Genomic DNA, 72,089 nt, shown 5'->3' with positions numbered 1-72,089 from the left:
AGTCAGTTAGTAGTAAAATGTTTATGACACAGAATAATGCAGATTTCTAGTTCCTTAAAATCTGAAGACTCTTTAAACTTATTTTGTTCTTCTATTTTTTCCTGATCATCTGGAAATTAAGAACAGTTGCATTCTCAAACACAGTTATAGTGCCCTTCTTATATAGAGATAGAGAGCCAGAAAGCTATCAAATATTACTTTATCTAAAGGAACAAGTAAATAGATTTAATATAGAAAACAAGAAGCTGAAGAGGCTTTGTCACTCTCTGGCCCACACTTTCACATGTTCAAGCTGTTTTTTAGAGTATCAATCTGACACAATTCTTCATGTGTGAACAAAGCACGATCTTCTGCCACATGTCAGAACCTGTTTCCAACAGGTTTAGAAATATACACATTTGGAGCTGTTTTCAGGGATATGACTTAATACAGTCAGTGAAATACAACAATTTCTGTTCTACATTTAAGACAAAGAAGAGGCAAATAGTGAAATGGTCAGCATATAAAGAAACACAAAGTGCTGGATCTTAATCTCATTTTACACCCAGTGTGGATACCTCTGGAAGCTCCTTGATCCACTCTCATTCTGTATCTGTCAGGTAATTAGGAACAATAATCTGAACCACAGCTTTTCCACAAATAGCATGAGTGTTATGCTATTCAGTGAATTTTATATACAATTCCCTGATTTGTAGCCAATTCCAGAATTTGGTTCAGCAGCTCTAATACCTTGTTCACCATACTCGGAGATCGCAACTAGAAATATGAAAAACTGATAGCACCTTGTTTATTGATTCTGTGTCAGTCAGGGAAATATACAGAGTAAATAGTTACATCAGGGGTCTACCTCTCTTAGCTGTCTATAGAGCTATGCCGATATAGTGGGGCACAGAATAAAAATACAGAAGAATAATATCTGAAATTAGCATTTTAACTTTTGAATGCCTAAATAATCAGCCAAAAAGTGCACCTTTTCTACAAACGCTTATCATAGCAGGAAACACCAAAAATTCAGTCTGTCACTTCTGTGAATCTGATATTCTTAAGTCTCTACAGTCTATTCAAAGACCAGAAGCATCACAGTTAATGATTAAAGACCTATTAATCAACAACCTCCAATAAAACAGTATTTTCAGTATTATGTTCATGCTAAGTTCAATTTAAGAATTAAGAGTTGGTTAAATGTAAAAGCAGTTCAGGCAAACTACCTCTCTGCTGCCTTAGATTGACATTCTATTTTGTGTATTATGTATTTTAAATTTTCTTTATTTTATTTTTATTTCATGAACCTATTCTTTTTACACAGAATTGTTTTCATTTACTTTGGGTGCTAACTACTTTGCTCTTATCTAACAAGTTCCCTATATAAATACAAAGGCAGTGAATTTATAAGGCATGACATTTGGAAACTGCATCATTTGTTACTTCAAAATTTTAAAGGGAATATCAGATAATAGTAGAAAAAGGTGAGTTAGAGAACTTTTCAAATAATTCTAAATAAAAATATTATTTGCAGTCTTAATCTTCTTTAGGGTGCTTATTCTCTTTATTCTTTTACCTTTACTTGCTTATTGATTTGTCTCTTCTTCACCCTCCTTTTTACCCTTGGTCTATTTTCTTTTTTGCTATCTGTTTGTTGTTATTACTTCTTTAAAAAATATTTTATCACCCAGGAAACACAAACATTATAATGCCTTGTCCAGCTATAATACAAATTTAAATACTTTATGCCAACTGCTTTCTACCTACAAAACACTGATTAAGAATGAAGACCATGCTACTTGTCTCATTCTTTTAAGGGTATCCATACTATGACCCTCAGCAAAAGAATGATTACTACGAGCATATGGTGAAATGCTTTAATATCTGACTTATTTCAAAGTCTTCCCTAATACTGCTATTATTAAATCCTGCTGGATGATCAGGCAATAAATCATTTGACCATGTAAGATTCATAGTCCTATAATTGATCTTTTCATCTGTTTTCAGATCAAACTGCATAATACTTTTTCACCAAAGGTGGAAGAGACTAACTAAATTAATAATGTCCTTGACGGAGCATAGATAGAGCAAGCTGTATTCATACAATTCACCTTACAGTCTTTTCACACCTTTCCCCTTTTTCTTTTCATTACCTACACGGGTAAAAGAAAAAAAACATATGCTTTTTGGAATGAAACTTTTTAAGAATTACCGTGGGTTACACTATCTTCTACTTCAATTCACTTGAAATCAGAAAAATAAAATTCCAATATTTTATGCTTGCATTCAGAAAGAATGTATTGAACGCTGCCTTGGGGTGGATGAAGAGCAAGTGGAGAGCCTATGGGTAAGGATTAAAGGGCAGGCTAACATGGGTGACAATGTTGTGGGGGTTTGCTGCAGGCCACCTGATCAGGAGGAAGTCATTGATGAGGCCTTCTACAGACAGCTGGAAGTAGCCTCACAATCACAGGCCCTGGTTCTCATGGGAGACTTCAACCACCCTGACATCTGCTGGGAAGACAGCACAGCTAGGCACAAGCAGCCAAAGAGATTCCTGCAGAGGATTGATGATCATTTCTTGACCCAGGTGGTGGAGACGCCAACAAGGAGAGGTGCAATGCTCAACCTTGTACTAACAAACAAAGAAGGTCTAGTTGGAGAGGTGAAGGTTGGGGGCAGCCTTGGCTGCAGTGACCATGAGAGGGTGGAGTTCAGGATCCTACGAGGAGGGAGCAGGGCAATGAGTAGGATTGCAACGCTGGACTTCAGGAGAGCTAACTTGGGCCTCTTCAGGGACCTGCTTAGGGGAATCTCATGGGGAAGGAAGAGGGGTCCAAGAAAGCTGGTTAATCTTCAAGCATCACCTCCTCCAGGCTCAAGACCAGTGCATCCCTCTGAGTAAGAAGTCGAGCAAAGTGGGCAGGAGACCTGCCTGGATGAGCAAGGGACTCCTGGCAAAACTCCAGCAGAAGAAGGAAGTGTACAGAATGTGGAGAAGGGGACAGGCCACTGGGGAGGAATACAGGGACGTTGTCAGAGTGTGTAGGGATGTGACAAGGAAGGCTAAGGCCCAGTTGGAATTAAATTTGGCAAGGGATGTCAAGGACAACAAGAAGGGGTTCTTCAAATACATCCGAGGCAAAAGGAAGACTAGAGAAAACGTGGGCCCGCTGCTGAATGGAGCGGGTGCCCTGGTGACAGAGGATACAGAGAAGGCAGAGTTATTGAATGCTGCCTTTGTTTCAGTCTTCACTGCTAAGGCCAGTCCTCAGGAATTCCAGACAAGAGAGGAAGTCTGGAGAAAGGAAGACTCTCCCTTGGTGGAGGAGGATCAGGTTAGAGATCTTTTGTCCAAACTTGACATCCATAAATCCATGGGCCCCGATGGGATGCACCCACGAGTGCTGAGGGAGCTGGCAGATGTTATTGCTAGGCCCCTCTCCATCATCTTGGAAAGGTCCTGGAGATCAGGAGAGGTGCCTGAGGACTGGAAGAAAGCCAGTGTCACACTAGTCTTCAGAAAGGGCAAGAAGGAGGAGCCAGGCAACTACAGGCCTGTCAGCCTCACCTCCATCCCTGGAAAGGTGATGGAACAGCTCCTCCTGGAGGTCATCACTAAGCATGTGGAGGACCAGAAGGTGATCCGGAGTAGTCAGCATGGATTCACCAAAGGGAAATCACGCTTGACCAATCTGATAGCCTTCTCTGACGGAATGACTGGCTGGGTAGATGAGGGCAGAGCAGTGGATGTTGTCTGCCTGGACTTCAGCAAGGCTTTGGACACTGTCTCCCATCACATCCTCGTAGGTAAACTCAGGAAGTGTGGGTTGGATGAGTGGAGGGTGAGGTGGATTGAGAACTGGCTGGATGGCCGAGCTCAGAGGGTTGTGGTGAATGGTGCAGAGTCAAGTTGGAGGCCTGTAGCTAGTGGTGTCCCCCAGGGGTCAGTCCTGGGTCCAGTCTTGTTCAATGTATTCATCCATGGCCTGGAGGAAGGGACAGAGTGCACCCTCAGCAAGTTTGCTGATGATACAAAATGGGTAGGAGTGGCTGACACACCAGAAGACTGTGCTGCCATTGAGAGGGACCTGGACAGGCTGGAGAGGTGGGCAGAGAGGAACCTCCTGAAGTTCAACAAAGGCAAGGGCAGGGTCCTGCACCTAGGGAGAAATAATCCCATGCACCAGTCCAGGGTGGGGGTTGACCTGCTGGCAAGCAGCTCTGCAGAAAAGGAGCTGGGAGTGCTGGTGGACAACAAGTTGACCATGAGCCAGCAACACGCCCTTGTGGCCAAGAAGGCCAATGGTATGCTGGGGCTGCACTAGGCAGAGTGTTGCCAGTAGGTGGAGGGAGGTGATCCTGTGCCTCTCCTCAGCCCTGGTGAGGCCTCACCTGGAGTACTGTGTGCAGTGCTGGGCTCCCCAGGACAAGAGAGACATGGCACTCCTGGAGAGAGTCCAGCGGAGGGCTACCAAGATGATTAGAGGGCTGGAGCACCTCTCCTCTGAAGAAAGACTGCGAGAGCTGGGCCTGTTGAGCCTGGAGAAGAGAAGATTGAGAGGCGATCTCATCAATGTGTAGAAGTATGTGAAGGGAGGGTGTCAAGAGCATGAGGCCAGTCACTTCCCTGTGGTGCCCAGTGACAGGACAAGAGGCAACGGGCACAAAATGCAACACAGGAAGTTCCGTCTGAACCTGAGGAAAAACTTCTTCACTGTGAGGGTGACAGAGCACTGGAACAGGTTGCCCAGAGAGGTAGTGGAGTCTCCTTCGCTGGAGATGTTCAAAACCTGCCTGGATGCAATCCTGGGCAATGTGTTCTAGATGACCATGGTTGAGCAGGGATCTTGGACTAGATGATCTCTGGAGGTCCCTTCCAACTTAAAGCATTCTGTGATTCTGTGATTCTGTGATAATAAGGCAGTCCATGGAACAGGCACACCTCAGAGCGCAAAGAGACCTGAATCCTTTTTTTTTGACTGTTCCACTGTTTTGCCTATGTGAGTATTTCTTGCAGACCATTGCCTTCTGGATTCCAGTGTACAGAACAGTTAGGGCTTGTAATGCTTTCTGTCCTCTGCATGCATTTAGGTATGTGTATAGAAGTGTTATATGAATGGTAAGTGTTGCAGCAAATCTTTGATTTGGTGCAGTGTTGTGGAAGACAAATTTTTTATTCCATCTGAAGCAATTGAAGTATTTGTAGCATAAGGATTAGGAGAATAATTAACAGTGCTATCAGTGGAGCTCACCTATTGTGTAAGATACTTCTTTTCTTTCCCCGCCCATGTAGTGAGTGTACAGCAGAAACTATAAAAGCATAAAAGAGGTTGGAAGGTGACCCACCGCAAGTGTGTGTACATAAATGCATAAAGCCTAGGAAATAAACAGGAGGAACTAGAGCTCCATGGGTGGCTGCAGGACTGAGACACTGTTGAAGTAACTGAATTGTGGCAGACAGCTCACATGGCCAGGTTTAAGCCTTTCAGAAAAGATGGGCAGGGAAGAGGAGGGGGATCTGTCCTATGTATGAAGGAGCAGCTCAAGTGAGAGCAGGCAGACATCTTGAGTGGGATGAATGATGGGCTAGGTGAGAACTTCTGGGTAAGAGTCAGACAAGACCTCAGTATGGGAAAAGTTGCTCAGGAAAACTGGCAAATCTTTAAGATAGCATCCTCCAAGTACAAGAGTGGTTCCGCCCCACAGTTTGGAAAATGAGTAGATATATCAGGAGACTGGTTTAGCTAAGTTGGAAACTTGTGATGGAGGGCATTTATATATATCTATATACTTGAGGTGGGCTTCCTGTCAATCTTTCTTATCAGTTTGTTGTAGGTGATGTTTTATTACTATCTTTTTTTTATTATTTATTACAGATTTGCCATGGATAACCTGGATTTGTTAGGCTGTATTTTACTGTGTTTTTAGCATTGGCATCAGCAGTGCTGAAACCAATATAGGTTCTCATCTCACTTCTCGATGAGAATAAAAGACACACTCAGAGCTTAGTCTCCTCAAGCAGGAAACAGACCATTTTTTACAGGTTTCATAACTTTAGAAAACAGTAATGAAAGGAAGAGAAATAAATCAAGAATTCTGATTTAAATGGTTAAACATAGTATCTTGATTAATCAGATTTGTCCAATCATAAACCCTGTTTTATCCTGTGAGACAAATCTGTTGTAAGGAAAGCATTTATTTTCTCGACAACCTGATTAAGTTTTATAGTTATATCATTTTGTGTTGCAATGCACATGCACTCATATGTCTTGCTGTTAGTTGCCTAACTTTCTACACCAGGAACCCAAATGATTTACAGTATCAAAAAGCAATTAGAGCGCTAAACTACTTTTTCAGAGATCAGACACTGACCATCAAAAGAAAGAAAGTGAGAGTAAGTTCACGCTTAAAACAAAGTAGTTTAGGCATCTAATGCAGAAGAAAGTTATCTGTCATGCTGAAAATACTTCAAAGCTTCCTGTGTGTATACAGTATCTGTGTTATGTAGCTGCACCAGAGCTTTCAATTAGTGCTACAGCAATTAACTCCATCTGACCTTACTATAATTTGAAGAATTTTTATTTAAAATGCATATTAGTTATATATAAGTGAAACAGACCGTGGAAAACACAGGTTGTATGGATATTCTGTTATTTATGCCACTTGGATGATATGCATGGCAGCATGAGTTTGCTTTCATTCCTGGAGGCATTGGTCAGAAACATTAGACCTTCTGGCTAATTCACTACATGCCATCATTATTTAGTAGTTTGGAATATCTTATAATAATTCAAATGTGAACTTGACAGTAAATCTTGATATTTAGCAGCATGAAAAGAAACTAACAAGGACAAATAAATAGTACAGAGTGACAGGGTCAACAATCCACCAATTATTACAAACTCCAAGTTACAGATTTATTCTAAAAGTGTATTTTAGCTGTTAACTGATAAATAGAAAAGTCTAAACTGTGGCTGAGGGCTGCAACGGCTGCTTACTGGTAACCTATATCAAATAGGATATCCATGAATCAGAGTTTAGGAGCAGGAATGTAAGTTCTACTCTTTGTCCTCCACGTATCAAACAGAGAAGACCTGAACAACAGCAACCCAAACCAGCACTGAAATGGAAGAAGTGTTTCTGGTTTCTCACTACCTCTTTAGTATTTCCCAAATCAGGCCCTAGTTTCCTGAGGACAGGCACCAGCCCGTCTTATTAACCCTGACTTCCACAGCAGCAGTTGCCTTGTCCTAATGAGACAAGCGAGAACGTACCTAAATTTCTCCCTTCTTTCTGCTTAGTTCCGTATGTAGGAATACTATCCTGAAGTGCAGTTCTCACTGACGTTAAGTGAAATACCCTTGAAATACCCTTGTGTGATGCTCTGGATACATACTTTCATTTTTCCAGCTTTCCTTCTTGTTCTGAGGCAACATTTTGTATTCACTGTGCATATCCTTTTGCAAACAATTCAGGGTTAACACTAGCACATTGTCATTCTGATAAAAAAGGCTGTACGTGAGAAATAGCAGAGAAACAGTAATATTTCCAGAGCTCATATTGGTTTATCCCATTGGTTCTTAGTTATTCAACAATGTAATCTGTGGGTTTTTTTTTTTTTTTTTCAAAGATGAAGAATTTCATAGAAGTTGTAGTAAGACTAACATAATATGTACAATATAGTATCATAGAAATGAAATATGATGTAATGAAGTATATATACTGCTACTCACTAAGCTTTCGTTGTGGCAGCCATCAATTCTTACTAAAATCTTCTGATAGAAAATTCATCTGTTTAAAGTATAACTTTCTAAAGCATTTTCAGAAGCAGACCCTCAGCTGGTGTAAATCAAGGTAGCTCTATTGACTGCAGTTGAAGATCTAGATACACATTTGCGAAGGTGACTTTTCTAGCTGTGTCTATGAATATTTTAAAATATAAAGTATACAGTAATTTTAAATAAGTAAAAATTATATGCAAGACAAATGTATTTTCAGTAGCAAACTGGGATTCTCCAGAATACAAAGAAACAGCAGCACAGAGGAAATTGGAAAGTCAAATTAAATTTTTACAGATATGTATTTTAATAATACTATGCTTATTCTCAGTTGATGCTATTAGTTATCAAATGGTCTCATAGTATATCTGCTTTTGTTTGGAAGTCTGGGTTTAAGCAGGGTTTTTTCTGCAAACTTGTTTTTGCTAATACAGTATTATACATCAATTCATATGAGACTATTTCATTTTCAAAACAGTTAAAACAGTCTCTGATTGAGATTTTTATGTTTTTATTTCCTTGAATTCTAAATCTATGGATATGTACTGTCTCATAATTCAAGTGGTTTGCTATGTTCAAAATACTTTGAGTCTTTCAGAGCTTAGACTTTAGAATGACATTCTACACTCAGCATTTTCTTTTATTTGAAATTCAATTGTTTTAACACCGTTAGGTTGCTCAAGAAAGCCGAAGGTTGTTCCTTTTAATTTCCTTACATTTAATCTTCAGATGTTGTAATCTTTCACCTCTCCAAGATCATAAATTTACCTGATGTGCTCATTTATTAGATACCTGCCATTACTTTAATCAATAAACAAATGAGTACTTAAAGAATATTTTCCTCTTATCAGAATATGCTGAATCATACAGGATAATGATAAATACACCGAAAATATGCTAAAATCTGCCAGAAAATGTATTTGAACACTTTAAGTGAAAATATATCTCAGTGTATGACCCTGGTTCTTTTCACAAAAAAAATATTAAATATATATTTGTGATAAATTTTGTAAATTCAAAGTTAAGCAGATGTTTGCATGCACAGATGAATCATGGTCAGATGAACCTCTGGTACTAAATGCCTGTTTTCAGTATGCTATATCCTTTTGTATAATTCAGAGACAGGTGACATTTATCAATTCATTAGGGTAAATATAATTTTTACAAAATGTTACAAAACACAAAATATGTAATGTAATTCCAATAGCACTTGCTATCATTATATATTCTTATTTCATTTAATAAGCCATAATGCTTATCATTAGGTAGGTTCAGACATAAATCTATACCAAATGTTTCAAGTCCAGCATTAAATAAAAGCATGTAATAACTATTGCACAGTATTTTGATATTTTTGAAAGTATTTGGTAAATTTTATAAATTCTGTGGACCACAATTATGCCTTTCTCAGAAGAAATAAAAATTATACCCTTTTTCTAATATATTTATCAGAACATTTTGAAGAATCTGGAGGACCTAAGAGTAAGATATGGAGAGTTGTTTGCAGAAATAGGTACGGGGAGGATGGTCCTACTGCATTTTGCAACAATCATTATTTTAAAATTCATCACTTTTTTTTTTTTTTGTAATTTAAGGATTCGGCATTCATTATAAAAAAGAAGAAATGAAAAAGTATAGCATTTCCATCCTAGCAGAAATTTTATTGTTGTAATTATGAATAGTAACTATTATTGAATTTTGGAGTGGGTACACACTTGAGAAAATATTTCCTTTAGACCTTTCTTAGAGTTTAGCTGTAATTTAGGATTAGCTACTGTCTACAACATCTCACATCTGATTCCAAAACTATGTATTGTTTCCTCCTTAATTTCATGATCAGTATGTTTCCAGTTATTCAGTCTTATTTTGTTTTATGCTAAACACTTACCTTCACTGAAGATCCGAGTTATATTTTTCAATGGATTTCTCAAGCAGGACCCAAAGGCCTTCTGAATGTGAAAATATGTTTATTATAGATGTGTCAATCACAGCAAATGACCCTAAACCAACCCATAGGATTAACTTCTACTGAATATGAGTCATGTGCTTTCATTCTTATATGAACAGATGTCATTGTCATATAGCAAAAACTGAAACAAATCAATCCTGCCTATGCTATCCCATAGTGACCTAAAAATGTTGTTTCTTATCTATTCATCTAAACTTTTCTGAAGAGTAAGAAACCACATACCTGCTTACAGTTCTCAGCATATACATGCAGAATCAATTTCAGCTGGGATCAATAATTTTTGGAATAGATCTGTGGATACATTCTATCTATATTCCTATTGCAACATATTATTAAACTATGTCTAACTTGCAGTTTTTCAGGGAGAATACATGTATTTCTCTTTAGATGAGAAAAGTGCTATCTTGAATTAAGAATGTCATGTTATGTCCACTAACTATTTCAAAGCCGTATATAAATGTATTGACTCATATTAGTTCTTAATGAAATAACTAGTCATAGATGAAGCTCTTGTCTTGGTTACCACCCATGACTCTGGATTACTGCAACACACATTGGATCTGAAAACCACTCTAAAATTCATTGAGTGAGTGTATGGTTGCTTGCTTTTTAAGGAAGCAACGGCAGATAATACATTTACCATCATTTGCAGTCATTTACCTTATCATTACAACACTAAGTCAAAGTGGTAACCTTAATATTGAAACTCACTAAAAGTTTTGGATATCTCCTGTTATTTCAGAGCAGCTGCAATTAGTTGAAAGTCACAAAAATTATCAACATCTTTCACCTATTTCCCATTTTTCTGCTCCTCATTCCAAGTCATGATCCATTTGCAATTGAAATCACTACTTGTGCATGACTAGAATTTTTACAAAGAAATATCCCTTTAGGGCTTTCAGGATTCTGTGTGCCTTGTCACAAGAAAAATATAGTATTCAGATATCATTATATTTAACAGAGATATGGTGTTGGCACAGGAATCATGAATGAGTTAGAGTATTTACAGTGAACGAATTTGCTTGTCAAATAATCAGTCATTCTTCACATGTTTTTAGCAGCATACACATAAGATCAACAGAAAACAGAAGTAATTCAAGCATTCTACCAACATATGTGAAGCAATGAAAAACAGATGAGAGAAAGACACAGGACTGGAACAAGAAGGCAAATACAGATAAAGAAAATAAGAGAAGCTAGGATGGCTAGATAAAATCATGCTATGGGAGTCAGACCTTTCAGCAGTCACTGCAATAGCACAGTCACTGTCCTTGTAAAAGATGACATCCACAGTTTTATCAGAAACATAAAGAAATTATGAATCTGAAAGTGCCATTTAGATCACTGTTATATTTATTCAGCTAAGTGGAAGGTCCTGGAAAAAGGAACGTTCTCTGCTATTTTTTCATTTTCTTGCAAACCAAAATTCTTCATAGATGATGTTGACATTTCATGGAAAAATCTGAAAATATTTTATTTTTGACTTTGTATTTTAATACTAAAATAGCAGCAAGTGCTTGCAGAGTGTCATATTCAGCAAAATATATGCATATATATTTAATTTCAACATTTTTGGAAAAAAACAGTGTATTAAACAAAATGTACATTAAAAAAAAACCTGTTGCATGTGATACTGACAAATTCATCCCAACATAAATACCAACATTTCATCTAATTTACTCTAGTTTATCTTACTTGTCAAAATATTTTTCATTTTCTGGAACTAGCGATTCAGGATGCCAACAGAGATCATTAATTTATACCACATTTATCTATGCAATATGTATTAAATAATTAAGATATCCACCATTAACAGTTCATACTATAAAATGGGTTAGAAAGAAATACAGCTATAACACAAGATGTGTGCTAAAATTGTGGTTTATACTGAAGTGCCAAAAGGGGCAGAAGAGTGTAGAAATAAAAGAAACAAACACAATTGCTGTATCTTTGCTTTTGTCTGCCAGCTTTTGAAAATCTAGAGTCTAGATCCTGAGGTGATTTTTTATTTTTTATTTTTTGAAGAAAAATAGTTATGATTTAATTACAGACTACCTGTGCCTCTAATAGTTTTAATGCTGTTCTCCCTTTCTACAATCAAAATATAGTAACATGTTTCTCCCTTTCCTTCCAAAATGGTGGATTTTATTATCTTTGAAGCTTCAGAGGGGGTTAAAACTTCTAGCAACAGGCCTTTGATTCAATCTTACAAAGGCCTTTGTACCATAGAAAGCCACTAGTAGTAGGACAATCAGAATATTTTTATACTCCGTACTCTTTGCCCTGCTGCCAACGTAAAGTTCAAGGAACAAATTCCAAGGCAAATGAAACAGACTTTAAGAAGTAGATTATGTGTCACTCACTGAAGTGTCATTATATTAGGTAAAATAAAAAATTTTTCTCCAGGCTCATTTGGACAGTAGCCAGGGAAAATCTGTAAGAGGTTACCTGGTCAGTTCCTACGTATCTACCTCAGGGATGCTTCTGTTATGATTTCATCTTGTTAGAACACTTTATGTATAACTTTCCATTCAAAAAACTCCAACTTTTTTCCTTTCAGATGTCCTTTTATGTCAATTCTTCATTTCATTTCTTCCAGGTAAGCAGAATCTGTCATACGGTTCCATCGTCTAACATTACTGGGAGGTTCTGGGAGCATACCTCAGAGTCTTCAAGTAGCTATGGTCTGTCGCTTTATCAGAAGTCACCTTTGAAAACTTAGGCAGATTCAGAGCTACTGCTCACTAAGAAGTGAAGCATAACCACAGACAACACACTTGCTCAACAGGTTAATTATCTGGTCATACGTGCAAAGAAAAGTGGCAGGATGAGGTCTTGGATTTTTTTATCGAGGACATATACAGATAGAACTTCTTAGGGATGTCTCGCGCTTTCCGACTTTAAACATTTTTTTTTTAATTCCAATGACAAAAGATAGTAAAATTGGTAAGTCAGAATAAATGAGGAGTCATGTGGACTATACGCTTCTCGTACATCCTCAGATACATACAAGTTTCCCTATCTGTGAACTAAAGTCAGTTAGTGAAGCAAAAAATAAGAGCATAACATTTAGAAATATTACAGGGAACCACAGAACAGCTAATTACAATGTCCACTCACACCGAACACAAGTACATTAAAGGAAGTGTTAAGCTGGTAAAAGAAAGCACATGGGGCATCTACTTTTATCACAAGGCATCAAGTTAATTCACTTAAAGGGTGAAGTCCCTCCAGCATAAAAACTGCAGAACTGTAGAAGCCTCCAAACCTTTCACAGAACTATCAGATAGCTGATGTGGGGAGGGACCTCTGGAGATCATCCAGTCCAGCTGCTCTGTTCAAGCAGGGTTAGCCAGAGCAGGTTGCTCAGGGCTGTGTCCAGTCAAGGTTTGAATATCTCCAAGGACGGAGACTCTACAACCTCTCTGGGCAACTTGTTTTACCACCCTCACAGGAAAAAAGTTTTTTCTTATGTTTACATGGAATTTCTTGCATTTCGTTTTACGCCCATGGCCTCTATCACTGAGCACCACTGAGAGAAGTCTAGCCACATCCTCTTGATGCTTCCCATCAGTTATGTATACATAGTGATGAGATTTCCCCAGAGCCTTCTCTTCTCCAGGCTGAATAGTCCTAGCTTTCTCAAACTCTCCTTGTATAAGAGATTCTCCAGTCCCTTCAACATCTTCATGGTCCATTGCTGGGTTTACTCAGTATGTCTCTGTCTTTCTTGTATTGGGGAGCCCAGAATTAGACCCAGCACTCCAGATATGGCCTCATCAGTGCTGAGGAGAAGGGAAGTATCACCTCCACTGACCTGCTTCCTAATACAGCCCAGGAGTATATTGGCCTTCTTTGCCGCTAGGGTGTCTTGCTGGCTCAGTAGCCAGGAACTACTTGTGGTTCACAAGCACCCCAAGGTCCTTTTTTGCAAAGCTGCTCTCCAGCCCAAAGATGATCGTTTTCTTCATGCAGAATCTAATGTGACACATCTTTGTCTACTCCACTGTTATACCAACTACCTGAGATGATAACTTACCATTAACGACTGGAATATGAAAAAATACTTTCAAAAGTAAAGAAATGTAATGAGTGTATTCTTTTCCACTGAGCCATCTGCCAACTAAGCAGATGATGCAGGACCTTATCTCCTACCAGATACAGTCTTGGGTTCAAATACATGAACTCTGACAATGACACAATAAAGATAATTAACAAAACTATAACCAAATTGATAAACAACTACTGACTGTTTGATGAAACAAAAAGGAAAAAAAGGGTCGGCTCATGTGAAGATGTTAGATGACAAAGTACATGGAATGGTATTTCTCAGACATCTTTCAAAAGCTTCTGTTAGTCAACAGCATATTTAATTCAGTTACAGGAATATGATTATAGTGTCATACATATTCTTGATAAATAAATGTTGGCATATTGTCCAGACCTGCAGGAGCAAGCTATGGTACACAAAATCAATCAGTGATGACAAAGTAGCAATGCATTTGATCTTTACACACAGTAATAATTTGTTAAACGTACAGAAAACAAATGAAGAGAAAGATTCTGTGTGTCAGGTCTGACACAGAATTGTTTGAGAGGATGAACTGAGAGTACGTTGGGGAAGGGGGAAGCAAATCCCAGATTGCAAACATCTTAGGTTGTGAAAAACCTAATTCATAAGAACAGCCTTTACTGCTGGACAATGATAAGATAGTAATTCTTAGCAATACAAAACAGTAAATGCCCAAATGTCAATATGGGTCACATTCATTCAGTCAGAGAACTAAAGCTAGGAAGGAGATGTACTTGCCAGATGTGATTCAGCGCAGGAAAACAATTTTAAAAGGGGGCTATAAGGGTTATGGGGGCTGTTGTCATTCCACAAGATTTCTGAACTACCATATCACAAGCGAGCTACACACACATCGCAGGGACTGTTTTGTTTTCACCCCAACAGATTCTAGTATTCTCTATTTTAGAATTAATTTTCCATATTTTCAAAAATTATTCATCTGCCAGGCAATCCAGCACATTCTTTCTTACCTAAACAGAAAGAAATGTCAGTCCTACTTATAGAATAACTATATCCATTTTGAGAAGGAAAATGGAATAGTTTCATGAGGTCTTGGAGACTGAAACTCTTTCTCTGAACAATTTAATGGAATCATAGGGTAACTGAAAGAGCCATTCTGAAAATAAAATCAATTTTCTACAAAATGGCTATATGCAGTAAAAGTAACAGGATAATTCCTTAGGATCTGAGTAATATACCTCTGGCAGGCACAGAGGGCTGCCTTGGATTGTCTGTAGGAAGCATATGGAGAAATGACCCTTCTGTCTTCACACAAATGCTGCTACAACCCATGTGCTTCAAATTAAAATAATCACTAGAATGGAAGAAGAAATACTATTACTCACTGGACTAGATGCTATCTGGTTTTCTTCCTTAAGATCCAGAAGATAGAGAAGCAATGCAAGATCACAATTCTTGAGAGGCAAGGCCAGAACTATTGCACTAAATTGAGAGACAGAAAGTGCACGCAACATCATGAACCTAGATATAGAGGTGCTAAAACGTGCAGATAGCATGATAACATGCTCTGGAGGGAATACTGGAAGAATATTTTAATGATGTTGTATGAAACTAATATTAGAAGTATAATTTGCTTACTTGCTTGTTTACTTACTTTCTTGTTATGTATCCTTTGTATGGGAGTGATTCTTGTAGGATCAATCATGTAGTGAACTCAATCTGTAGAAGCCATTGCTGTATGGTACCTAACATGTCTTCAGTGAAAATCTCCATGATACAATTCAGTGTCATGAAGAGGTACATAAAATAACCTTGAATAAAGTTGTGCAGTAGGTAGCTCTATCAATTCATTGAGAAGGCTATTCTGAGAATATATGCAATATTTTATTTTGCAGATAGACAGAACGTTCAGATAAGCATTCAGCTATCCTAACTCAATTTGACAGCTCTTTAACAAATAGTATCTTTTAAATAGTCTTGTAGTTCAGATAGTTAACTGTAAATTTCATGAGAAGCAAATAAAAGCTGGGGAATATATATATATATATTTATACATACATACACATATATATTTACAATATTTTTGTAGAATTGCAATAGATGTGCTATGATGATCCAAGGAAAATTTTTGCATTGAAGAGGTGACTACCACTATGCAGCAATGCATGAGATGATTGTAATTTTACTTAGATTATCGTCTCATCAGTAACTTTTAAAATGTGAAGGATATCTTTTTTTTTTTATGCCAATCAATATTCATTGCAAATAGAAGAGCAAGCATGTGTCATTAGAATTCTGACAAAATCTGTCATTCGTCACATTTAAAACTGTATTTTCTCATATTAAAATAAGGATGATAATGAACAAAGTGTTTAATAAACTTTTATTTTAACAAGTTACGTGTATAACTAGATCTTTCTTTTAGTTTTTCTCATGTCATCAGCATTTTCAATGGCAAATCATTTTTTTTCACTATTGATGAATTCTGTCACATAAAAAGAGCATGTAATAGGATAAGCACAGCTAGGAAATTAATCATCAGTATCTAGAAAATAAATGCAATTTTTTCCTGACACGTGGAAAAGTAGATTGTCAGGTCAATCTACTTATAGCTTGATTGTCCAACATTTGAAGATATCCTGAAAATAAATCCATGATTCACATAAAGTGATCATGTTTTAAGTACTTTAGTTCTACAGGTTTAGAGGGCTGTTTGTTTTCAGTTCCTCATCAGAAAGTCTTTACTTGTTAAAGAGTTTCTTGATAAAGGATTTTTTAATATAATTTATGTTTTTTAACTACTGCATATGTGGGCAGATATATGTGGTAGATATGGGCTATGTGCTATTGCCGCCTGATAGTATTGTCATGGCTCATTCATTTTGAGTCGTTAGAAAATGCTAGCCCTAAAGCAATATTTATTGAAAAGTTTTACTTTTCAATTCTCCTTTTTAGATCAGTATTTTATATATTTAAAAATAGTAATAATAATAAGGATGTGCATACTAGTAGAAATAGTATGAAAGTGTAGATTTTCAGTTAGTCTTTTTCTTGTTTTGATGAGGACATAAATAGATGTTAAGAGAAACTGACTGTCACTGCTCAAAGAAATTCTAACATAATACACTGATCAAAATATTCATAAGTCATGAATATCGGTTGGCACCTCTTGTTACATCTTTAGCCACACATAGTGCCCATTCAGTGTATGGGCAAGAATTGCAGTCAATAAGTATTGCTGTTTTTTAACTAGGTGAATGGTTTTTCAGAATTCTTCAGAGCTGAAATAAACTGGAACTTAATTGGCAAAAAATCTGTATGTGTCCTGGTGTCTAAAGATCCAGTTCCCCAAGACAATACTGGATTTATGTTCACAGACTTCACTCAGATGAATTAAAAGCACTAATCAGCATAAATAAGCCAGAGTAAGAAAGACAAAAGAGGGAAGGCTTTAATTTGGTCTTTCAGAGAAACTAACACTGGTAAATAAAAAAGTGTAATTATACAAATGCTACTACTAAATAATACCTCAAACTGTATTGAGCATCACTCTTTTTTAGTGCTTCAGATCTGATTTGAGTTTCTATAGTTCCTCTGCCCTTCCATTAATAATGAGGGTATACAATCCTTTATTCAAGGGTTTCTCCTAAGTAGCTGGATTTTTTCACTAGGGAACCACCATAAAATGGCATAATTGTATGTGGCATAGTGTGTTAATCTGATGTAAAGGACTAGAAAAGGATTTGCTGCTTCTTTCCATTTGAATAATTTTGGGAGGTATAATATGGAATCTCTGAGTTTAAACAAAGCTGTCTGTTCGTTTGCAAGCACTGATAACCATTTTCTGGGGTACATTCTCTTCCTTGTTACCCATTGGATTCAGCTTTTCAAGGTGAGACAGGCAAAATGGTGAATATTCATGAAATTCTTCCAAGTACAAACGTGACATGATCACAGTCAGAGTATTTTCAAAGTAAAATGAGTTTTTCTGCTGCTAAAACTGCCAGTACTAGCTGCCAAAATTTTGATATGAGAGTAAAAGAAAACAAATAAGAAAAATCTCTTTTTGCTCTTGAAAATCATGATCTAATTTAAGGGTGTGCCTCTCCTTCTAATTAATTCTAAATGTGGAAATTACTTATTGCTGGGACAGTCATGAAAGTACAATAATCTTCATAAGTCTTGAGTAAAAAAGGTGTAAGCAGAGTGCACAACTCAATGTATACTACCTACAATGAAGGCTCTGTTTCAGGAGCGCAAGATAGAAAACAGTGTTTGGCCTATAATCTCTGTAGCCTGACCTGCAGTTGGAAGGTGCCTGTTAGACGCTCAGAGTTCTGCTATGATGAAGGTCAAGAGGAAATTCACCCTGCTCTGTGGTAAACGTATTCATTTTATGTTAGACCTAAAAACAATGCTGAAACCTAAAAACAACGCTGGGAGCTGTCTCTCACTTTTTAGAAGAGTGTCTGAAGTTCAAGAATAGAATAAGGTTAAGCAATTCTCATGGGCTTTGAAAGAGATGAAAGAGTCAGACCTTAAAATTTTCTTTGAGATATATGAGTTGAATTGTGGGTATAATGATGCATAGAAGGTTTTTTTTTTTTCCTTTAAAAAAGGCAAACTTTAATACTATTATTTGTCAAATAGAAATGTAAACCAAAACATAATTTTTTCTCCAAGTTAGGCCATTTGCATTGCTTCCTGCAAGTTTGTTTTGGCTGCTAATCACATGCAAGTGTAAGTTATAATAATCATATAATAATACAATTATTACTTATTTTACAAGTTATATGTCTATTTTATAAATTATCTGTACAATGGAAAATGATAATATGCACTGATAATTTTTCTTTTACATAAATGTGAATAACTATGGGCTATAAGAATTATTTCCAAAGATGAAACCAAATATTATTTTAAAAACATCTGGGAAAATAATATGGACAACACAAATGTCTCATTGGAATTGATTTTTGTGATGCTTTCCCCGACCATTATTAAAACTCAGATGCCACTTTCTTCCAGTCATATTAAAAGAACTACGAGGTAATCAATGGCTAGCTGATGGAACTCAACCACTTTGATTCTAACAAACAGAAACAAAATGTTAACTTTGCATCTTGATTTCTCCTGAAGTAATCCTATTACTGTCTAAATAGTTCTTATGGTATTATTCAGAACCACTTCTAGCAAAAGTCACACGCATCAGCTAGCTCAGCCTAACTTCAAGCTTAATCTCCCAATCAAAATTTGTAATAAGATTCAGATTTCTACTGATTATAATTTTGAAAATATTTAAAGCATTTGAGAAAAAAAAAATCTGTGATTGATCTCTGCTTTAAAACATTTGGAAAATTTAAAAGAAAATAGTTTTCTATCTTGTAAAAAATGGCGTAATCTTGTCTACGTGAAAAAAAAATCCAGAAATTGTTTTTACAAAAAGCCCTTGCTTTTAGCTGCTTCTGATTTAGCTGCTGTGTGTATTCCTTTCAATATCACTTATGCTATCCTTCTTAAAATGTACGCAGATTAGGCAAAGAAGTAATCCTTTGGAAAGTTGCATGTGAATTTATCATTTCAGAAGAGACTTCTTAGATGTCAGAAGCTCTTATCTCTGAGTCTTACCTCAGTGAATTTTTCAAGGCTTCTAATTCAGTGCAATCTCTAAAGAATAACTGAGCTGGGTTCCTCTGTAAAGAATTATTAAGTAATTGCATAATTAAATGATGTTTCTATGAGAAATTTGTAGGACATTATCAATTTCCTAAATTTTAGGGCTTTTATACACAATGCAACCTTAAAACATTCCCTTAAAATGTATGTTTTTATATGTATTTCCAAAGCAACTCAACAGCAAACTCGTTCCTGGCTGCCATCCAGTCTACCACTTTATTTCACTGGAAATACAATCACGTTATTTTTTTTTCAACTCACCTAAACATTTACACATAGGGTGTTTAGACTGTTAGACATTTAGATTTTTCTTCCTTCAGATGGCTCAAACTGCTGAAAATTTGAATTCATGTTCTGTTTGACTGTGTTGCAGTATGATACTGAACTTCTTGTAAGTCCACTACAAACTTCGTCTCTGGTAACATACATCTCTATTTTACTAAATCTAATGGACTGCATACCCCAGAATTTCCTTAAAAATGAAGATATAAAAACACTAGCGTTTTATCTTTCCATTTACCATACATTCAGATTCTGCCAGAAAGTTGTTCCCTAACATATTAAAATTTAATCTGAAAAGTATTCAGATGTAAATTTGAAAAGATTTCAAGAACAAGTGAACTTTTTCATATCTCCTTTGACTTGGAAGAGGTTAAAAGAGGAACTGAAATTTAGGCAGGAACTGCTCCTTGATATCTCTTGCTAGCTGATCCCGGAGTCCAACTGCTTCCAAGCATTTGTTCCATATAGAACAAACCTAAGCACCTGACTTTTCAGTGAGAATTTTGATCTGGCTATAATTGTTAAAAAGAAAAAAAAAAAAAAAGAAGAAAAAGTCTTATGGCCTTAGAATCACAGAATGGCCAAGTTTGGAAGGGACCTCTGGAGTTCATCTAGTCCAACCAGCCTGCTCAACCATGGTCATCTAGAGCACATTTCCCAGGATCACATCCGGGCGGGTTTTGAATATCTCCAGCGAAGGAGACTCCACTCCCTCTCTGGGCAACCCATGCCAGTTCTCAGTCACCCTCACAGTAAAGAAGTTTTTCCTCATGTTCAGATGGAACTGCCTGTGTGGAACTGTTTGTGCCCATTACCTCTTATCCCATTGCTGGGCACCATGAACAAAAATCTGGCCCCATCCTCTTGACACCCTTCCTTTAGATACTTGTACACACTGATCAGATCCTCCTCAGTATCCCCTTCTCCAGATTGAACAGGCTCTTCATCATCTTAGTGGCCAGTAGCTCAGCATTAAAGATTTTAAGGTATTTTGCTCACTTACACTAGCTCTTCATCTGAACCAGGATAAAATTAATAATTTTTTGATCTTATGATCTACTAGCTAAATTCACTCTAAGTATAATATGCTTACTCACAGTATAAGTAAAAAAGTGATATCACCTTTATTCGGTTCAATACATTCAGTTACATTCCTATATCAAAATCTTTATCCCATCAGTCAGATTACAAAAAAAGTAAACTATAAAATACTTTCTCAGTGACTAAAGTCAATTAGATGCTTCTTTTTGCAGTGCATTAAACTTTAGATAAAGCACATAGATGTAAGGAAACATTTCAAGAATGTAGTCATCAGGTATTGCAAAATAGCAGTTAAAAGAATTTCTGAGAAAAATCCTATATAGAATTCTCAAGTTGGCAGCTATTTTTAAAATTATTAAGACAGGAAAACAGAGGAAAATCCATAACTAAACCCTTGATAAGCCCATTTAAGTTGCAGCTGAACATTCTCCTTTAAATATCAAAACAAAGGAGGGTTTTTTTTAATTATTAAAATTTAAGAAAATGAAGTCTTAATTATCTTTTCCTAAAATTTCTCATCCAGATTGGCTCATTAGATTCAGGAGGCATGAGGAATTGTTTTGCTCACTTAGCTTAAGCTTGTGCTTGCACAAGCTTATGAATCTATGGTAAAAGCATTTATTTATAAATAAATGCTGAGGTTTTAGACTTGAAGCATTTTAGGATAAGGATTCTTTTATTACTTATTTATTTTGTTCCGTAACATAAGGCACACAGTAGGCAATAAGTAACTACTAGCACACACCGAAAAGTATTTTCTTAGAAGAGCATTTTAAAGAAATGTGTGTAAGAAATCAAAACCAATCAACCAATCAGCATTTTTCATTAATCCACTTTTCAAGCGTGTGTCTAGGGTGCCCAGCATAGAAAATGGAGATAAATTACATAAGGGCTTTTGATTAAGGAGTTTTGATAAGGACATTAGAAAGCTGTAAATCCCCTAAGCCCATTTTATTTGCTTACATCGCTGAAGAACTCTAGTGCGTGTGGTTTTGTAAATATGTGTCTCTGAATTACACCAGGGATCCTTATTACTTAGGTTCCAGATATTTATTCCTTCTGAATTTCCATTTCAGCCCTTGAGCTCTTCCAAATCTAATGCTAAAATTTGCATTACCTTATTCTTTTCATTTTCCTTTTTTGATATGAAATCCTATATTCTTTAGGTAATTTTCCTGACTGAGAAAAAGATACAAATGTATCTATTTCCAGTCTTTAAAGAAGTCCAAACACTTCTCTATATCTGCAAGGGCAATTGTAAATCCTTTTAAAATAAACAATCTACTTTCTTAAAAGCATAACTTTGTCTTATTAGACCATTTGACCTTCAGAGACACACAGGCAGCGGTATTACTTGAGTATAGAATTATAAGAAAAATTAGATTCTACACAGTTTCAATATGTTTGACAGGGTACATACTTACCTCAAAGGGAATGGATTTGGTTCACAGGAAAAGATCTTAACTATTCTTTATAAATAGAGAATTTTCAGGTAGATTATATTTTGCCCTTATAATGGGAGTTCAGTTTTGAATGTGCTTCTTAATGCTTTTTCTTTTGTCACAGAATTTTAATCATTGCTTAAGATCATCCTACTGACAAAACTGCTTTGTTAAACCAAAGAAGAAGGATGGGCATTTGTAAAGGTATTGATTAGAAGACTGCACTGAGTAAAAGATCAAACATACCTACTAAAAGTTACAATTAAGTGCATGAAAAGGGTAGACAACACCACTGCTGTTTTTGTTTTCACAGATTGATTAATGATATCACATTCTTAAAATCTTGGGAAAAAATATCGATGCCTTAACTGATTACAGAGAGCATAGCTAGAGATCCCAAAGACAATGAAAATATATTTAAATACACACTTTTCAAATATACATTTTTAGAGTTTCTGTAAACATACCTCAATATTTGACATGGCCTTATTTTTTAGGTAATGTTGAGTACTCTTGCTAATATATTCATGCTTATACTGTTTTAGAAAGCTAAGAATATCTCGTGATTTTAAGGCCTCTACACTGAAGGCTCAATAGCTTATTGTTACCAACTGATGAAGGACTGATCGTAATATATTGCTCTGTCTCCAGCCTCTATGTAGATCCTCACTGATACAAACCAAACACCTCACTGGGAGTTGGAGGCATGATAAAAACAAACATTACAACTCTTTAGATATAACCATATTTGAAAATAGGTGACTTTACAGGTTAGTTCAAACTTAACCTAGTGCTGGTGCTCTAGATTTGTTTAGGCATAACAGAAGCTTATATTGTTTTGATTTTTGACTAAGAGCTGTGATTTTATCTCATTTTAATTTTAATTTTTCAGCCTGTATTATGTGCCTATACATTTGATCTGTTGTTACAAGCACTGTGTGATTGCCTGAGATACAGTCAACATACAGATTTAGGGACAGATACATATGCAACATGGAAGAAAAAGAAGGGAAAATTTAAGTATGTAAGATCAGAAAGGGGTCTGCTATGAGGACCACATGAGAAAGCATAATCTGTCGTATACCTAAACTCACCTACTGAACTGGTAGAAGAGTATGAGGAGGTCTCTATATGGGTCATTAGTTCGGAGATTTTTGCTATTTCTGTATCTAATAGGTAGACTAGATACAGGAAATGACAGAAAACATGTCTGCTTATTCAGGACCAGACTTTAGATCATAGAAACTTAAATACTACTTATAAAACTGGAGAACTCCTGTGTTTTTTTCTTATACAAATCTCTCTGAGACTCACATTCACAGAAAGTCTTGGAATGCAAAACTGAATTTTTTTTATGGAATTTATTTAGGGGAAGAATCCAGGCCTTCTTAACAAAATTTTATTCTCTCTTTCTGATCACTGAAATTTAGGTTTAGGCACCTGAAGTTTCCTGTGATGAGATAACATCAACAGAAAGCAGTAAAACTATATTACTCAAACATGGAGTTACTGGTTATCAGCTAACATGTAAACATATGATTTTCTGGTGTGTACATCGAATAACTTTTAACTGTTCCTCGCAGCTACTAAAAGAATGAGAGTCATAATCCTTCCTCTCCATGTTATACTTCCCAAATGTTCCTTGTTTTTGAAGTTCATAGTATTATGGTAATTTAGTGTTAATTTGGGGACAGATAAAGCAACGTGGGCTAGTTGTCTGGTGAATAAATCTCAGGTGACATCCCTAAAAACACACTCTTCATGGAGAAGTTGATGGTAAACTTTCTCACCGTTACCTCTTCTTTTGTCTTTGTTGTAGTTTTGTTTTCTCATCTCAAGGATGTGCATGAGTTCACAGGTTCAAACTGACAGATTTTAAGCTAGTGGCAATTCTTCAATTACTTCATCTGGCCTTCTCTATATGAGAGGCCTTGGCATTTCAAATCATTGGTCTTGGTGTAGAAGTTATTGACTGAAAAATTAAGTGGTCTGTGTTATAGAGATAATCATAATATCCTTTTTTGTCTTAGAAGATGAAAAGAAATCTTGCCAAAAATATTGCTACTTTTAATCACACAAGATATTCAGGATTTTAGTATTGTTGTTGTCATTATCATTATCATTATGTTTATTAAATGTTATTATTATGGCCAACAACAATAGAAAAAAAATCAATAGGTCAGTAAAAAAAATGACAAAAAGACAACATCTGGCATAAGGTGCTAACAGCTAGGAATGTTTTTGCCTTTCTCTTACTCTGCTGATAATTCCATGGTGCCTGAAAATAACAAGGTGTGTGGAATTCATAATGATTATGCAACAACAGGTGGAAATCCTTTTCAGAATATCATCATGAAGAAAATCCACTTTTTTTATTAGCATACATTGTGCACTAAGACTAGAAAACTACCAGCTGTTCAGTGATGTTGCTTCGGGACTAAGGAAAAGTTAATGAGCTATTTGTTATTTTAACACTAATGAGGGCCATGTTGTAAGTCACATCAACTCCAGATGAAGTTGCCTTATCCATCCCTTAATTTCATCAGTATCACATTTTTTATCTGTACCACTTCTTTAGCTTTTGCTCTCGCCTCATTTGTTTATTTATTTGTTGGTGAAATATATATTAAAAAATACTTCTTAAAACTTGAGTCAAGGAATATCAGCTAGAAAAGGTCAAGAATACATTCTTTTATTTCAAAAGTATGTCACAGATATATTGCTTAATATTTAGAGAACAATTGTTTTGTTCTATTGTTTCTGATGTACTTCAATACTGTTAGAAAAATGTATCTCAAGCTCCAGGAAAGAGTAGTTTATTGGCACTATTCCTTCTATTCAGAAAGAAAATTAAATTTGGCTCTGTGGATATACCCATTTTTATTAGTGTATTAGTAGAAAGATAAGCAAGGTATATGATATGCAAAGCTCTGTGCCTGAGACTACCCATCTTACACTTCCCAGTGTAACCCTTAAGGATATCAGTATGCTATTATATTAGAAATATATGTATAAATATTTGCTAGTGGAAATAATTCATCCCACTGTGGAATCTGAATTTTCTGTATATTTAGTTCCACCCTTGAAAAAGGTTTTTTTTTTTTACCTCCACTGTCAAGAATGTCATCCATCTTTAAAAATACTCTTGTATGAGTTTCTTCTCAAATACTGATAATGACCAGCAGCCATTTATACTAGTAATGAGAGGTGAATATAGTTTTGCTGAAGGACTTTTGGGAGAGATCAAGAATAGATTTTAACACCTAATCCTGCCTCTGCCATAAGTTACTGCTGCTTCCCAGGAGTATTTGTGGAGACATGAGATAAAGAAGGAGAGGAGATCTCTAGTAATACATAGTCTATTCTATTTCACCTATTTTGTGTGTAAATACAGACCATTAGAATACAAAGCCATCATTTTATCAGCTTCGTAAATACTATGGACTAAATTATGATTTGGACTATACATGAAGACAGCTGATCATCTTTTTTCAGCTGTCTCTAATTAAAGCTCACTTTAGGGAATACTTAATTCAGCACCATATAGAGTTTAGGAAGTGCTATAAACTTCAGTGAGCCCTACATGAGGTATAATGGAAGGAGAGACTATAGGTGCTAATCCTATCCCATTTCCTGGACCTAATAGGGAATGGTTTCAGTCTCTTCTTCAGTTTTCCGCTTGTTGACAAGTAGTAATGACATTGGCCAACAGGAATTTAGGTGTGCCAACTTTTCACAAACCTCACTGAAGCAATGAAAAGGTAGGTAGGAATTTTTACTTAGGGTTATATTTCAGAGTTACAACGCCACCAAAAGACCACTCTTCACTTTTTGTCACTTGAACATTATCATTGGTCAGGACTGTAGCTAGAACAGCATCTAAATAGACGTTTGGTAATTAAAATTAAGTAAATGTAAAGTTTAATTGAAGTACAGCTGAACTTTAAAAATGGTTGAAAATTCATTCAAAAATCTTCAGGGAACTAGGAAGCTGTTGCCTGTGAGCATGATTCCAGATGCTGTATGGAGCACTTATGAAGAAGTGGGTATTACTTACAATATGCATATGGGGATGGTAGACACAGACAATCAAATAACGAACCAAGTAACTGCTATTACAGACTTTTGGTCTGCTCTCTAGTGGACTAGAAAAACATCTTTATACATTTGCATTCCCCACCTCTTTTGTAAATATGTTTTCCAAATTTCCTGGGATGCACAGTCTTTATGTATTTCTGCACATTCACTACCAAAACTAGTAAATAGCTTATGAATACAAAATATTTGGGAAGAATAATGGGAAAAAGTACTTTCATTTTTTGAGGACAAGAAAATCAGTTAGGTTCAAAGTAAGACAAAAATGTTGCATAAGCATCCTGTACACATTTGTGGGTTATTTTTTCAAGATGCTCAAACAATAGTTTTTACGAAGAAAAACAAAATGAAAACATTGGTCTAAATCCCATTTTGGTATTTCTTTCCATTTTCAGGATGTTCAAGGAGATTTCTGATCGTGATCATCTTAAACTTACCATCCACCTGAGGTCCTTGATGCTTTCAGCAAGCCCCTGTCTAAATATCGATACATAAAGGCACTCTTGCTTCTGGCTGAGAAACAACGTGTTGTGGAGCTGAAACTACCTCCTTACTTTTCCTCCAAGTCTCCCACCACTGCCCTGGGGGTGGGCACCTTCAGCACTGTTTTGTCTGAAACTATCAGCAGGGAAAACATCTTCCAGTTCCTCTGCGGATCCTCAAAGTCTCCCCTCAGCCAAATGTCAGATAGGTGAGAACAGGTTCACCTATCCTGGGATGTCTGGGAGGCAAATAAATATATATATTGTCTTTTCTCTGCATTTTTTCCCCCTGTGGAGTATAAAGCAATCTATCCAGGGTGCAAAATGTTTATTTCCTAGCTCTTGAGTGATAACGCGCTTTGATTTAACAGAACAAAGGGCAAAAATCTGCACAGCATATACAAGACTATCTTATCATTGCAGTGATGGGCATTTTCTTTGACTTATTTTTTCAAATGAAACAACACTTGAGGAAATCACTCTTATCTCATGTCCTGATTACCTTGTCCATGAAATATTTTTTTTTATTTTCTACAAGAGGCGATCATTTTTATAGGAAGCGCATTTTGTTGCCATATCTAATGTTCTCAGAATCTGCTGAGTAAATCCTTTTTATCTTTAGAATGTCATCATGTTATGTCATGTCTATACAATACAGGTCAAAGGTACAGAAAAGGGACAAGCAGATTGTAGTGATTCAGTACAAGCATAAGAACAAGCACATCTTTTGTATAATTAGCTGAACATTACCGAATGTAACATGTTTCTATAGGAAAGATCAAGTTAGTCAAAATATTTTTCTATATGGACTTACCTCTATTAAATTGTGTTAAAGAAGCCACAATAATTTCAATTAAACTGAATATTTCATTGTAAACACTTTGAGAGTAAAGTTACAGTAAGTTTTTTGATTCAAATTCAACTGTCCTTTTTGAAATAAAAATGAATAAAAATACTATAAATTGGGAAAAAAAGAAAAATGAAGAGTGAAATATTTACATTTAAAATATTTACCTTTAAAAACTAGAAATACAGAAAGCACAAAGTAATAATTGAAGATATAACTAGAGATATGAATAAGATATTTTAAGTTAAGATCAAATATACCAGCAACTAGAAACATTTTTCCTACAGAATTTCTGAGAAATTTGGAAACTTAGGCAGAAGATAGGAATTGGATTGTTTAACTTGTTCTTGATTTCTGAAATAGTAAAATCTGATCTCAAGAAAAAAAGGAGTTTCCACTTAGCATTCTGTTTAGCCAGTTTCTCTGAGAGGAGATTCAGAAGCGTACATACTGACATAAGCTATTAATTTATCTGCCAAAAAAGGGAAATAAAGTTTCTCTTGGGAAATGGCATCCATCAGAGCTGCTATTTGATTGTCACATTAACAAAAAGATGTTTGAACAACATTTGTATTATTTTCAGTGGATCCTTTCAGTTTCTGTTCTTTCGATGGGGAGGAAAAGGAAGTAAACAAAATGAATAATTCAGATGGTGGCTTTAAGGGATTTAAATAGCTTTCTTTTTTCTATTTAGCTTCATAAAGAAAACTTTAATTGAATCCTAGTTTCTGCTCTTATAGCAGTATTAAGAATATATTTCTTTTTTTTAGATCAAAAGTAATAGAAAGGCCTGTGGGCCCACTGCTCTCTTTATTATTAAAAGCAAAATAGTAACTCTATTGAGCTGAACTTCTCATGCGTGAAAGGACAATTTTGCAACACGAGGGATGCTATACACCAAATTGCTTTTGACATTGACAATGTTATTAAAGGTCCCTCTAGTAGTGTCATTTCACATTGCAATCTTTTTGGCTTCATTCATTTAAATATTTTTAAAATGAATAACATCTACTACTTCTTTGAAATAATATAAAGCAAAAATAATTTTGTTTTGATCTACCATACCTCAAATAATAGTCCTTTCTTACTGAAATAATGACCTAAATAACATTAACATTTCAGCCAGATCTGTCTGGCATCAAAGAGTGTCCCCAAAGCCTTGAGCTAAAAGGTGTCTCATTTGAATAATAGGTGGATGAACACTTGAAGTGACAACCCCAGGTTTTGTTTTATTTCTTACAAAATTACTGCCTTGATTCATGTGAAAACAGTGCAAGCATGTTTAACATATCTGTCTTTACTGGTTAACTGTCATACATTTAGAAGTGCACTGATTTTGGTTCTTTTTATAAAGGTAACTGTAAGTATAGTTTAATAATTAAAGGCATATTCCTGTTTCCAGAGTTTCACTCAATGCATTTCATGATGTGTGTAACTCAACATACTCTTCCTGATTTTGTCATGAATAATCGATTATACTACAGCTGGACTGCAGATTTATTCACTCCATTCCACTTGCTTTTATAAAGGTAACCAGTGATACCTTTACGTGCAGGATAATAACATACATGATCTATATTTACTAAATTTTTGGAGGGGCCAGGGGGCGAGGGGCTTAAATTCTCTATTGTCTCATCAAAGATAATCTATTGTAAAGTTGGGCTTTAGTTGCATAACATAGGATTTTGATTTAATTACTTTGTTTCTGAAAATACTTAATTTAACTGCCTTTAACTATAGCTTCAAGTGGCTAGTACTTTTAATTTTCAACCTATTTATATGCATAAATATTACACTAGACATAGAATTTTGAAAAAAAAAAAAACCTGGGCCCATTTCATAAAATGTAACATATATAATCCTAAAAAGAAGTGGAAAGAGTTATCTCATGTACAGAGGCTTTTTGAAGAACTATAACCAGATCTTTCTCTGTTTAAAGACTATTAATATGTCAGTTGTGAAATCTATTCACTACTGAAAATGTCAGTGCATCATTTCACTACTCGGAAGGAGAAGCTCTTTGTAACACTTGCCTATTATACTGAGTATTATTCATTCCAAACAACAAAGGAAGTATGCATTAAATTGCATTATGCAATTCAAAGTAATTGTTACCAAGGAAATAAGAAGCCATAGGAACATAAGAATTGCCATAATGGATCAGACCAATAGTTTATCTAGCCAAATTTCTCAACTTTGACAGAAAATAAGATAGTAAAAGGCGCTTCTTAGCAGAAGCTTATTGAAGAATGCTGCCCACAGGAGAATGTAATCTTTGTTTGTTTGGTTTTTTTTTGGTCTGGTATATACTTACAGTTATGAGAAGAGAAGAGAAGAGAAGAGAAGAGAAGAGAAGAGAAGAGAAGAGAAGAGAAGAGAAGAGAAGAGAAAGCAAAACTTTCTCTCTTCCTAAAGAAAAGTAAAGGAAATTTCAAATAGTTTATTATTATTATTTCATATGCATTATTATAATATGTATATTATGCTAGCATGCAGAGCTCACTGCCTGGATTATGAAAACATTTCAAGATACGTTTCTCCACACATTTGCTAAGTTTTAGTTCTTTATATTCTTTTGTAATCTCTAATAACTTATCACTGTTCAGCGTATTTCAGGCACTTTGTCAGGTACTTTCTGATGTTACTTAAACTGAAGGAAAAAAAATTTTTCCTAGCATTTTCTATGGTCTTAATACTCTGTCATGCAGAATGGGTACATAATTTGAGTACAACTTCCTGGTCAACTAATCAGTGTTCTTTCTCAGTGAATACAGGAGACAGCAGCATAAGGATTGGTACTGTCTGTGGTACATTATTATAGAGGTGAGAAAGAGCCAAGATAAGTTCTGGACTCAGGAGCTGTAGAGTAATTGCAGATTTCACAGTTTATGCATAGCAATGATATTGCATCAAAAAAAATGTTGCTGGTTTACAATTTTTACCTTTTTATTGTTCCAATATCAGGGAAAGGGTACATTGAAATTAAGATTTTTTTTCTGTATGTCACAACAGCTCCAGCAAGGGATAACTGTTTTAAGTGGATCTCCCCTGGTGTATCTGATATAATATGCAAAATGCATAGGATAATATGTTTATTTGTTGGTAGAATTTTCTTTTTTAAAATTCTTTTCATATGTCCTTCATTTGTATTTTTATTCTATTCACATATCTTTTTTTTCTTGTAGAAAAAAATATATAGCAAATTCAAAGGGAAAAGAGTGAAAGGGAAAAAAAGAGTTCTTTGTCTCTTCAAAAAAGAGAAAAAACACAAATATTAATGCTACATATTCTTCTGAGTTACCTAAGTCTCAGTAAATACCCCTTCATTTATTTTAGGGATTGTACACCTGAGCCCCCAGATACGGCTCTTGCTAATATACTTTTTTGTGGTACATCTCACAGGAAGAATTATAATAGCTCATGTGTAACTCTCTGACACATCTATTACATATTTAGTTTTATTTTTATTAGATGACCCTTATTAATAAGGGATAACTATTACTGGATAACCTTCTTAAAAGTCATCCTCTTTTTATAGTCCAGAAAGCCCTTGCCCTTATTTATTTGCATCTGTATCTTACTAACATGGGAAAGATGTAAAGGACATGAATTAGGATTAGAGATTTAGAAGATCTTTAACTTCTCAACTGCACCCATCCCCTCTCATTCATGCTGCATTTACATGTACCCTTTCTTTATAGAAGACCAATTATTGTTATATTGCTGTATTGCTATATTTCCAGACTATTTGTATTCATATGGGATTTAATGTTATCCTCATAGATGTCAGCTGAATGTTTCCTGTTGATTGGCAGGCATGGGTCAGATAATTAAAAAGAGAAGAAATGAATGTCTTGTGATAGTAAAGTGGGATGTATTATGGTAAGGAAGAGCAGACTATATTCTTCCTTCAAACATCCCACGCTAAAAGTGGATATAGGGTGTTAGACGTCTCAAAGACTTAAACAACACAATAATCACCATAAAGTTTCTGGCAGAAACCCAGCCTTTTGCCATTTTCTTGGAATATAGTGAATACATACACAGTGCGTAAGTAGAATTAAGTCTCTTAGAACGGGATCTAGGGAAGTCTCTTCCTTAGCTCAGAGTTAACACTTGTTTCTGCACCTTGAAAGTGCTTGTCTTCAGTTGGGATTCACAATCAAGGTGTTTTTTTTTTTTTTCTAGAGATGCGCAAAATGACAAGGAAATAAAGAATTAATTTTATGGGATATTAAATATTTATTTTTCTCTTCTGGTCTTTCTCATCTAGGTCATCCAGCAGGGCTCATAAGAGTGCTGTCCTGGAACAAATTAGACATATGATTGAAACAGTAACAATGATAACAATAACAACAGAATCTTTTGTTAATCCTGAGAATGAGACTTCCTCAGACATGGGATAAAATCTGTGAAGGTGTGGTTGCTGTTTGCTGTCCTATTACTATCTACATGCAAAATTGGAAAAAATATTTTTGGTTGTTTTTCATAAAACTGCAAGAACAAGTAAGTTCAGTACAACAGTAACTACTCTTGAATGATCAATAATAGTCTAGAAAATGAGGTTATGTGTGTAAGAGTAAAGGTACATCAGTTTCAATGAAAATTTTGTGGCTAAAAGGTACTGTACCAAAAAGCTTAAAATATATAAAGAACAGTTTTAGCAAACATTACATGGAAGGAGATTCCAGATGGCAGTAACAAGAAATCTGGGACATTTGGCTTCTAACCATGTTTCACTTTTTTTTTTTTTTAAATATAAAAGGGAGGGGTAAAAAATTAAATAAAAGAGAAAGGTGAAAAAAAGTGAAGTTCAAAGTTAAACCAGAAAGCGCAACAGCTGGAAAAGAAAATGAACATGGACTGTGAGTGAGAGTGGATAAAGGACATGTCAAAGTGCTGTGGATTTTGTATCCTTGAATTCTATTTTTCTGTCCAAAATTTTTAGGTAGACATAATCTTTAAGAGGACTCCCTAAACCAAAATATTTGCATTAGTTTTCTCTCTCAACTATTATTTGACATGTACTTCCACTGAAGTGGTCCAATGTAAAGGGAAATATCTGGAATTCAGGGATCCGTGGAACGCATTGAAGTCAATAGAAGTTTTGCCTTCTACTTTACGGGAAAAAGGCTCATGGGCCATATTTATGGTAACTACTCTTCTTGAAGCATCTGTAAGCATATATTAATCTACATTGACAAAAATATTCATATCACTTTTTGCAATATTATTAGTTTTTTTTCTGATGGAGGGGTATGTACTGTGCAATATTTTTAGAAAACACATCTAACCATTATTACACAAACTGCGTTTTTTCTACTATTATGCTTTTGACTAGTCCTTTTCATAGCTTGGTCAAATGTGAATGGCATGTGATTCACTAAAATAAATGTTGTTATATGAAACACCAATGAGACTGTACCTTACTATCACTCCTGTCATATACACCACAGTTTTTTAGCCCTAGCTAATGCTGCTAACTTTACTTCTTGATAGATCACTTGTAAGGATATTTTAAATAGTCAGCTTCAACAATATTTCATAAAATGCTTGCTATTGTTCAGTAGATTTAGCTTTCTGCTTCCAGAAAAAGTTAACTAAGCGCTTATCAGAGGACGAGTTAATAAATTTTTTAAAAACAAAATTATTTTAAAAAAGCAAAATTATATACTTACACATCTCAGTCTAATGATATTTTTATGATTAATACAGCTACTTTTTTGTACCAGAAGACCTTTCCTGTTTTCTCTTCACTCTCTTTATGCAGTACAGGTCATTTGTAAAATGTAATAAAAAAAATTGCAAAATAATTAGGAGCTAAATATTGCCGAATCAGATAAGGAAGACAAAAAGATCAAGGCATAAGAATATTCTCACATAAAGGAACATGGAAAAGACTGGTATTTTTCTTAATAATAAAATATAAGAAAAATTTATGATACACTTATACAAAATAATGAATGCTGTAGAAAATGAAGCAGGGGATCCTAGTCTCCCTATCTCACACTGCGTAAATAAGAAAATGGATGAAATTTACATGAAATTAAAAGATGATGAGTTCGAAATAGATACAAGGAACTCCTTCTCCATATCAAGCATAATTGTATTTCAGAACTGATTCCCTACAGGATACTTCTGATGCCACAAATTCAGTAAGTTGGAAAAAAGAGATTACCTTATATATGGATGCCTGTGATAAATAGAATGACAATAGTTAATGCTAAAATCAGTTTCTGAAAAACAGTTTAAACTTCATTCTTTCAGGCTTAAACTGATCTCTAAATGTAATGTTCAAGAAGTGTCCTCATGCTGAGACAGATTATTGCATATCCACCTAGTGTCTATTTTTCACCTTGACCTGAAAATCTGGGTGAAAGCTTTGTCAATCACCAGCCTGGAGACACCCAGCTTTCATCTAGTTTTACAAATTATTATTAAGTGTATCTATTTGTTAATTTGCAGCTTTTCATGAAGTGCGTATTCTGTTTTGTTGAAAGAGCATTTGCTGAAAGCCAAGCATTGGGACCCAAAGGCGTACTGTTCGCCCCGTCCTGGCCCCTGCACTTTGCCTCTGGCAGAGAGAGGGCTGACGTGCTCCCTGCCTAAAGGCAACTGGATATGTTCCCTTGGAGACAAAGTTTCTCGTGAATGTTAGGTGAGACGAGGAAAGCGTGGATGAACTGCGTACTGAGAAACCTGAAGCACAGAAAAGTCTGAAAGACTTGTTAGAAAGGTATAGCCTTATAAATTATGGAGCTGTCTGACTGTTTTGGGGTCCCATCAAATCTTTGTTTCTACGTTTTCATTTTTGCTGTTATAGGTTTGAGTCTCATTCACTTTGCGTGATAGTCCTAAAATAAATAAATAAATAAATGGAGCACTAAAGTTTGAGCATTCTTAATGACTTTCCTTCATGTATTTTTACTTTTAAAACCGTTTATTTATCCGGACTGTTCTCCTTGTTCACAAGATCGTACGCTGCCTAGTCACAGAGAGTTACTTTTTGTTTGCTGACTTTAAAAGTCACCATAATTGGAATTTTCCATTTAGTCCCTTGCTTCTACCATCATCAAAATGCTTAAGGTTATGTTGTTCTTACTCTGACTAGTGGAATATGCAAGAGAACTACTCCTGAGGGCCATGCAAATGTGCAGTGAATCAGCTAAAAGAATCACTGTGAAATAAATGCTGTTACATTCTTCATAGAATTAAATTGGAAAGTTCAAGCTTTTCCACCTTCCTAGCTGCAGTGCTCCCAAGCTTCAACCCTTTCAGCACCATCCTAGAGTCCCAAGACGAAACCTTAAGCAGTATTTACTAATTCCCAAACACTCAGCATCAAAGAAAAGTTACAGATGTAATTCTAAATAGCCTTGACACCCTTGTTTGCTGTCTGAATAGCTGAAATAAGCAGGCAGGCTGCCAAATATTTCTCCAGAGTAGTTATTTCCCTTTCAGCTATATAATTTTAATTTACATGGAAATCATTGATACTTTAAAATGGTGCTTGTCCATCAAGCTTGTTTATTTTCCATCTCCCTAATGTGCTGTAATGGAAATCCAAGTCATTGGTAGGTTGAACAAACGTAACTGACTCAAGTAAATTCTGCTAAAATTGAATATCTCAAGTTCCTCATACTGCTGGACTGACCAAAGTCCAGCCCTTACGGACAGACCCATGTCAGCTATTAGTACATTACACTGAACAGTGCTCCACCAATTTTACATTATCTTCTACTGAATAATCTAGATTGAGCTGTGTGTAATTATATGTCACAAACTTCTTTATTTATTTGGATAAGCATAGCATTATAAACGTGAGTAGGTATGCATATAAGATACCAGTATTTCAAAATGTGCCGAATCTATTCAAAGGACGATGTTGAGACCGAGGAGTCAAACACTCAGTTTTTTCGAAGTGCTAGAATATTATTGTAATTGCCCTTGCCCTTTTGTATCTTTATAACTTTCCTATTCTTAATTTACGTACTATATATGAAATTTATCTGATGAAAATTCCCTGAGCTAGTCATTCTACACTCCTTCTGTAGTCAACAGAGAGAAATAAGAATCTTGGGGCATAATTCAACTCACCCTAAAGTGGGGATCCATAATAAATCAAATTTATTGCTCTTTAAAAGTCTCTATTTTTCTTATTGAATATAGATAAGGATCCTGTAGAATAGAAGTATAGAAGGAGCCTATAGTGATAAGCTCAGATGTAGATGTCTGCATTGTAGACATCTAAAGTTAGCTTAATTGAATACTGTCTTGAACGTCTTCAGGAAGATGCTCAGCATTTTTAGCACCCATTGAATCAGCAGAAGATGAGCAGCTCAGCACCTCTTGGGAGGGGATTATATTTCAGCTCAAAAATCAGACTTGTACTCTGTACTTTTCTGAGCACTTTGATTTCATCATAGCAGAGCATAAAAGTATTTGCTTAACCTGAAGAACGCAAAATGTTCCATTGTATTTAAAGCAACTGAAATGACTCTAATACTTAGAGGTAATCATATACTTAAGATTTCAGATCAAGAAATCAGGCAGATAGACCCAGGGATTCTTTTAAAATGTTTTCCTGAGTGGAGCAGGAATGCTCAGGATCCTGAAGAAATGAGCCATTAGGAAACAGAAAATGCTATAATAAGTCAGATCAATCACCTACCTTGTTCTGCACCCCATTTTATATTTTTAATGAGGTAATATAGCAAGAAATTTAATCATGGCAGTTATGTACTGATGAACATAGTGGCATTGCCAGGCATTTCTAATGCCTATATTTTGTACCAGGAGTTACTGCATCTTTTCAGATCCCAGCAAGAAAGGCACTAACACTTTCAAGACAAATAGCTACTTACTAATATCCCTGAAAATTTGATAGCAAATTATAAAATCTTACATACTTTCTGATGCTAGGAACCCTGAGATGATACAATAGCGGACAGATCCCAGGTCAGGGCACAGCATGCTGCACAGACTTCCTCTTCATGGTGAGGTAGAGCCAGCTCTACGTAAAGCTCTACCTGCACTCTTAGAGAGCCTTGCTCTCAATTCAGATCCATCAGTCACTGACGGCAATCAGGTCTGGAATGTGGACTTAGCTTTGAAGGGTCTCTTGGGCAATACTCCTGTGACAGTCATAAATCTACACTTCCTAGGATACCACTGATGATCAGAGTCACATATTTCATGTGGACAGAGTAACACACATATGCTTATAATTAAACGCACATTGATTAAGTACACATCTGCTACGGCTAAGTAGCGGTCATGCAGTGTTCGTGATACGGAGGTGTACCCCTGCATTAGCCATTATGTGGATCACTGACTCCTGGTACAATAGTCTTCTGGGCTGACCGCTCCGCTGACCTCTCAGCTGCAATTAGAATTTTAAGCAACAACCTCCTCACCCACTTTTTTAACCAACTCTCACTGTTAAGAGTAGGAAGAATAGAATACTCCTTCTTCCAGTATGTTTTGGAGTTGCTAGTTACTCTCCAGGTTTCGTGACTCCCTTTGTTCTCCTTAGGCTTCAGAGAGCTGAGAAGTACAGTATCCTTACAGAGGAAACAAAGACTTGTTCAGTGTCATGTCAACAGCTTTAGCAGACAAACGTGTCACATCAAAGCCTGTGCTACTGGTTTAGCCTTTGAATATGGGATCTGCATCTACAAAGAATTTTCTATAGTATCCTAGGTGGTTTTCATGGGGCGTTTGAGCTACAATGGCTGTGAAAGTTCACAAATTATTTCTGGTTAGTATGATAAGTAGTTGATTGTGAAATGTTTTGGATTTTTCCCTTTATCCTCCCCATTCTCTATTAAAAATGCCCATATGCCATTTTCTGCAGTGTTTCCACAGATTGCACAGGCCTCTATTGAAGATGTCACTTCTGAGACAAACTTTAGTAACTTACGATTCCACCTATTCTCTGCCTTACAGCACAGCATAAGAAACACAATGAATAGCAAGTCAATGAACTAATACAAGGAGATTTTGAAAAATAAAAGGAAAATTGGGAATGATGGGACTGTTGAATGCTCTATTTCAACAGTAAATTAAAAAAAAAAAAATCACTTCTAGCCAGTTGAAGGAATGGTGTCCCTTCACTGTGAAGATGGCAATCTAGTCCCCTTAAAGGATTTATTTATTTTTTTTTAAGAGGATGGAACAGGTGCAAGAAAAATAATGCCTCACATTTGTAGAGACACCTTGTAGAAACTGGATGAGAGAATGCCTGAACATTGCTGTGAAGGAAGTACAGCAGAACATTAGATTATTTAAACTGAACCCATTAACCCCTTGCTAGCCTGGTTTCTGGGAGTAGATATACTCTGAAAAGGAGAGGTGCATTAGTTGAATGGTCTTGATGGTGATCTTGACAATTGAAAGGCTTCATTATTGCCTACTAGACTTAGTCCTCCTTAACCCTGCACAAACTACTAGAAACTTGTAGTTAATTTTGCCAAACTTGAGCAAAACATAATATATTCTAATTTATTATGAAGTCAATGTAATAGCTAGACCAATACATCATTAATATAACACATTCTTTTAGAAAAATACTTGCCTTGAAATTCAAAGGAGTTACAGAAATATATTTATTATCTAAACTTTTGATGCTGCTACAGTCCTTGTAAATATCTAGTCTGGGAAGGAGAGCAGCTAGCAGTTGACTTTAAAATATCTGAAGAACTAGTGCAGTGAAATAACAATTGGGTAAACACATTTTGTTCTCTGGTTAACATCCTGTTGAATTTCTCTCTTCTGGCAGAGTTGCTAAAGATCTGTTCATATTTACAAAATATGTAGTACATACGTCTATAATTTGTTTCATAAGGCATGGGGTGGCTCCAAATATGTACAACTAGAATGGAAGTGACAAGCATATTCAACTCTTAAAGCAAATAACCTTTTCAAGAACGGATGATTATTGTCATATGTCATAGAATCGTGTGATTCACATGTGATCATATGATCACAAATTTGACAAGAAAGTAGTATAATATAGATTACCATAATCAATGGTAAATACTATAATTTAGCAAACGCTGATTTCCTGATACAGCACTATCTGTAAACCATTTGATCATACAAATATTTGTTTTACCGTGTTACCTATTAGCTTGTTGAAAGTGAATTTATAGCCATTTTAAATTTTGCTAGATCTTATCTTACATTTCTCACAGAAGATCAGGTAAAAGACAATCTAGCTACGTTTGCAACCATATATATTAATTTTGCTAGAAAAAAAACAACTAACTTAAAATTAAAAATATATACTTCAATATTCCAAAGTGCTTTCAATTTACATTCAAAATAATTTCACTAAGACTACGAAACAACTTAGGTGAAAAGCTGTGAAAAGGTGTCTGCATCTATGTTATGGAAATATGTGGTAACCAGTGAGGTGAATAGCGAATGTGGTAACCAGTGAGGTGAATTTTGGTATCTAACTTTTTTACTTTTTTCAACAGTAAAAATATTTGTAACAGCAACAGAAATATTTGTAATTATTGTTAAGAAAATAAACTAATTTTCTTAAGAATTCTCAAAATCTGTAGCTGCTTATTAGTGTATCCATAAAAAAAACCTAGAATATTAGAATATCAGTGTAAAATGTCAGTGATCCACTATGTAACACAATACCTATAATTTCTACGTCTAAAGAAGTCTGTACCAGTAGAAATCATTAAATGTATATTGTTTTATGCAGACATTGACAGGGAGGACTTGCAGATAGAGGATGTTAATGAGACAAGTCAACATTCAGATAATTCAAAGCCTCAACTCATGTAAGCTTGCTCCATTCCCCTATGAGAAATGTAGGCAAATCAACAGTTTTGCTGAGAATAATACAGTGTAAGACTACCTCAGTTAAAACTGGGATAAGTGTTGGAAGTAAAAAGGTCTATGGGCTGTCTTCTCGATTGGTGGTGATGCAGCAGCTGAACTGGATGAAGGGACCTGAATAAACTTTAATGTCTCCACAGAGCTAAGGCTGTTAAAGTACAATATGAGAATATGATTTCCGTTAAAGGTCTTAACACGTTTTTTTCCTGACAAGAATTTTAAAAGTTTGAAATAAACATAAGACAATTTTCCAACAGAGAAGGAAAAAAATTTACTTCCTAAGGAAGTTGTTGTGGGAAAATATAGGCATCTATTCTGTTTCAGGCATCTAAGATATAGGCAGAACTTGATTTTCTTAACTACTATTGTTCTCTTAAGTACAGATGCCTAAATCATATATGGGATATCCTAAAGTACCTCATTCTCAGTTATTTATATGGATTTGGATTTCTGAGGCTTGTTCAGAATCATGTAGGGTGTTCAGTCAAACAAGGGATTGAACACCAGACTAACACAGTTCACACTGATGCTGTACCATTGCTGCCTTCTCGTTTGAGGTATTATATTGTGTTTCCAGTCTAAGATGCATCCTAAAGATGCAGAAATGTGCATCTTTTTATTCTATTAGTGTTTTATCGGGCTGATTCCTAATGATATACTTAACTGTCACTATTTAAGGCTGCTATTCGGAAAAGCACGTGTAAAATAATCACATGGTAGGTCCTATCCTCTGCAGTAAAGGTTGCTGTTATGTAAAAAATTAAATATTTTCTTAAATATAATTCTGAATTGCCAAGTATGAATCTTATTCTTATGCAATACTGACATGCTGCTAATTCTCACTATTATTTTAAAGGAAGATATGTAAAGTTCTCATACCTCCAACACTTTTTCTTTTGTAGATCACATTTTACGGGAGAAACTATAGGCCTATCTTTCTGAATTCCAATTTTCTTGGAATCTTCAAGAATTAAATAACCTTCGCCTACTCTCTCAACCTCATTTCTGATTTTCTTGCTCCAGTATTTCAGGACATTAAAAAAAACGTTCATGGTCTCTATAGTCTTTTATTTTTTATTTTTTAAAGAACAAATACGGCAATAAATTAATATATAACTATGAAAACCCATCTTTGAAAAGCTGCAGGATTTGTCTAACTATAGATTTTAGCGAATAATGCCTACATTTCCAAGGCCAATACACATTTTTTCTGATAAGTTTTTTTCAAATGTTGCTGTTCTACTAAGTACACCAGCAATTAAATTTGAGAGAACAAACATATGATACATTAGTAGAAGGAGTATATAACAGAGGTCTATTTCCCATTTTCTCTATTAATTCTATCAATATTAATTTTATTTATTATAAATTAATTATTGTTTATGTATATTATAAATTAATCAAGTTTACTTATTATATTAATTTTATTTATTATTTATTTATCCACCTATTTATTTAGAGGTTTATTCCCCATTCTTAAAGGCAAAATTGTCTCATTCAGAAAATTTTCCTACCACTTCAGTATGCTATGAATTCTTAGTTTAATTTATCTATATAATCTATACTTATATAGTATATAATGTAAATCTCGTTGATTTGTGTTGAAGTTGCAAATGGTATGCAGCTCAGATTACCATTGCTGATATTAAATAATATTGAAATGTTGGAGGGAAAAATGAGCTATTCTAAGGCAAAGATCATATACGAAATTTCACAGGGGAAGAATGCCAGAGCCTATCTTGTTTAATATTTAAATGAAGATATTACATAAAAAATTAATAAAAGTCACAGACAGTCACTTTTCTCCTGGCAGAAATTATCTCACCCTGCTGTCTAGGCTGGGTTCTTTTTAGTGGAAGGCAGTAAATGAAGTTGTGAACTCAGCACTTTGGATAATCAGATCTTTCATTTCAGAATTTAGATGTCTTAGATACCTAAAAACTTTAGATGTTTAATTTTAAAACTGAAAATTTAAAATTGTCTGAAGTGTGTATGTAAAACTACAGGAATGAACCCAGCCTAAACTAAATCTATATTACAGTAATCAGCCTCATCCAAAAACTACCACAGGCTGTGTGATATTACCATTCGGAGTTTTAGTACTCTGAGGGTTAGACTAATGATCCAGTAACTTCTAATTAAAGAGACTTATTTCTGTTCCCTGATCACCTCAGTGCTTTTATATAAGCTTAGGAAAGCAATTTAAGGAACACAGACACAAAATAGATGCATTTAAAACTTGGCTAATAGCTTTTTCTACCCCCTGAAGTTAGTAAATATGTATATATGCAAAAGACATGAGCTGCTGAGAAAAGATAGGCCCTCTAAGTATCTTAGATATAGTCAGGTAGTTATTGTTATGTTAATATCTGCAATTTTATGGAATTATAATCCAAGGCGCTCTTTTGCTTGGTCGTGAATAAAAAAGTTACAGGTGTTCTCTCTTCACTACCTGAAAACCAGAAAAGCTTGCCTGTCATCACTTTTCCAGCTGTCAGCTCTAGCTACTGTAATTTATGTATTTCCCTCTTTGTTTATCATACCTAAAAAATACTAGAAAGATTCTATCTCTACAGTATCAATTGTGAGAAGGCAACAAAATGATTTGCAAATAATAATAAAGAGAAAAGAATTTGTAAGAAAATGGGTAAACTAATTATTCTTTGAACATGATTAACTATAGAGCTAGGCAGAAAATGGGAAAATATTAGCATATAATTCACTCACCGCCCCCACCCCCCCATCCCAGAACAGGATTTTTGGCCTAAATTGCTCACAAAGCATAATATACCCAGATCTAACTCCATTAACTTAAAGGCATTTAGTGTGTCCTCTACTGCACCCTCAATTGTTTGTTTGTTCAGTTTGACTATTGCATCAAAACCAGAATTTCTTGAGACCAGTCACACCCATTTTAGCGTTATTCTTCATGATCAAGATCTGAATAACGACGGGGAAAAAAAATCACATGAAAAGCTTACTACGGTATGATTGCCTGGATATAAAGACTTTCCTTCCTGTCAAACTCTGTAGTTGCTCTTGACCAAAGCTGTTCGACAATGTACCACTCTTCAGAGCGTACCAGTTTTCAGCAGGCATAAATGGATGCCTGCTCTCAGCGTCTGCTCTCTGCTCTTTTCTTCTGGAAAATGCATTGCTAATTCCCCACCTAATCACAGCTGCCTGAAAGCTCATTCCCAAACATATCTTCTAAAAAGGTATAACAATGGGAGGGGTTCTGCAATGGGGAAATGTGATAAAAGTCTACCTGCTCTTATAATCTGATTATATAACCTTTAACACTAGTTTTGAAAAAATAACGTTGTGCAAAAACAGCTCTATTTTTTTTTTAATAAGACTAAAGTTTGAATAGCCTGTTAATAGTTTTCTGATAACCTAGAGAAGTAGGGAACTTATCTCATTTACTTACAAGATTCAATTTGAAACTAATTCCATGGAACAACCCAAGGGTGTTTAGATTTTAGCAGAGAAGACGTTTCACCCATTCTCACTGCATCAGTTCTCGAAACTGCATTGAATAATTAACAATCCATGAAATGCATCTTGCCCCAAAAAGTTACAGATGCCTGACTTTGCAGCGGATAGAGTAAAGAGCACAAATAAATCTGAAATGAGACTATTCAACTACCCTCAATAATTCAAAGACATTTAGTTAATGTTTTCTATATGCCCATTTATGATGATATAGACATTAATATATAGTTGGAATCAGTGAGGGAAAATGTAAAAAAGTACCATAACTGTAATCAGTGTTACAGTTCATATCCACACTTGTAAAATTGAATTGTGCATGGTTGTTTGACATCCAGATGGAAAGCATCTGACAGTCCTTGAAGATATAGCATTCTTCTGTCTCTCTGATAAATCTGTGATATCTATTTAATTTCTTCTTTTTCTTTGCATGAAATCAACCATTTCATGTGTCACAACACAGTTTAAGAAGTTATATTCAAAATGTGTACTACATGGAGTTAAGATGAAAATAAAAATCTCTATTAGCTGTCAAAAAAAACTGAGAATGGAATCAAACAAAATTATTTTTGTATTGAAAAACAGAAGAAAAAAGGACCTCTGCTCAAAAATCTTGCACAGGCATACATGTTTTTGAATATTCTACATAACTATCAGTTCACATCACACCTGATTCATAAGATACATGTTCCAGGGTGAGGCTTTCTTGACTTCAGATCACCTGCCATGTTGTGATTTCAGTATGCAGAAAAATGTGCTCTGGGGCATAGACTGAATATCAGTTCATTTTGCTTGCATCTTAATCGAATGACTTAGCTAACAAGAGCTCTGATGTTAACTCACTGCACATCTCCATCTCCCAGCCCTTTTTGAGAAGAGTGTCCTCTCCTCTCCTCTCTCTTCTTGCCTCTTTTTTCACTTCTCTGATCTGCTGTTCTCTTCCTTCTACTTTCTTCTCACTTCTTGTTTTATTTTTTGATTCTCAAAACAACTGCTCTATACATATTTATCAGTATATGGACAAGTTAAAATCAGTGTGAAACTATTGTGGATTAATAAGGATATTAAAATCTGAGGATATTTCATAGTCTTGAAACTCTGTGTTTATTAGATAACAAATAAATTCATTTTGCAATTAACAACAAATGCTAGTTTTGCAGTAAATTAGCTAGTTTTTACAATGGTAGCCTGATATAGCATGCAGCAGTAATAAAGTATCTTTCATTTAGGAGAAATTTTATACTTAATATTTTAAGTTTATATTTAATATTTATATTTAATATAAATTCGTGTTTAATATGTATGCATATATGACATATTTTATGTTTAATATAATTATATTCAAGGAGTATAGAGACACTGTTCGAGCATGAAGGAATGGTGTTAGGGAGCTAAAGCCCACCTAGAGCTGAAACTGGTAAGAAGAGATGTGAAAGGTAACCAGAAATGTTTCTGTAAGTGCATAAGCAGCAAAAGGAAGGCTAGGGACAATGTGGGCCCATCGTCAAATGAGGTGGGGGCCATGGTGACAAAGGATCACAGAAAAGGCCAAGGAAACTGGCTAAACTGCTTGGCTCAGAGGATCGTGATCAGCACCATGACATCCCGCTGGAGGACAGTCAATAGTGTTGACTCCCAGGGGTCGATACTGTGGCCAACACAGTTCAACATCTATATTAATGACCTGGATGATGGGACCAAATGCACTCTCAGCAAGTTCACAGATGGCATAAAACTGGGAGGAGTGGTTGACACATTAGATGGTTGCACTGCTGTTCAGAGGGACCTTAACAGGCTAGAGAAATGGGCAGAGACGAACTTCATGAAGTTCATCAAAGGGAAATGACAATTCCTCCCTGCAGCAGGGAGGAATAATCCCCGGCACTAGCACATGCTGGGAGATGACCACCTGCAAAATAGCATTTCAGAGAAGAACATAGGTGTTCTCCTGAACAACAAGTTGAACATGAGCCAACAATGTGTCCTCTTGGCAAAGATCAACAGCCTCCTGGGCTGCATTAGGAAGACTGTTGCCAGCAGGTTAAGGGAGGTGATCCTTCCCTTCTCAGCACTGGCGAGGCCATATCTGGAGTGCTGGATCCAGTGTTGGGGTTCACAGTACAAGAGAGAGATGGACAAACTGGAGTAAGCCCAACTAAGGGTCTTGAGGATGCTGAAGATACTGAAGAACCTCTCATACAAAGAGAATTTGAGAGAGCTGAGCCTGTTCAGCCTGGAGAAGAGCAGGCTCCAGGGGAAACTGATCAGTGTGTATAAGTACCTGACGGGGATGGTCAAGAGAATGGGATCAGACTCCCCTCTGATCAATGGTGGTGGTCAATAGGAGGATGAAAGGCAATGGGCACCAACTGAAACACAGGGAATTCCACTTCAACACAAGAAAACTTTTTCACTGTGAGGGTGATTGAATACTAGAATAGGTTGTCCAGAAAGGCTGTGGAGTCTCTATCCTTGGGGATATTTAAAACTGACTGGACATGGTCCAGGGCTGACCCTGCTTAAGCATGGGGTTGGACCGAACGATCTGCACAGGTCCTTTCCAACCCTAACTATTTTGTGAAAGATCTGTGAAAGGTTTAGAAGATAAATCTTAACTTCTTATGACACTGAGAGCAGGAAAACAGAACAGAAAACAGTGAGACAGCAGTTTTAAATCACAGTGAGAGTTATTATGAGTAACGGAATTGGGATGAACAGCCTTTTGTATTTATTAAAACATTCCTGGATTAACAGGACTTTGTGTAGAGGTTAAGTTATTTGGATTGTAGTATTCATGTTCTACATGGAATTGAAAAGAAAGAAAAGACTAAATGGAATTTTACAAAAAAGAGAGGACTCTGGTTTACAGATTATACATGAACTGAAAAATATGTTATCATTGGATTATATTACTTCAAATAATTTGGATTATTCTGTTTTTTCTGATGAAAGTTTTATACTATCAGCCTACAAGATTTTTCATTACAAAATATAAGCACATTTATAAAAAAAAGAGTAAAAATGGACCAAAACTGAAGTAAAATGTTTTAAAGTCATTTTAATGAGACATTTTCATTGTCAGGAAAAGTGTTTTTTTAGCATTTTTTTTAGATAGCTAGTTTACAGGATTTTTCAAGGTTTTTCTAAGTTTTCCTGATTTAGAAAGAGAGAGCTTTTACTGAGATTTTAATTTTCCTCCTAGCATTATGCAATTCCATTTATAATGCTGTGAAGCAGTAGCACAAATGGCATAGTTTTTATTAAAATACTAAAAAATACAGCTTATGATCTGTGTCAGACAGAAGAGCAACTTTTAATATGCTTCCATCACGTTTGCTATACTACCTTCTTTCCATAGCGGTCTGTGTTTCAGGTCACTCATAAAATTTTCCCAAATCCTACTTTCTCCATCCCTCATATAGGAATTTTCCCTTTGAACAACTTTCTGATGCATTCATATTAGGAAATGCTTATTTATATCCAAAGGGTATTAATAGGAAACCATCTTATGGAAGGCAAAAAAAAAAAAAAAAAAAATTCAGACCTTCTGAGGACCTCCTCAATTGACAGAGTATAGCCAAACATCCCTTTATAAGATATCTAGAGGGTCTAGACTAGCTTAATCTTTCACTCTGAAATTTACCCTCCTTAAGTACGTCTCTCCTTAAGTATGAGACATTCTTACCTCCATTTTAATTAGAATAAAGCTTTTTTTTTTTCCTGTAGATGTGGAGCTATTTGTTTAGCTAACAGTCATTTCCTGTAATTACCTATCTAGTAAACAACTCTTTGCTGCAGCAAGTTGTAAAATTCTTCTCTTTTGTGACTGCTTGGTCTACTCCAGCAAGGAATGTATTTAACTAGACTTTACAGTCTATATAAACCTTTCTATTCATACCTGCTTCAAACACATAAACAGATTAATTGTTTATATCTTGTTACTGACTCTCTTTTGAAACTCAACATGTAGTAACCAGCCAAATGGAGTGATAAAAGTCAACTGCCTACCATAGCCTCTTCTACTTTGGTATATCAAAACTGTGACATTTATAGTGAATATATTAAACATATGTTAGTTTTCATGAAAGATACATGGCTTTTTTTTACTATACTGCCTTGAAAGCCTCAGCTTTGCAAACATCTGTTCAATGGCATTATAATCAGATTATTTATTCAATTATTACAAAGGGCTTTTTATGTCTAATTGGAATTTCACTTACTTTCCAGTTAAAACCAGACAGAAACATCTCTCCATTCACTGCTACTCAAAATATTTCAGCATACATAACTGTGATCTTTTAAAATCAAAATGTAAGTTTAAATACTTCAGTTAGGTATAAGTGTGAAATAATTAAGAAGTATTTCCCTTCAACAAGGCACTGCAGAATACTGAAATTCTATAAGGATGTCTGAATGCTGAAACAAAATTTAAGTGGACAAATTTAAATATTGGCATAAGTGATTCAAGCAAACATTATAAAATCTTTCCTTTCTCAGAATAATCCTTACTTACAGAGCTAATGCTGTTCGGTTAAGCAGTAGCATCCTAAAATACATTCTTCAGTCATGTAGTTTAATGCATCTGAAAGGAAATTCTTCCAAAGCCATCACTGCTTCTGTTAGGCAACCATCCAAGAATTATTTTTCTCATTCAGCAATAAAAACGGTAATATATTCCTCCTCCTCCTGGAGTGTTTAATCATGGGTTTTACCATGTATAGCAAATCAAATTTCTTTTCCTGCCTAACCCTGTACAATGATACTTGGCATTAGAAAGTAATTGTCTTCTTTCTATTGATTTACAATAATAATTAAAAAAAAGAAACACTTATCAACCTACTCTGTAAACAGATACACACCTGCATTGTTAAAAAGGTAGAAATAATCAATGCAGAACCTGAACAGGGCCCGCATTGAAACTGAATTTCCCTCAGATGTCTAGAAGCCTTACAATAATATTCCTCTGCTCATGACTGTACCTTATCAGTACCCTTATCAGTCTACACTTATCAGATAAGTGACCTTATCACTGATAAGTAACCTTATCAGTCAATGTGTTTTAACTGAAACCTGTTCATGGATCTTCACTGAAGAAAAGCACGTTGCGTGCAATTTGAAGACAAGCAAGAAATTGCAGTTCTCATTGTGTTGGTCATTTTTTAAAGGAATTCCTCTTGTGTTACCTGAGACTCATCTCAGGTTAGCGTGAGCTTGCCTGCATAAATAACAAATTACCATAAGAAAATACAATAAAGTTTCTTGAAATAGACATGACTGATGTTTCTCAAAAATAGCTTAAAGAATTTGATGAAAAGACTACATTTCTCCAGTTTTCTGCTTGAGTAAACCTTTGCATAAAATTATATAGAATGCTCACATAATATTTTGTCTCTAAATCTCTTATTAACAGGAAAAGCATTTGCTATTTACAGTAATGACTAAATGGGTGATTTGTTACATCCCAGTCATGTGCTGTTTTTAGGTGACATGATTGCAGGCTCACCTCCACGACCCTGAGGGGTGCAGGGACCCACTGGTCGGGGGGACCCTCATAACCAGCCAGAGACGGGGTGCCTCCAGCCATCCCCAGGTGCCCCAGGAGGGTGTCAGCTTCAGAGGCTGGGTAACACCTGTGACCATGAGCCGAGGGGAGGCCTCTTACTGGGTGGACTAGATGTATAAAACTAGTTACTGGAGCACTCGTAGCTCGTGTGCATGGGTGTTGGTGTGCACGTGGGCATGCAAGGATTCTGGAAGACCATAGGGGTCCAGGGCCTGTTACTGGGCAGACAGCATCGGAGGCCAGTTACTGGAGGGACCCAGGGAGCCTGTGCCTCTGCTTATGCCTGTGTGTGTGTGTAGGTCTGAATACCCACAACTGGACTGGGGCTGTGGCCTTGGGAGCTTGTACGTCCAGGTGCCAGCAGCTGGGGACACCTGGGATCCAGGAGCAGCTCCTGAATAGGCTGCTGAGGCAGCTACTGCAGGGATCCACATTATACGTAGGTATATATTTCCTGCTAAAAGATCTTCATCCTGAATTGTCAGAGGGGTGGGACAGGATTAGGCCATTTGTGCTGCCTAAGTTTGTGTGTTTCTGTGTTAATTTGTGTGGCCCGCTGTGTAAATATGTCTATAGTATGTATAAGTGTGTGTGTGCCTATTGAGAATACATACTCAGCCTCATTACTGGCTGGACCTGGAGACATGGAGCTGCAGCATCCTCACCTCTACCTTACTGAGTACAGTTTGACAAAATTCAAAGCACAGTGGATTTTGAATTGTTATGTTATTTTGTATTTGATACTTAAGAGTTTTCTTTGGGTCTTTTCCATGACCGTATTCCCTGTCTGCACTTGCGGTGTCAGTACCTATTCTACACACATCCTCCTTTTTTGGAGCATTTTATCTTTATTCTTAAAGACTGGGTTTTGGAATCTGAGGTCCAAAAACCAGGAGATAAACTATATGTAACAAATGTTGAAACAGAATGTACACCAAGAAACATAACACAAATTTAGATTTTAGGACGGCGGAAAGAAATATTTTTTTCTTCCTGTAAAGGCAGAAATACCTCCTGAATAAATACTTTAGTTACAGTGTTCAGATTTATTCTGTGGTCTTTGCTTGTTTTAATCTTTTATTCTTCTGCCAGTTTATATCCACAACTTGGCCTAGATGAAGCGAGGAAAGAAATGATGGCTGTAGGATTGGCTGGCTCTGATAGAAGTTAGCCTATCACAAATGAAGCAAAAAAAGATAGCATTTCACAGGAACTGCATTTCTACATCTATTCCATTTGCTGACATTCATTTAAACTGCAGTCTGTGTGCAGCCTCCAGGAGTTTAGCTTGTGATGTTGAAAGGGTTATGTAAGAATACCTTCAGATTGCAGTGAAACTGCCATGAAAGATTTAAGCTAATACATACTACCTTACAGGTGATGGAGGTTAAAACTGTGCATATAGTTAGTTGCAGCAACTCCACTACCATGCAATTATTCTTTAAACTACTATAATTTGTTCTTGTTTAATCTAAAATATTAAAATAAACGCACATATTACTTAAGAAGTCACAAAATCATTATATGAATTTCTAGTCTCACCCTTCCTCTATCTTCTACTTGTCTTTTTGTACCTATATGGTTAAAAATTAAAATAATTTGGATGACATTCTGAATAAGAAAATAGAAAGTATCTGTTTTCTATTTAATCCAGCTCACTTCCTATATAACCATTTATAAACATTTTAAAATCCTAGCATGATTCTGCCGAATTCAGAGATTAACTAGAAAAGAGAGATAGTACTGGCATCAGGAAGCTGCAGATATCTGCGGTCACAGAACATCAATAAATTAAACTATCCTCAGTATTTTAGATCAGTAGTGCATTTTAGACTAGTAATTTAAGATTTGTAGTTATACGATATTACTATGGGAAGCACTGTTGATTAAATGTCACTGCACTGCTGAAGAGCCAAATTGTGATTAGATATTCTCTACTTTTTTCAAGAGTGATCTTATCTATACAGCGTGGCAACTACCTTTAACAAGATATCTGAAAGGAGCTTCCTAAAACTCACAGTGCATGCAGGATCTCTGTTACTCATTCTAGGCATCCTATGTCTTTATTTCACCATCTGGGATACCATGTTTGAACTTAATTTTGTAACTTGCTAAATCCTGTAATTCAAAGATGATGATTATATAAAGATTAACCTTTAATATAAGCAATTTGGAATATATAGTAGCAGAAATTCCATGAAGGAAGGGAGGAAGGAGTAACTATATTCTTTCCTTAACCTCTGATGTCCTAGTACCCAGTTACTGTGAGCAGGCAGGGAAGTCTTAATTGGAAAGGGTTTGACAAAAATTAGGAGACTTTACTGTAAATTGAGATAGCTGATACACATTGTTCTTCCTGATTTTTTTAGCCTTTGAGGTAGAAGAAAATACAATCATTTTATCTCTTCTAAATGATGTTAGTGAAGACCTCAGTAATCCCTAGTGCTTGCCAGACTAGGAAATATCCAAACTGTCAAATAAAAGAGGGTCAGCAAGAGCAGTGGACTTGTAGTCATCCTAGTGCTTACTTGTTAGCTTGGTCTAACTATTTCAGTTTTCTCCGTCTAGTTGTCTTGAAAAAAATCTCTATAAAAGAAGCTAGCCGTATTCAGTATAGATGTGAACCACTCAGTGCCATTTTGTCTCAGTGACATAAAACAGTTTCTAACCCTTTTTTACTTAGCTATATAAAAACATTCGACAGCTTTCTAACTTAGCTGGGAGACCAAAACAGAAAAGGAAGATTTACAACCCAGCCCTGAACTGCTCTGTCTTATTCTTTTGGAATCTTTTTTCTATTAAATCAAATATGCTTTACTTTTAGCTTAAAGAAACAAACTTACATTTTTATTTACAGATCTCTCCTAATAATTAAGAAGAGTCTGCATGACCTAACTGATGCTGTATGCTCCTTGTTCCAGGATCTTATGAAGGTACATTACTGAAATGCCATTTGCGCAGATTTAAGAGTACTCAAGAGTCAGAGGGGACTTCTTCCTACGCTGTCATTGTCTGGTTATAGCCTGGCATACCAGTATTATGGAAAGGTGTATCCCATGGCAAGCATAAGCCAGAATTTCTTTGGCAAGAGAAGAAAAAACAGGAGAGCCAAACTCTAAATCTGTCCCTCCTTCAATTCAGATTTAATGGATGTCATCATATTAAAACAACCACAAATTTTTTCTATTCAATTTATCTAATCACTAGGAGTTACCTGTATGCTTTCTACTTTTTTTCTTTCCACAGGGTCTCGAAATTTTAATTATGAACCTGATAGGTAGAAGGGCACAGGAGTTTAGTCTCTTCCTATGTGATTTTACAAAAGTTCTGCCAGAATTAAATCTATGATGAATGCTCTACTATTGCCCCTGTCAGTCCTGAGAAAGCCTTGTATTTGAATGTCATAATTCATTTACACTGAACTTAAGACTAAAAATGAGTAAGAAGGCAAAATCATTACTGCTGCAAATCTATAGAATATGTGTCTGTGGAGAGTGACAATACCAAGAACAGGATGTCGACCCTCTGCTCATCAGGGTGTCCACAGCTAAAAGCAAAATCAGCAGTGGAGCCAAACAACAGACCACTTATTAAAAAGGGCAGGAGCAAATGCTGACACCCATATGTCATTACTGAAAAATTCATTCAAGAGCTTAAATGTGTCCTGCAGCTCCTGAAGCTTTTCCTGTGAGAAGTCACAGCAGCACGCCAGCACACTGAGCAGAAAGGAGTGAGTGCATTACATATGGTCAGGAACAAGGCAGTTTAAAGTGAATATTCAAGAGAGCGCAGCAGGATGCACACGCCAAATTGCTCAGGGTCTAAGCAGTTATTTTAAGCAATACTGAATGGTTCCAGCAGTTGGCAGGAGGATTGGTCATGGCATGTCTGCTTTTTGTTGACAGAATTGTGTTTGCAAAAGAATCAAGAGGACTCTGTGGCCACATATCACAAAACCTTCTTATTGTTTTATAGATCCTGATGCAGCTTCAGGAGAAGATACTTTCAAGGGCAATGGACAAAGTGGTCAGTTTGCTATGGAAGTTTCAAGTGAAGGCAGAAATTCAGTGTAAATTTTACCATTGGCAATACTTAAAGCGCATAAACCTCAGGAAATTGAGGTTTAATAATGCAATATAATTCAAGTTTACTTGGATTTTGTGCACAGCTGAAGTGAATACTCTGTGTGGTCTCACAGCAAGATAAAAATCTCTCTCACTAGAAAGACATTGCTTATCTTCAAATATAAAAAAGGGCCTGTTAAGAGCATTTTTGAATCAGAAGTCAGTAATTCCAAAAATTTCAATGGAATAAAATATTTTATATATATATATATATATATATGTATATATATATGTATGTGTGTGTGTGTGTGTGTGTGTGTGTGTGTGTGTGTGTGTGTGTGTTGTTAGAACCATTTTATTCCATTTAATAAGGTCAGGACTTTGGAGTAAACATTTAAATGTAGTACAGCATATACACAGGTCAGATGATAAAATATATAAACTGGTATGAACATTTATGCTTTGAGAGTCATAACAAAGGAAAGAAAATGATTAGATTTAAGTTAAAATAGTTTAGATTTTAGATTAGATTGATGTTAGATTTTGAATGAAATTGTTACCACTGTTAAACTAAATGAGAAAGTGTGATTTTTTTTTTAATTTCTCTCCTAGCAAATATTATAAAAATTTTGGAGACTTCATTAAAGTTGCATCCCTTAATGTTCTGTTGATTATATTTTTGTCCTATATTTATTCTTACTCTGTTATTGCTGTTCTGATGATGGAGAATTAAAACAAACACAGAATAGAACCTATCAACAAACAGATCAATGTAGGAAATAGTGTAACTGCAGATGCTCACAAATAAAGATGGAATCCTTAAAAATCCTTGGTGTCTAAATATCTGTCTAAACAGCTCCCTAAAATTCTACCACTCACACATGCACCTCAAATCTTTCATGAGCATCTCCACGCTAACCTGCACTGAACTTCCTAAATAAGGTATTACCCTCCCTGTTTCCTCATAGGTGAAAGATCCCTCAGTTACTCTTGGATATTTGCCACAAGCTATAAGATTAAACTTTTCACAAAATGCAGAAAATTCACTCTCCCCCCCCCGCCCCCCACAAGCCACAGGTGAGGACCGGAGTCACAATGAGTAAATCTGTGTCTTGGCCCTAAGAACCAGTGATTATTACCTAAGCAGTCCTTGAGAAAAAGACTACAGCTTAGGATTTGTTCTGCCAGATGAAAGCCATAACCACAAGTAAAGCATCATGCTCTACGTAATTCCACTGTCTGCCAAAAGCAATATGACTGCTGTTAGACAGAGAAGAGTTTCATCAGGTTTATTATGATTTATTATGTCACCTGCATAATAATTAAGAGCCTGATAAGGCTTCATATAGGGTGAGAGAGGGATGCTCAAGTCCCATAAGACAAAGGACAAAACTCAACTCAGATTATTATGTCATGGTACATGCTGTAGCATAATGACCATTGAAAAATGTGCTGTGCCTCAGCTACCACCTGTGCTTTGATTAAAAATCAAAGAAGTTCTCAATTTATGACCTTTAAAAAAAAGAATGTTGGAAATGAAAACAGATCCAGTCCAGGCTTGTGACCTCTAAGTGGAGATAAACATTTAACTACATCTAAACTTTGGACAAAGTTGGAATTTAAGACTCTGGCTGGGTAGCATTCAGTTCAACATTAGAATATTTATATTTGTGTGTGTATAGTCAGAGGCCAACACCTATGCTAACTGTTTAAGCTTTTATTTAGTCAGTGAAGATCTAGTCAATACAGTTGATTAAAACTCTCAGGCTTAACAAAGAAGATACTCAACATGATACCCTCAGCATTTCTTATTAGCTAGTTTAGGCAACTCTCCAATCAGCCCAACAGCTACAAATCCCAAACTGAAGCACCCAGTCCTTTCCCTGAATTGCTCAGAGACCTTTAATAACCTGTTGTTGGACATTATAATGCCTCATTCCTCTTATAAACGTAATCCTAAATAACTTTGTTGAAAACACAGGGGCGATAGGTCCAGAGCTCACAAAGTAGAGTTAATGTCTAGTGAACAAACTGTCTTTCCAAGAAATTATACAATATTATACTGCATGTCTAAAGTTCTTTCTGCACGCTGGGAAAATAAAAACAGGGAAGAGAGAACTAAGCCACGGCATAACGACTGTTCCTCACTTCTTGTAGTTGCTTAGTTAATGTTTAGACACAGAGGCAGCTCAAATGATGAGATCCCAGTCACATCTATTCTGTTTGCCAGTTATTAGTAACAAATGACATCTGAACTTCCAAAAATGTAATATCTTTTCCTCTCTTTTGTTTACGCTTTGTCTGAGATGGATGCAAACTTGAAACTGTGCTGTTCAAGGAAGTGTACAACAAATATCAGAGCTTTTTTATTTGCATTTTCAGGGTAGGATTCATGCTCAAATGGTAGAGGAGGCTGGCTGCACCATTATTCAGAGGGAAATCAGCAGACCAGCATGCAATCAGTTCATAGACTAATGGATTTTAAGGCCAGAGGGGAGTCTAGCCTGAGCCCTTGCATATCACAGGCCATTAAATTTACCGCTACTTGCCCACCTGTTAGGTGGGCTTAAGTAGCAAAGAAGGATGTTTAGGATTTTGAAGAAAGATAATTTGCGTATGTAAAGGTTGTGACTCTAAGTCTAGAAAAGCGTCAATTTGAGGAACATTATATTTGAATAGATTAAGGCCACAGTTACTTTTTTTAGCCATCCGTACCCTAACTTCGAATAAGGGCTAATGTCAGCCCTTAGTGTCATTTTAATTCTTTGTTTTGAGGGAGGCTATTGCTCAGGCCCTGAGAGTATCCGTACCTCCTTGCTGCTGGAGGTCTGGCTGCCACGGCTCGGGGCCGGCTCAGAGCCAGTGCAGCCCTGTCCCGTTGGTGACCGTGGGCAGAGGATCCCGGGCAGATGGCGGGGTGGCCACAGCTGGGCCAACCTTCTGCCCGTGGGCGCTTCTTTCAGCTGAGACTCTGGTGCTCAGATCCGCCACCGGCCCACATGGCACCCTGTCAGTTGTGCTAACACTAGCAGGAAAATGTAAAAACTTTTTCACTGTTTCATTAATTTAAAAAAAAAAAAACATAAACACTGAAACTATTGTTTTGAGAAGATGCAATCCTGAGATATTCCATTCACTTTTAATTACCGATGTGAAAGCAGTGCAGTGATCCTAGCAAAGGGCGTCACGGCGCTGCACGCCTGGGTGCTGGGGCTGGGCCGTGTCTGATGTCGGGGCCAGGGGGTGCCGTGTCCGGATAGGGGCTGGGCTGGGCTGGAGCCGGCATCACCATGGACTTGCGGGACAGCAACTGACGATGGTCCTAGGCTGGGCTGAAATGGAGCCGGGTCTGGTGGTGGGGGAGAGACCAGGGTGGGGACAGGGGGGCCGTGACAAAAAGAGCAAATTATTTTTACAGATCTACTTTGATACAGTTGAGGGAGAATCCAAAGACCAAAGATTTTGACGTAATAAGTAGTCATTAGCCTATCCGTGAGGCTGTTGTGATAAACCTTCCTGGTAACCAGCGAGCGTTTTCACAAGTCCCTGCTAGTCCCTCAGGAGCTGTGTTTACTCACTTACAGCACGAGCCGGATGGTCCAGCATTAGCTCCTTTCACCACAGATTTATTTTAGCTTATTTTTTTTGGTTTTGCTTTGTTTTTCAGAGAGTCTTCATGTTTGTTTGGGTGTCATTTCTGGGAAGTTGTTAGTATCAATTCTTTGAAAAGAACAATGTCTGCATAAGAGTTTGAGTTGCTGGGTTGGGGTACTTTTTTGTTTATTTGTTCACTTTATTCTGCTTTGTTATTACATAGGGCTGTTAGTAAGCAATCCTACCAAAATTGTTTTAGACAAGTATGTTTTAATTTGTTTTGTTTTATTTTTTGGCAAGCATGAACATTCTGAATATTATTCCCTTCCATTCTTCCAGTAAATTTCTAAATAATGCTGCTTCCTTGAAATCAGGAAGTAGCATTATTCTTTAAAAAGAAATTGTGATCACACAATCCTCTCTGTCTTTTCTGATCTCTCCTTGCTACGCTTACTCTTCCTAACTGTTAAGAAAATGATTTTGGCAGGTATAATTAGGGCAACTTTGTCTATAAAATGTCAGATAGAATTTTGGTGTATCTATTGTATCTGAATTTTCTGTACCAGGGCCTTATATGGGAAAGTGAGTAATATCTGCAGTTCTGAGGAAATTCCATTACGGAACCCATTAACGGATAACGAAGCATAATGGGCTAGTTAGATTTAGAAAGGGGAAAAAATGTGTTTTTTGAAAACTATGGAGACAGAAACAGTCTGTGTTAATAACAGATAAAATTAAACATCTCTCTATCTGTTGCTATTGGTAAGTCTGAGAAAGTCTTGAGATTTATTTTTAGTTGCAGGAAAAGAAAAAGTACAAAGAATCTCAGCAATGATAGATAGCAATGCTCTTAATGAAGAGCAATCAAGGAAAAATGGTAGAAAAATAGATTCTGCTTCAAATTTACAGGGATAAATATTCAAACTAATTTTATGTTTTACTTTCAAAATAGTTAATTTTAAGGATTAACAGTTATTATTCAATTGAACCTTTTCTTTATTAAATTGATATACAATACTTCAGTATTTGTAAGATCCAAGTCACAAGCTGAAGTGCAACATGTAACTAAAATGGGCTTTGATCAGGAAAATAAGCAGATACAACTCAAAGATTCAGGAGGAGTAAGATGGTATATTTTATGGAATATTTTTTCCTGACTTTGAGGAAATTTTAAATAAGACCAAAAAGAAATTCTCCAGTTCAACTTGTGAAACTGAAGATACCAGAGAGGGAATAAATTTACAACAAAGAAAACAAGAATTGCAGTTAAAAAAATAAACCAACCAATCCTTTGCTTCCCAAAGCAGACACCTCCGTAAATTGTTTAACACAGGGTAGTATACATAATTCATCATGAATAATTTATAATTTATTAAGAGGTATCTTTCAGTTGAAATTATTTGAACTTAGTTAGGTCTAAATAGACTCTATTATCACTATATTATCCCTATAAATACAACCAAATAACATACTTCTCCTTATAAAATAGAAGCTACATAAGTATTGACTGAATTCTCTCTATTTTAAACTCTCCACTAAAAACTCCTTTAGAAAGGAAAAAAAAAACAAGTTATTAGTTAGTTTCTAGATTAAAAAGCTACTTTGTACAAAAAAACACTGAACTCCTACGGCTGCATAGCTACACTAAATGAACCATATGTTCATCTTACATAACCACTAAAACCCCCTGAGATTCTGTTCTTGTGAAAGGAGTTGATTATTAGAAGGACGTATATATAAGAAGTACCATCAGTGAGGCCTCTTACTGTCTTGAGATTCTTTATGTTGATAATTAGACTTTTCCTTGCAATAGTCTGAACTTGAATTTGAGACCATCAGGCCAAAGTCGTGCCTGAGATACCATCAACACCTTGTTTTTTAATTCTTAATCATATTTTAACCATACCCATAACTTAGATTTCAAAAAAAAAATTTCCAAACTCATAAGTGTAAGATTTTTGATCTTTTAAATAATAAGTTGATTTCCTGTGTTTTTACATACACATCTATTTATTTGACATGCAAATGTAACTATATGAGCTTATATACTAAAATATATATGTACACCTAAAGATAAAATGTTTATTCACAATGGTCGTTATCATTAAATTTCATTGATTTTTTGGAAGATATAGAAAACAGTTTAAAATTTGTTTATAAATGGCTCTTAGACTACAAGTTTTAAGCTTGAAGGTGTGAAATGTATAATGTTGCATTTTGATGTATTGTTATTCTTCAGCCACCAACTCGAAGAATGCAAGTAGTCATCTGTGTTCCATGGTCAGAAGCAATGTTAACTTATTTTTCAGGATTTATAAAGGCTGACTTATTCCAGCTTCTCCTTATACAGCCTCAGTGAATTTGTCTTATGATGTCACTGATGTTGTATACATAATAAGACTCAAGTTGTGTACATAATGAGACCCAATGGCTATGACTATGCACTTAGTAACAGTTTCATGTGCGGCTCTTAGCACAGATTGCTTATCCATTTACCTTTAATTTTCCATCCTGAACTCATGGATAGCCTTTGCAAAGTCTGACCAAGGATTCCTAGAATTTCTTCCAAAGTAAAATAAAGTTTTAATTCTTACAACTTTATACATACATATATATAATTTATAGAGATACATATATATATATTTATGCTTTATTTATATTTAAGAAATCATATCTTCAGAGAATGAGAGGAGACTGAAGGAAACTAAGAGGGAAGTTCAAGCTCAGTGTCATCTTATGGAGATCCCTGGTCACTTGCGAACCTGAAGTTTAAGGGAACGGCTCCTTTAGTGCCTGGAGACCCACAGAGAAAATGCCATAGAAAAATTTGCAAATCCCAGCATATCTGATACATGTAACGCTGACAGATGTTTACATTCGTTGGCAGTGACAAATCCAAGCCACTTTCAGCTATGAAAAAGGTGAAAGTGTTGCAGGGTACTGAGGATGAGTATACCCTTAATCTGCTCTACATTGCGTTAACTCGAGAGCTGTATAATGAGCATTGAATGGGATGAACAGATAATGCAGAGGTCTTGGTTTTCTGTCTTTTAGTGTGTGCCTGGGTCTTCATTTTTGTTCTCTGACATCTCTTATAGAAGTGTCCTCGGAAAGCAAATACCATCAGGAGAGATTTTTGGCTGCTGCTTTTGTATGAGCAATGAAAAAGTCCAAGAATGTGTCTACAAAGTATAAGGATCGGAATTTAAAAACAGGAATTGCATTGTTGTGAACTTTATGTCTGTATGTGTCCGTCACCGTATCTGGAGAATGCTTTGGTATACTACAAAATGTCCCAAAATGGAAAGTAGATTTTCTTCTCTTTGTTGGTCAGAATTAGCCAATGATACTTCAAATATCTATTCGTTGCTCTGAAGAAATCTGTGGAAAAGGCAGAGGAAGTTCTAAAGTGTTGTTTTGTTCTGTTTTTTTTGTTGTTGCTGTTGTTGCTGTTTTTTGTGATTCCCTCCAGGGATAAGTGTACTTTAACTTTTATAAAAGAAAAGTGAAGTTTCATAGTGCAATATAGATTAGTGCAATATAGTATAGATTCAATAACATCTGTGTGACAGAAATATGATTTAATGAGCAAATGTCTTTGTGCACTCCTTTCTTGATTAAAGACACTAAAAAATTGTTTTCTAAGTAAGATGCCTGAAATTCCCATAAATGTTAAATATCTCAAACCATTAAAAGTATGTCATTTATAAAATGTGACTGGAAAATGCTGCAAATTATTTACACATACCATTTCCTTTTCAGACTTTCCTATACCAGTGAGTAAGCTGTCAATTTTAAAAGCATAATCTACGCTGTTTAAAACACACAGTAGCAGGTTTTCCTGCAGATTTCTTATTAGAGGTAGCTTCTACAGATTTGAAGATTTTCTCAAGTACTTGATAGCCAAGAACCTGTGAGATGATAAAGCATAATTTAAATGACAGAAATTCGAGTACGAAAAGTCAGCCCTGGAATGAATGTAACACTACTAATGAGGGTCACACATTCCCCTGAATGGGACAAAGAAAGCATATGAATCCAACCTCAGAAGGGTCAGAAAATCTTTCAGAGAAGGAAGAGCAGAGAATGGAATGAAAGGAAGATTTAGGTAATAAAAGAGCTGGGCAAAAAAAATTGAAAGAAAAGATTGTATATATTTTTTCTTAAAAGATTAAACAGTGGAAAGAATAGGTTTAGGAACAGGAGAATGGGGTCAGTCAAAAAAAAGGGGAAGGTGTAAAAAAAACACCACAGGCATTTTGTGAGTGCTGCTGCAAACTCCAGAGATTTCCAAGATTATACCCAAGAGAACAGAGAAATCTTGATTTTGCAAGAATGAATGGTACATTGTATCAGATATGAGCAGATTGGCATCTACATTTTGAAAGAGCAGTGGCAAGTATTGTGAGTGGGAAACTTTTCACAGTCCTGCGTCCCTGGGTAACCAGTGTTTCAAGCAGCACTCTCACTAGGGGTTAAGAGGAAATAGAGAAATTCTGGGAACAGACACTGAACAAAAAGCCAGCTGAGAAACATTCTAATCTATTGATTATTTTTTGGACAAATGAAATAGGAGTTGAGGTTCTATATTCATATTAAACTGTCATTTTATCCTGTTTCTGGGTGAGGCCTTTCCTTTTTTTGGCTTTCCATCTGTTTGAATGAATGAATGATCAAATGAGTAAATTTTTTCTCATTGAATTTGGATCATCCCCTAGGAACATTTGCACTTTTATTCATAGCTTTATAATTTCAGGATGCTAACAGGAAAAAACCCATAAATTTGTGGTTTGGGAAAACTATACTTTTGAAGCTGTTACCTAAAAATCTTGACATCCATTTACATGTGATTACTGGGAATCAACTATTTTTATTTCCCTATATATTTCTATGCACGTATTTTCTCAAATATGGTGAAATAAATTCTGGTAGTTATATTGGGAAAAAAACAAAAGTTCAATGATCTTTTTCTACTCAAAAAAATCACCTGTAAAGTGTCTGATGTTTAAACTTTTCAACAATAGAGGCTCATGTGTGTGCATGTTTGTGTAGGTCCTGTTCTAATAAGCTATATGTATGAGTGTCTGTGTAAGTGTGTACATGTGGATGTATCTCTTTATTAGTTTATTTATTTCTATGTATTATGGTATTGTATTCACTTTTATGCTCTTCATAGTAATTAGGTTCTTAAACAGCTGAACTTGGAAGTGATTGTGAACAATATATCCTATATTCTAAATGCAAATTATACTTGACAAGAAATATAACTATCAAATAAGGCCCTGTAAATTATAAACATTTTTCCTGTTCCCTTCCCACAACTCATTACCCAGCCTACCCATTGCCACCAATCTGTTGTTTTGATCTTTATTTTGATTTTTGCATGGCAGCTTCCTTAATATTTCAGCTACTGTTCATGACAAACACAATTCTGCTCTGCACATGCAAGTGACTCTCACTGAATTCAGTTATTCAATAAAGTTTCTATTTGAATGATGTTATTTTATATTGAGCAAAATATTATGCCCACAAAACTTCTTAAAAAAAAAAAATTGATATATGTTCCTTCTTGAAAACTAGTAATCTTCTATGGCCTTTTTTTGATGTTAGTGTTTGACCATACATATACAGTACATCATTCATTGCTTCAGTACAAATGCTATTAATTCTAATACTTATAACAAGGACAAACAGAACTGAAACTGAAAGATAAAATCTTATCCACTAACAGATCTCTGGCATAGCATCAAAAAATAGGTATTACCTTTCACATATTCTTTTTTTTGACCTGCACATGTACAGCAGAAGATATCTTGATGCATCTCTATGCAAGTCAATTTGATACTGAAATTACAGTTTCCTATACATAGAACTACATTGGTTAATTTAGAGGCACGCAAATACTTCTTGGTTTTTGCCATTATTTTCATTTATGTCGTGTCCCTTTCATCTTCATAGATTCTCAGTATAAGTTGCCCCTGCTTAAGCATGCTGTGCATGTGCAAGTGATAAAAATGAGTATAAAGGTGATAGAGGATAACTGGTTTCTTTTGTAACTGAGGGGTTTTCAATGCAGACCTTCAGTTGTTATGGCAACCTTCAATTAATGAAAGTGTCATCAAAGCCATATCTCTCCGGTACTTTATACAGTTATCTCCATTAAATATTACTAAATGTTCCTTTCTGTAGCCAGGGACATAGATGTATTTGGAAACTATACTAGTAATATTAAATTAAAAATAACCTTATATTGTCTGATAAGAAACCCCCTGTGAAAATCTTGCTTTGAAACAGTATTTTTTAAAATTTTGTCATGAAACTAATTGATAATTTGATAATTTAGTAATATTCTAATTACTTATTATTTATTTGTATATTTCAATTATTTATTTGTTTATTATTATTTGATTGTTTAGTAATAATCTACATTGATTAATAGATTGGTCTACAACAGTTAAGATGGTCTTTACATGTAGAGTTGATACCTGTATTATCACCAGGTTGTACGGAAAAAGTTTCATAGTCGATTCAAAAAATTATTTATGGTCGAAAATATTAAAATAATTAGCTGCATTATAAGGCATAGATTTCTGCAGGGCATCTAATCTTTTTTCTCCCCTGGAACATTCTTCCCACACATACCTCATAGAACTGTATTTTATCACATCCATTAATTAACTTGGAGAAGATAGAAAATACCGGATTACAGCATCTCTTGATGTGAAAATGAAAGGCAGAACATGAATCTATAATGCATGCGTCTCTGGTTCTGAGGTTGAGAGCTTACACAAATATAACGTCTTTTAGAAGCCTACAAAATAGCTCATTAATGGCCAATGGCCCCTATATTAACTACCTACTGGGACAGAAAGAATGAGTTTGCATAAGTTTATTAACCAAGGTATTAACCACCTTTCAGCTTTAATACCTCCCTCATTGGAATAACGTAAAAGATAGTATGTTTAGAAAAGAAAATAAGCTGTGATTCATTCTCTAGTCTCTGTCCATTTATCCCTCTCTCAGATGCAAATTTGGGAAAGAATTTAAAAACTGGTATTTTCATGGAATAATACCCTTGGACCTAACTGGTGCTATACTGGCTAATGTAACTGTGAGGAACGAGTATGCAGTGGTTTCACAGTCAGCTATGGTCACTCCCTTCATTCAGATACAATTGAAATGCAGTTCTAATGAGTCTAAAAAGGTCAATGTATTGCCCAGACGTGTTAAATCTTTGGTTTAGACCTCTGATGATTTACTGAGCTTTGTAGATCTGTGGCGGTTTGTGTTGGCTGCGCACAAGATCCCTAGTGTTCTCCTAAAAGTGGCAATAAAAACTTAAAAAATTGCCATATATCTTCAGAGAAAAGCAAGCTATCACCATGAGGTTTTCAAAGTTAGATTTTCATATGAGTAAGTAGTCCTGCAGGATAGATTATAGACTTTTGGATGTATTTATTTCATGAGGAATTAGCAAAAATAAGCAGAATCCAAAGCAGATGTTTTTTTAAAATATAAACCTATCTCCTTTACTAGTATTTGCAAACTATTACAGAGTGAGAACACATTTTGGGTGACTTAAAGAGGACAGTCGTGTCTTGGATTACATTGACTGGGGCTTTAAGTATACTGAAGATATTCAGGATCCATTTTTTGCTTGCATTCTTCATTTCATCAGGTTTTGTTTTAAACATTGAATATTCATCTACCAAAAGACATAGTCAGATATAATAATAGATAACAGTATTCATAGTATACATAGATCTAACATATCAGATAACAGTATAAGCTTAAATTACATCAGAAAAGCAAGGAAATTAGGACTTGGTAGTACCAAAAGTTTGTCCCTTAGTTGCTCCGTTCCACAGAATGAGTTGATGAACCTTTGGAATAAGGTCAAGCTCTGAAAACTGTGGTCCAAGGTGATGGTATGGAGCTAAAGTTCCTATCTCATAATAATATTTCAATATCTATAGTTTTTTCTCCATCTAGAATAATAATAATAATTTTAAAAGGCAGTTTAAAAATGTTTGCAAGTCAGTTATTCCTAGAGTTTTCCAGTCAGGACATCAAAAATGTTATTTCAATAATTTTGAAATATGCCCTTATTTCAATTTTGACCTTTTAAGGTCTTTTACATATTAATTAGCTACCATTGAAAAATGCTGGAAAGCGTTACCCAAAGAGGTTTTGCAATCTTCATCCTTGGAAATTTTCAAGACCAAACTGGATAAATCCCGGAGCAGACTGGACTGATCTCAGAGCTGACCCTCTTTTGAGTAGTTATTTGGAGTAAAAAAACTCCTGAGGTCCCTTCCAGACTGAATTTTCTTATAAGCCTATGATCCAATCCTCTGAAGTTCTAAACATAAATTAATTTCAAACAGGAAAATGAAATTGTTCATATTGAAAGCCATTAGAATGAGATCTTTCAATACCTCAAAGATTTTTTGTCAAAATCCTAAGTTAGTTTTCTCCAAAAAACACTGTGAATCATTATTTCAGAAAACTAAACAAATGAAAGTCACTAGACTCTGTATACTAACCAACTTCCATTTTGCCCTAAGTGATTCTTATTAGAAATCTCAGATGCTATTTTGGAATTAAGATTCAAGCAAGTTCTCTTTTATACAGTTACTGCTCTGTCTCAAATAGGCAACCAAAAGTTCACAAAGCTTGTCAGCCTTAGGGATAAGCAAATAGCAAGCACATAGTGACACAGTGTTATTTATTTTTATTTTCTCTTACTCACAACTTCAAGTGCTCTTTCTGCCTTTAAACCAGAATGGATTCTTTCTCAAATATTAAATTCACCTATCTTCAGTATTTTTTTATTCTGGACTCACTGGCAATTTTCCAATAAACAAGTGAGCTCTAGCAATTAGTTTTGGCATATATTTTTCAGGTAGCCTAGCAACAAAACATAGCAAAGTTCATCTTTCAGGATAAATGAAACACAGGAAAAAATATAGTAATATTGTCCCAAATATAGTAATTACCAAAGTCTTCCTATTCTTTTCACTGTTATATTTCTACTGTCCGGAAGAGGCAGGGTTTAAAAGTGTGTCAAGTTCTGTTGTGCTTCCAAGAATTCCAGAATAAATTAATGACTGTCAGCATTGTCTAGAAAATTTAAACTAAAGAAGTAGAAATTATCTGAGAGCTAAAAAGTTGCAATACTAAGGACATATCATAAATTTCATCAGTATCTGATATTAGATCTAGATCAGACATGTCAGATCAAACCCAGTTATCAGCTCAGTCATAGCAGTGCTAACCTAAATACTTGCAGTAGATATTCTGTGCCTATCTTTTCACTCTTCAGCCAACACTCTTTTTGAAGAGAAATTCACCCTTGGAACAGTGCTTTGTCTTCCATCCTTTGGAAAGATTTTCCCCAACCAGGTTTCTAGGCGTTTCTGGAAGGTTTTCACAGGATCATTTTCACAGAATCTATGGCTTCCCACTATCTCCAATACAAGTTTCTGATTATGAGCTCTTATTTCAAATACTCAAAGTACTTCAAGTACAATTGAGGGGTAGAGAAAGAAAAAAGGCTAAAATAATCCCCAGAATCCAATTTATATAGTGTATTTGACCTGAAGTGATTGCATAATGTCTCACTCTAATATTATTCATTGGACACATTTATAGATCATTGAGCACTATGTCTATGCAGAATACTACTGTAGGGACAACAAAGCAGTTCTTTCCCACTTACAGGGAGAAATTTTCACAAACAGAATCTTTTCTATGTGTTGGATCTTGGAGTAGAACCTAATGATCCAGACCATTATAATAATATATTAAGGGATGATTTAGAGGATAGTAAAACTACACACATATAGAATACTTATCTAAATAAGATTATCATTATAAATACTTTTGTTTGTTTTTTTCTTTGTGGGTATCTGCTCTTTGGTAGATTTAGTAGGCTGCAATAAGACGTACGAATTTTAAATGACACTCTTGTAAAGTGGAAAGATGGTTATGCCTAACTGATAGGATTTTCCTCTGGCTGTAATTCCTAGAGGCAGTTCTAATGGAAAATATCATTACAAACACTTGTTTGTAGTTTTGCAATAAGTATGTTATCTGTGAGCTTTGTTAATTTGCAGGAAAGCAAAGACTGACTGACACTCAAAATATGTTGGAGCCCTAATCTGAACAGACAGACAGACAGACAGAGAGAAAATGAAAAGAGATAAAGATGAATTAAGGAAGGAAGGAAAGAGGGAAGGAAAGAGAAAGAGAAGACAAGTGAAAAAAGCAAGAGTGAGAGAGCAAGAGCAAGTGAATGAGTAAGAGAGAGAGAGGAAAGAAGGAAAGAAGGAATGGAGATAGAAGGAAAAAGGGAGGAATTTCCCTTGATTACCTTCAAAAATAGAAAAATACCTCTAATAATTGATTCTGAGATCAAAGTTCCTAGTATAAGCTCTTTAAATAAGCCTTTTTTTAATGTTCTATGTGATGGGCAGATCAATCAGATCTTAAAATATTATAAAGCTCTTGAGTGCAACAATATCTTAAATGAGGCCAATATCATACAATATGCATGTAAATAACTAATAATTTGCTCTAATAGCATTAAAAAAGAATACTCAAGAGCTGTTTTCGATATACCTTTATCATATTTGCAAAAATAATTTCCATATGCAGACTGACTTCATCTGGCAGTGACCCCTCCATAGCGCAGCTAAAATATAAACCTTTTTATTATTCCATATTACGCTAAAAAAATCCCCTAAAAAACAACAACAAAAAAAAGATTATCTTTTCTGGTTATGTCACCTTCTCCCTTTTTCAAAAAGATCTGAAAAAAAAACTTTATTAAATTAAATTCAAAATCAATTCCTCCTGAAGTAATTCCGTGGATTATAGAGATCATTCAGTTAGGTCCACTTTACCTAATGCCTATTTACAATTTCAAGTTATAGATAAGATGAAAAACACTATGATCTAATGTCATCATGACTCACATTCAGGATTTTTTAGTTTAGACACGACATAGCTTTGGACAAATCACTTGGAACTTGAACTCAATTTTTCTGAAAATCGAAGACAATATTATTTACCATTCGCGATAAAATTGCAAGAATTAATATTTGCAGTTAGGTTGTTATATATCAAATCCCATTTTACTAAGAAAGGGCAAGTGTACCCCTTGCCTTTTTAAGTATTTTGTGCTCCTATTCACAGTTTTAAAATCAAGACTTATTTTTATTGCACATCACAAATATATGAATATCTACTGCCATACTGTAGAAGTAAGATGAACCTAATCTAAACATATGTAATGAAAGAAGGAAAATACAGTTTGCCCTCCCAACAATCCTATATTATTCTAATATACATTACAGATCACAATAACTGTTTGAGGCTCTTGTAACAAGCTTTGAAAGTATTTTCAGGTTGTAAGTAACATAGGGCAGATGATATCAGATTCTAACATATAAGCCAATGACATTCTCAGTGCATGTTTCGATGGTACAAAGAGCTACTATTGCATAATAAATACCTCTAGTTTTATTGTAAAGCTGGGAGCCATTTCACCATTGTAACATGTGCTAAATAGAACTTTCATTTCTATTACGCCAAATAAATGAAGTGAAGCAACAAAGAAGAATTTTAAATGGAGTGTATTATAGGGATAAAGCATACAGAAGATTAAGTGAGAAGGCAAATCAGAGTGGTATTTCTGAGTAAAATCATTCTAAAAGAAAGTTGAAACTTGAGAGATATATTGACTAGGTGAAATTCAAAGATATTTTCTGTGCACTAGTATGTAATACCACCACTTCCTTCCCAAAGGGTAAAACAGGACCAAAAACCTACGTTAAGACACTGTCCTAATACAACATTTGAATTAAGTAGAGTACCATATATAATCTAACCTCCCTCGCAATAAAAGAGTTGATGCATTTATGTCTTTATTCTATGATCACAATTATTATTAACTTTGAAAGGATCTCCTTATGCAGATTGCTCCCTGGATTGGGACTCTGATGTTGGTAAACTACAACTTGCTGATTTTAATGAGTTATTCTTCTAATTTAATTTGCTATCTTGTTCATGTTTCTCAATCCTGTTTCTCCATTTTCTTTTGCAATACTAGTTTCTATGGAAACAGCAATGACAACTGCATGAGTGCCGCTTAATGATGTCAACCAGTGCTGTCTGAAATGTGTTTATACAATAGATTGAAATGTATGCTATTTTATCTGAAATATCCTTCTTTGTATGATGATATCAATGCCTGGATCTGTGGCTTAACATAAAGGATGGTCCATATATCTAACTTATAAAAATATACGTATTACATCTTCATAAAATAGTTATCTGTTACCGTAGAGTGAAAGCCCATGTGCTATGAAATGCTTTTATACTACATTGTACTGCAGCTGCTGCAGAAATAACTTTGTCCACTGCTGCTGTTGCTGGCTGACCTATAACAAGTGACTGTGTCGTTTGGCCTACAATATTGCCAACTGCAAATGTGAGGCAATTTTAACTACTTTAGTCCTCAGTGAATGAATATTTGAAAGATAAGACAAGGCTCTATCTGTACTGTCAGTAGAACATTTCTGTCATTGTTGGCAGCATTCAAATCTACAGAGAGGAAAATGTGGAAGGAGACTGGGAGCAACAGAGGTAGAGAAGAAACAGTGAGAACTCAGGTAATTGGGAAGATGAGTGTTGGAGGAAGGGCACGTGAGTGGGAGATGATTGACAGCCAGGGCAACATCCAGGAGATGATTAAAAAGAGAAGAGGGAGTATTTTGGAGGAGTTCCAAGCTGATGGGATTCAGATATGGGAGAGAGATGGGACAGGGGAACTGAGAGGAAGAGAGAACTGGAAGGGAAACTATTTTAATCAGAGGACGAATGATAAGAGCAGTCTCTGGAGCTTCAGAAGAGGTCCCTTTTGCTGAGCTCACTGTTACCACTCTGCAGCTTCAAACTTTTATCTCACCTAAAATAGTTATTTTTTCCGAACAGGAAGTTATGCTTCCTGTTTGGAAGATGTGTCCTTCCTCTTTTTGTACAGATATACATTCTAATCATTTTGCCTGCTAGATCAAAACTACCAAACAATTGGGATTCCTCTGGCATCATTTGTATCTGCTAAGAAACAATCCATAAACTTTATGAGTTATATTTTCATATTTACTTCAGCTCACTGGTAGAAAAATTGAATAGTATAACTGTCATTCTACTAAGAAAAATATTCTTTCAACAATTTTTCCTGTTGGCTATTGTCTTCCTAAGAGTTGCAAATTATTATGTTTTTAAACCATTTCATATGTATTGCATTTACATATCATAGTACAAATTATTTTCGAGACAAAGTTATGATGTACTAGGTTAAAGAACTCACAGCAGTCAGTCCATTTACATACGGAAAACTACCTTTCCAGTGAAGTTTCCACTCGTAACATGTAATCAAATCAAATTTGTTTTCCAAGACCTTTTTTATCTGAGATCATATTGACGTAGATTCTAATTCTTCAATTTTTTTACTTAGTTTGATGAGCCATTAGTTTGTCTAAAAGTCATTTGAATCTCAGTAGCCTTGATTACTCATGTCGTTTTCTTCTTCTAGAAGACTTAAACATCTAGTGTTTTAGCAAACATTTATTACAAGGCTTATTAAAAATGAATATGACTAGGCTCAAAATTTCATCAGACTTTTTTTTTGTGTTGGGTACAAGTGAGCCAGGCCTACTGCTGTTTATTTTTAGTAGGTGTTGCATTGCCTCCTCCTCAGTTCCTGAAGAACTGGAAAGATTTTGTCAGTGTTATATTTTACAAACACATGTACTCAATTCTTTTCCAATACAGGGTTCAAATGCTGGTTCATACTTCTCTCTTTACTGCTTCATAAACAGCTTACAGCTGTACCTAATAATGTGTCAATATCATTATCAAGCCAGTTTGAAAGGGAAAAATATGATCCAGGAGTGTATTAGATACTAACCAAGAGTAAGTTTCATTCCTAGGTCCACCAGAGCTACAACTCAGTCAACCAGTTTACTTCACGTAATGGTGGGATAGCTATCGCTCTTAAAGACTTCTTTAGAGGAACAAGGCTGACAGAAATTAGAAATCAGACATGCTGAAACATGATCTGAGGTTAGAGAAAACATCTATTAAATAACCAGAATATATTTTCTGTCTAAAGCTACATTTTCTCATTGTCACCTTGCTTTCCAGATGAGTCATATTCATTCTAGATGATAGCAGATAAAAGACTGGTTCAAGGTCTGAATCAGAGAAACGTAAGACAAAGCAGCAGAAAAAAAATGCAACAGTAAATACTCACCAAGCTCACAAACCTAATGGAACAAAATTCGCAGAAAAGAAAATTAATGAAGGGAGAAAACTGAGAGAAGAATCCACCCACACAGATATTTTGTTGTTGTATTAAGCAGCTGAAAATGAGGAGGAGGTGGTTACTTCCAAGTCCTTTTAAATTTGTTTGCTTTTGTTTCATGAGGTAGTCAGGAGACTCGGGAGAGAAAGAGCTCTTAACCTGCCACTCTCTGAGGTAAGTGCAAATCACAGCTTCTCCCAGAAAATTCATTTTTTATCTAGATATGTCCAAAGCATTCTGCAAAATATATACAAAAATATTAAAGCATGTATGTCTTCTGTAGAGGCTAAAAGTAACACACTTTTTTTTCCTCATAGAGCCAGTTTGCATTAGAGAAGCTCCCCTTTGCTTGTAACAAAATTATCTGTAGTAGCTGCAACTATTGAACACAGCTTTTATTCAAAATGAAGCTTTGTTGAAGCCAATCCATTATCAAGCATCTTTCAGAAATGACGTTCAAAGAAAAGTAAAGTGTTTGAGAAGAAATGAGGTAGTGTCATCTTAAAAAAAAAAAAAATTGAGAATATTATCTAGAGTCTTTGTGGTCATGGTACACCTGAGCTTGCTGTTTCTGAAAAGCCGTAACAAATCATGTCCTCCAACCAATGATCCCACCACTGGATCTACTCATGGATGGAGAAGGTCCTACTACCTCCTTCTGTTTGTATCACCTTATTATAGATTTATCCCTTTGATCTTATTCACTGACCTTTTTGTCTTCTCCCTTCTAGAATTCTGGCTCTTTCTTTCCACTGTATTTTACACCAAGTCCTTTATTTTCATTGGTGAGCAGTATAGACTCTGCAGGCAAAGCAGTAGCTTATTATCCATTGGTTTATAGCTCATGGCATCACAACTTTTCCTAAACTTGTCTGAAGATGTTTCAAGGAAGACTATATACCAGTTTCTGCTGTTTACTTGTTTGTTTCGTTTTGTTTCATTTTTGTTAGCCATTAGTCTTGGCTTAACTGTAATGGGGAAATTGTTACAGAAAAGCAAAAGACCCTTTTCTGGCATGAAGGCTCTCTTCACTAACCTACCAGATGTCAAGTACCTGCTTCCATGTAAAAGACTCCTAGAAGAGTGGATTTGCCATGAATAAAGTTGCATACTTCACTAACCTCATTCTAGGACTGGTTGCATCTAAGACAAGCATGATAAATTTTAATCTAAAATATTAAATCCTAGCCTAAAGAATAAGCAAGATCCTCTAGTAGAAATTTAGGTCAAATGTATCATGAAGGGTTTCTTTCACTGTAAGGAGGATAAATAATACATTTCAATCTAATCTATCATGGATTCCTCACTTGGCAGTGAACTTCTGATCCAGCTGGAATTTTTTTTCCTCTTCTCACAGAAACTAACAGTCTTTTCAGCAATTTTGGCACAGATTGAAAAAAAGTAACATCATCTAAGATTCTATTTTCTCATGGATACACAGCTGTGTGGATACTGCAGGTATATCTTTTTGACTGCAAGGCCATTTTGGTATCTTTATTTAACAGCTAGATAA

The sequence above is a fragment of the Struthio camelus genome, chromosome 3 (genome assembly GCF_040807025.1).
Source record: "Struthio camelus isolate bStrCam1 chromosome 3, bStrCam1.hap1, whole genome shotgun sequence".
Taxonomy (NCBI): Eukaryota; Metazoa; Chordata; class Aves; order Struthioniformes; family Struthionidae; genus Struthio; species Struthio camelus.
This window is presented reverse-complemented; position numbering follows the sequence as displayed.